Raw genomic sequence first — 72,089 nt, 5'->3', positions numbered from 1 at the left:
GAAAACAATGTAGCTCTGCATGTATTTCAGCAGGGCAGACAACACTCTGGACAACACCTTGGAAAACATAGGCTGAGACATCCCTGATGAAATGGCCACTGTTGTTTGAAATGACCCACTTGCCAAAAAATGGAGTACTGACAGCACCTGCACTAGAGGAGGGATCCCTGTGGGTTGGCGGATGGGTGACAACAGGTCTGGCTCCAGCTGGGCACACAGTTCCTGTATAGTGGCTCTGTCAAGCCTGTATGTCAGTATGACATGTCTTTCTTCCATTGTCGACAGGTCCACCAGCGGTCTGTACACGGGAAGATTCCTCCATCTCCTCGCAAGTCCCAGCGGACGGTGCCTAGGAAGGACAACATGGAGCACAGAGTCAATCAACCCACAGGTACGTTCCCACAGCTTGCACAGTACACGAATCTCAATGCATTGAAAGGCTTGTATGACTGTTGATGCAAGGCCTAGGTATGTGTGACGCAGTAGAAAATAAGCCATGGGGGCCCTTGAAATGGCGGCTGCCTGACCTGTGAAGTGCGACAGTGGGATGTGAGGTCAATGCGCTGGCGTGGCACACCGTGGCGGTAGGCGGTCGAAGACCGCGGCGCAAAGCCGCATTGGTTAACATTGAACCCTATGGGTTTCAGGAGCCAATGAGGATGAGCGCCGGCGGTCGCGGTACGCACCGCCGCGGGCATGACCGCCATTTTCTATCTGCTTATTCACTCGATACCTGATCATCCACAGGAGAGGACCTATACTGCAAGTGCTGCTGTGACCTCGGTCTGGAAGAGACAATGGCTGCTGCGACTGGGGAAAGGGCCCCTGCCTTCACTTCTGAAGAATTGGAAAAACTCGTGGATGGGGTCCTCCCCCAGTATGCGCTACTCTACGGTCCTCCAGACCAACAGGTAAGTACACTGGGACCATGTTTTGTGGCCAATGCCTGGGTTGAGTGGGGTGAATGAAAGATGGTGGGGAGGGGAGCGAATGAGGCATGCATCAAACGAAAGATGAGAGCATGTGCCACATGGCAAGGGTGGGGATGGGGGGCCACTCACATCGAGCATGCAGAAGGTGATGTTTTTATTTTTTCTCCCGCTGCACATGTCACATAGGTCAACGCCCATCAGGAAATCGACATTTGGCGTGCCATCGCCAAGGACGTCCGGACCCTGGTGGTCCACAACAGACGGGGCACCCACTGCCGGAAGAGGTGGGAGGACATCCGCCGCGGGAGCAGGAAGACCGCGGAGGCTCTGCTGGGGATGGCCTCCCAACATAGGAGGGGTGCCAGTCATCAATTGACCCCCCTGATGTCCCGGATCCTGGCGGTGGCCTACCCCGATTTGGATGGGCGCGTGAGGACATCACAGCAGACACAAGGGGGTGAGTACAAGCACATTCTGCTGATTTTGCGCACATTGGAGGTGTCTGGGTGGGGGAGGAGGGCTGTGGGTATCCCTAGGCCAGGGCGTTTTCTGTAGGCTAGGCCCCTCCATTAGGCATGGCCCTGTACCCCCGCCCCCCACCTCTGTAGGTTGCCTAGTACAGCTAATCATGGCCCTGTGTCACCTATATGTGGAGTTGTCGTCCATAGGCTTGTAGGCCATGTCCCACGGATTGAGTAGTGTACCCCAAGTGAGCGGCGTAGTGCAGGGGGCTTCTGTGTCTGTCCTCTCCGCCAACGGTGTCGCCAATGCATGCACTCAACATGTCTTTGTTTCTCCACCCCCCCCCTTTTTTTGTGGTCTTCCTGTTCATGTGTGCATTAGCATCATCAGGCAGAGGAGAAGTGGCATCGGAGCACGAGGGAGCTGCATCTCACATGGCCATGGAGGGCCATGCAACTGACTCTGATTTCACCAGTGAGACGGAGGGCGAAGGGAGCTCCACAGCGGGGACACGTGGTGACACCAGCGACACAGACACGTCTTTGGAAGGGAGCTCCCTTGTGGTGGCGGCAACATCCGTGCCCACCGCAACAACAGGTACAGCCGCCACCCAGCGCACCAGCTCCGCCCTCCCAGCAGCCCCTCAGCCTTTGCCCTGTGCCCGCTCACCCAGGAAGGTGGGCATCTCCTTCGCCCCAGGCACCTCAGGCCCTGCCCCAGTTACCCCTGCTGCCCTCAGTGAGGAGGTCATTGACCTCCTGAGGACCATCATTGTTGGGCAGTCTACCCTTTTGAATGCCATCCAGGGTGTAGAAAGGGAGGTGCACCGGAGTAATGCATACCTGGAGGGCATTCATTTGGGTCAGGCTGCCCATCAGCGATCGTTCAACACTCTGGCCTCAGCACTGACGGCAGCCATTGTCCCTGTCTCCTGCCTCCCTCCTCCAACTTCCTCAACCCAGTCCCACTCCCCTGTACCTCTGCCTATCCCAGACACACCATCAGACCAGCCTGCACACACCTCAACACCCAAGGGAAGCTCATCCAGACATAAGCGCCACACATCACACAAGCATTCACACAAGCAACATCCACATGCAGACATGCCAACAGCCACTGCCTCCTATGTGTCCCCCTCCTCCTCGTCTCCCTCCTCCCTCCCTATCACGTCTACACTCACACTTGCATGCACAACATCTTCAGCCACTACGTCCATCACCAGCACACCCACCAGAACACTCCGCACACGTGCAGTCACCACCCCCACTACCATTTTCACGTCCCGTGTCCTCTCCCAGTGCGTCTGTCACCCCCTCTTCCAAACCACACAAACGCAGGCAGCCACCCACCCAACAGCCATCCACCTCACGACAGCCTCCAGCCCAAGCACCTGCACCCAAAGACACCAGAATTCACTCTCCTACAACCACATCCTCTTCCTCCACTCCCATACCCACTACAACTACCCGTCCCTGTCTTACTAAATTGCTTTTCCTTTCCAACCTTGACCTCTTTCCATCAACTGACCCACCCCCTCCATCTCATAAGGCTCCAATCAGCACCTCAGCCACCACAAAACCTGGACCTACTAAAACAGTGGTCCAAGGATTTTGGAGTCCACCACCTTCAAGCACAGCTACTTCGGCTAGGAGTAAGGAGACGGCCAGCCCACCCCCTGCAAAAAAAGCCAAGAAAGCCAGTGCCCGGCGCGAGAGGCCAAAGATAGCAGGCTCCAAGAGCACTACCCTGGCACCGTCAGGGAGTGGGGTGCCACCTGGCACACCGGCAAAGGGAGGAAAGGACCACAGACGAGCAGGGAAGGGTGGCAAGGGCAGCACGCCGACAAGTCCGGCAGCAGGCGAGCTGCACAGGAGGGCCCCACCAGCCCCAGCCCAGATGCACAGGAGGGCCCCACCAGCCCCAGCCCAGCTGCACAGGAGGGCCTCACCAGCCCCAGCCCAGCTGCACAGGAGGGTCCCACCAGCCCCAGCCCAGCTGCACAGGAGGGCCCCACCAGCCACAGCCCAGCTGCACAGGAGGGCCCCACCAGCCACAGCCCAGCTGCACAGGAGGGCCCCACCAGCCACAGCCCAGCTGCACAGGAGGGCACCACCAGCCACAGCCCAGCTGGGCAATGAAGGAGCGCCAGCCACAGCCTAGCTGGGCAATGAAGGAGCGCCAACTCAAGCAACGCTGAACATGGCAAGGCCTGCCAAGGCAAGCACCACTGAACAGGGCACCGCCATCTCAAGAACCACTGAACAGGGCACCGCCATCTCAAGAACCGCTGAACAGGGCCCTTCAAGTCAAGAACCGCTGAACAGGGCACCGCCATCACAAGAACCGCTGAACAGGGCCCTTCAAGTCAAGAACCGCTGAACAGGGCCCTTCAAGTCAAGAACCGCTGAACAGGGCACCGCCATCACAAGAACCGCTGAACAGGGCCTTTCAAGTCAAGAACCGCTGAACGGGGCCCTTCAAGACAAGAACCGCTGAACAGGGCACCGCCATCACAAGAACCGCTGAACAGGGCCCTTCAAGTCAAGAACCGCTGAACAGGGCCCTTCAAGTCAAGAACCGCTGAACAGGGCCCTTCAAATCAAGAACCGCTGAACAGGGCCCTTCAAGTCAAGAACCGCTGAACAGGGCACCGCCATCTCAAGAACCGCTCCGCTGGGCCCTTCATCTCAAGCACCGCTCCGCTGGGCCCTTCATCTCAAGCACCGCTCCGCTGGGCCCTTCATCTCAAGCACCGCTCCTCTGGGCACCGCCGTCTCTGCAACGCTCCGCTGGGCCCTTCATCTCAAGCACCGCTCCGCTGGGCCCTTCATCTCAAGCACCGCTCCGCTGGGCCCTTCATCTCAAGCACCGCTACGATGGGCCCTTCATCTCAAGCACCGTTCCGCTGGGCCCTTCATCTCAAGCACCGCTCCGCTGGGTCCTTCATCTCAAGCACCGCTCCGCTGGGCACCGCCGTCTCTGCAACGCTCCGCTGGGCCCTTCATCTCAAGCACCGCTCCGCTGGGCCCTTCATCTCAAGCACCGCTCCGCTGGGCACCGCCGTCTCTGCAACGCTGGCCCATTGGCAGAAGGGGCAGGCCCGCATCTGTGTCGGGCAGGGCTGCACGAAGCACTCTGGGCACCATGCCTCCTCCAGAACCAGTGGAGTCTGTAATCCACATGTGAGACTGTGGCTTTGCACTCCTCAGGATGGCACAGTGGGCAATCCACCCACTGTAGAGACTTGTGAGACTGCGGCTTTGCACTCCCCAGGATGGCACAGTGGGCAATCCACCCACTGTAGAGACTTGTGAGATTGTGGCTTTGCACTCCCCAGGATGGCACAGTGGGCAATCCACCCACTGTAGAGACTTGTGAGACTGTGGCTTTGCACTCCCCAGGATGCCACAGTGGCCATGGAGGCCCCTCGTGGATCTGGCGTCGTGGACTCATCTGGCTGAGGTGCCCCCCATTCCCTTCCCCCTGAGGTGCCTGTAGTTTTCCTATCTGATGCCCCTGCAGTGTTCTCTCCATTGAAGCCGGGTATCGTGTGTGGGCTTTGCCCATGTGTTTAGGCCCATTGGCCCACGAACAATGGCTGATACCCAATTTGGACTGGACAATTTACATATGTATATATATTTATAGATGTTTGATATATTTTTTTACTGAGCCGTACAATATACTTGAAATTTCATGATCATTTTTTTTTGTCTTTGCATTCTTCCGGGGGGTTTTGGGGTGTCAGTCTGAGTTGTTGCTCTGCATTGATGTGTATGTAGTTGTGGGTGAGGGTGGGGGTGGGTGTGTCGCGTATGTGTGTCCCCGTAATTTCTTGCCTCCCCCTTCCCCTGTGTCGTAGGTGCAGTACTCACCATTGTCTTCTGCGCCGGCGTTCGTGCTCCTGGTAGAGGAGCAGGAAGACAATAGCTGGGAGGATGTGGAGTTCGGGTTCCATGCTGTCCAGATTCCTCGTGGAGTGTGTAGAGGTGATCGTTTTCCGTTCGTAATGGCTGTTTCCGCCGTGTTTTTATCGGCGGGGCTACCGCCCCGGAAATGGTGGCGGATTGGTGGGTTGTGATAGGGTGGGCAGTACATTGTCTCCCGCCTGTCTGTTGGCGGTGACCGCCGCGCTGTTTGTTTGTCCCGCCGTGGCGGTCGGAGTATTAAAGTGGCGGTCTCTGTTGGCGGTTTCCGCCAGGGTCAGAATTCCATTTTTTTAACCGCCTGCCTGTTGGCGGTTTGGCCGCCGCTTTAACACCGACCGCCAGGGTTGGAATGACCCCCTTAGTATTGTAACTAATAGGGATTAAGAGTTACTAAAACGTATATTGTGTTGTGGTTATTCATGACATTGATTGTTGATGCACATTGGTTACACCGTTGCTAGGATACTCCATGCGAATCAAAAGGTTCATCGATCTATACACGTCCCCTTGTAAGTTTACTTACTAAGGACCAGGCGCGCTAGCAGTACCAAGGGGTTAAAAACAGGTTAATTTAGTGATGTTTTGTGGTTCCCCCTGACAAGGATTGTAATTTTTGCCTGATTGGGGCTTAACCATACAACCAATAATCCAATTTCTTACCCAATTTAACTTATCAATGGTTTGCAGCCAACTTCAAAAAGAGAATTATTTGATTCCACTGCAATGTTTGCAAAGAGGAAGCCATACGCGTGGGACAGCTTACGCTTTGTGAAATTGGTCATTGGCAATATGAGGAGCATATATTGCACTAGCGGACCAATGTATGCTTCCCCGTGCCACTCACTGCATTCCAGTTATTTTTTAAAGCTGCCCCAGTAATCTTAAGGAACAGGGCTGCTTTAAAATATGCTAGCATTCATTGAATGAGATTGCAAGGACTGAAGTCTGATGACCTCAAGCCTCCATCCTGTATCTGCGGCTACTCACAGGAAGTCACATATGAACTCCTGCCCATTCATATTAATTATGCTGAAGTTTGTGCGAGTTCCTGTGATTGGTTAGTTTGCGCTGCGATTGCTTTGAACACCAGTTAGGTTAGGTTTTGCGACTAGACCTTTGTACATCGGGCAAGATATTACTTTTCACAGAAAGACTTCCGCTTCTTTTTGCAGCACACAGCCAAGAGATACTGTGTTAAATCCTCCAGCATGTTTTTAGTACATTTTAATATTTTGAAGCTCACGGCAAGGACCTCCATGCACGCTCTGGTTCAATACAGAACATTCTGACTTACTTTAAGGCGGCAACACGTGAATTCCTCCTAGTGCACGTACTAGCACGCACACATACACACACCCAGCCTCTAATTTTCAGTATAGTTTTTAAACTATTGTATTTGCGGTAAAAAAAGGAAAATTGAAATGTTGAATTACCCAGGGGTCGAGAACATTCATTTATATGCAATAATATTATACCATGAAAATGTAATTCAGGAAATGAAGCGAATTGAGCAAATGACATGTTCTTTATGTGTGAATTCACATTCCTGTGTGTAAATGTGTTCGGATCATTTCAGGAACACAGACATATAATTTAGACGCAGAATAAACAAAATGAGCAACCTAATGAATATGTTTTCCGCTCAGCATCAAGAATTCAATCCTTCACACATTTCTTTCAGTCAACTAATTTCCCTAACATTGGGGGAATTTGTGCTCTCGGTGTGCTTCATTAGCGTAGTTTACCACCACAAAGGCGCGTCTGTATTGAGAAAGATTGCCCCATTATCAAATAATTAGCAATGCCTTAGCAGGTGCACATGCCTACCTGAGTAATTAAATCCTTGTTAAAATCACCAAAACCCAGAGAGTTAAATGCTTACCATATCCCCAGGGAAGTAGCCCAGAAAGAAATCTACAAGGTAACTGCCATTAGGGAGCCACGGCACTGTGCAGAGAAGCTCTCTCTCTAAGGATGGGCGAGGAGCACATCTGTGCACATCACGAGATGCAGTGAAAATCGCAATGACAATACCCGGCAACACCAACCACACAAGAATGTAAGCCACCCAGGCATGAGGCGGCTCGTAGTCACTTCCAGTACAGCTAAACGGCGACTGTTCGGCTGCTCGAAAGTGTCAGGTGGACATTTCCAAAATATCTTAACTGTGTCACGTGTACCAACCAACAAAGCTTCACTATTTGTTTTATTATTGAACAGGTAAACATTTTTGACTTCTAATATTTGACAGCGAATATGTTAAGCTCAATACTTCATTTATTATAAAAAATCAAACAATAACAATAGTAATAGAACAGGCTTATGGGTTTTTCTTGACAATCTCCAATGGTGCAGCCAAATTACAGCGGTGGTATTTTATCAGCATATCAAGTTTTCACTATCCTGCTACATAAATATTGCCTACCCAAATGTCACGAAGGTATTGATTTCCCATTCTCTCTCTATATATATCATCAACGTATGTAGATGGGAAGGTATAAATAGTGACTCTGCCTGTGCCTAAATATACTTTGTTAGCCAATATTCTAAATTTAATATTTTAATAGCTTTTCACATATATTTTTTATACTTTAAATTCACACGCTCGATGTTCTGCCATACAACCATAAGGGACGAGTAATACAAAGGCCGCATAGTCTTTATCCCACATCATGCCTTTTTATTTCACCACTCTATCCTTTCTGTCTCGTTATCTCACTATTGCGTCCTTCCTCACTGTTTTCCTATGTTGCTTTACCTCCTCATTCTGTCTCCCTTTAATGCCTTTCAGTCTTTCTCGGGATCGAAGTACCCACAAAGCGAGGCGTTGAGGATGCAGCAATGCAACAGGCTTTAGGAGTGTATTATCTGGTTTTGTATCAATTACCTTGGAACGTTTTGAAGAACAGTGGACCAATGATTACAATCACAATTATTAACAGGATTTCAGATCAAACAAATGGTTTATCAAGCACTAGTAATACTTCACGCACTAATCGAGCATGTTCATTTGGTAAAAACTAATTTATTATATTGTATTAAAACATTTCTTCAGAACCTTATGCCTCTCTTAGCGGCCACAAAGTGAACCATGTGTTGAACAATGGATGTCTTAGACTGGGAAGCGTCCCTCCAGTCCTATCCCGGGAGGCTTGCGGTAGTGTTTGTGCTGTTAAAGAGAGTGATATGTATGTAATTTCTGTTGCATATACAAAACGTTCCCTCTTGTAAGCTGTTCTCAAAATGCAAGAGAATAGGCAGGTATTTATAGCTTACCAGAATTCTAGATGAAGTTAATTGTCTTTATTCTTGTAGGGAGAGAGCTCGTCGCCTTTAAGGCTTCAAGAAAAACAAACTCTCGAGCGAGTAGAGAGCAGATAGTCAAACCTTGAGATATACCTTTACAAGATGCGAATGGGGCAGAACAAAAAGGTGCAAGTTGCTAATGTTTGCTCTGTAATTGAGGGAAAAGGTGAACCACAAGGTAGTGAACGGAAGTGTGATCTCTACTAGCATCAGAATTAAAATGTCATGATTCACAAGGACAACAAGAGGTCTACTGGGAGGAGGGTAGCAATTTTGTTGCAAACAAGAGTTTTCTTGACATCAGTCCAGTTAGAGATTCAGGTGGATTTAGAGCGTATGTGAGGTCAGAATTCTCTTTGCTTCTCAAAGAGTAATATGTTTTCTTCCAAGAACAGTTCATTCTCAAACCATGACTTTCTAATGATAGGTGTGGTGCAGAGCTTTTTAGGTAATTTGCAAGCATCACAGAGATTAGAGATCAATTTGGGTGGCCCTTGTTGGGATTTCAGCATAGGATGTGTGGAGGATATGATTTCTACTAATATTTTGAAGGAAAGGATGTTTTGGGAAGCCAGCTAAACATTGGCCCTTGATTAGCTCCATGATGTCATTTAATGTGAGCCAGCTGAAGATAAATAGTATAGGTGTTGTGGCGATGCAATAGAAATGTATGTTGGTGGGCAGCATAAGATTACTGTTTAATATTATCAAAAGGTAGGATTCAAAAGTGGTTGATTTATTAATTTAGTGCCAGCCAGTTAATCACAAAGCTTCTGGGTGTCTTTGATGACGAAGGAGGTCATCACCCATCACCAATGGGAGGTGTGCAGAGGGACCAGAGTATCAAAGACAGCCATTAGTCTTAATTTGATTTGATGAGCAGCAGTCAAGGGATTCATGGGTAAGAAGAGTCAAAAAAGAGGTGAAGTCACATTTCATCCAAGGTCTAAAATGGGTTCTGTCATTGAATGCTATTTGTATGACAGGAACTACTGAAATGTTGAGATTAAAGTGGAGCATGTGATGGTTGGTTCAAGCACTTGGTTTGATTCCTATCACTGAGATAAGTCTTGGTGGTTAGAAAATTGTATCAAGAGAATGTCCAGCAGATTCCAGTGTCTAGTTGCTGGACATCAAACTGTTGTTGATTACTAAGAAATGATGAGCACTGGTGGTGATTTGACGTGTTAAACGAGATCTTGCGATATCTCAAAATGAACAGACCAAGGTAATCAATCATAATTTCATCAAGTGTGTGAATACATCTGTAAAGGCTGAGTTATGTGGGGGTTATGAGTAGGGGTGTGTGACAATGAATTCTGGAGAAGGTGAACAAAAGATAAGAAGGGATTCACACGTGGAGGTTGATTATTCTTGAAAGCTAGAGGTGAATATGGATTTCTTCCTAACACCAATAGTCCCAACGTAGACCCTCATTAGGACCCTGGTGGTCTACTGACCGCCAAGGCCACGGTGGCAGTTTGACCGCCAACAGGCTAGCGATGAAGACTGCCACATTATGAGTGTGGCAGGTTGGCCTCTGCAAACCCACCACATCTCTGCTCATATTGCCAGGGCGGTCGGACCCGCTGGGATGGAGATAAGCATCGCCGACCTGGTGGTCCACAGAAGACTGGTATTAGGAGCAGCCTTCCCACCAGGGTTTACGTGGTGGTAGCACTGCCATTAAAACCCTGGCGGAAAGGCTACCGGTGACAGGGAATTTCTTCCCTATCACTGGCAGACGACTTCCCCACCCCCGCAAGCACAATACCCCCACAACCGCCCTCCAGGTAGATTTCCCATCTCCCTGAAAAAATGCACACACACACAGACAGCCACATACACCCCACATACACTCATTCACCAATACTGACATACATGCATTCACTCACATGCATCCATACTCGCATTCACCACAACACTCATACATGCATTCACCACAACACTCATGCACGCATTCACCACAACACTCATGCACTCATTCACCACAACACTCATACACGCATTCATTACAACACTCATACTTGCATTCACACACATATAAATACACGCATTCACTTCTACATTAATAAACGCATACAACCATGTATACACTCACACATGCACACACAACACCCCCACACTCCTACCCCCCTCCCCTGTCGGCTGATCGACTTACCTGGTCCAGGGAAGAGGTCGTCCGGCAGGGAACCGGCGCTTCCACCTCCGGCAGCGCCCCGCCATCAGGACACCGCCACGGTATATTATTGCACATAATACGGCAGGCGGTGTCCTTCTGGTGGGGTGGGGCCAGTGGTGGAACTGCCCAAGCACCTCCACCCACCAGCACGACTACTGCTGGATTTCTGCCCAAAATGTGGCAGAAATCCAGCAGTACCTGTAAAATGGGGGCTGAAGACCGCAAGCACTGGCGGTCTTCTGGCACCCGTGACTTTGGTGGTCTTGCAATGAGACCGCCAAAGTCATAATGAGGGCCTTAGTCTTCTTGATCAAGGAGTTTCTGATGAAGGTCAAGAAGCTCAGATGGATGACTTTGTAGAATCTAGGTGCTCCATTGTCTTCTAGCCATGTTTAAGTGATGAAGAAGTAGGCAGAGCTGAAGATGGATACAAGGACTTAGGAGTGAATACTGTTCTAAGGATTTGCCTTTCACCCATACAAGGATAGATGAATTTAGGATAATAGATCTTGTGAGTGAGATGTGGAGAATGTGGGAATGCTGAAGAAGGGCTTCTGGGAGGAAGACTACATTTTTATGGCTGAGACTACTGGGAAGGCAGGATAGGACATGCCAATCATGAACAGGTGTTTTTGAGGATATGTGGGTGTTGGGGATCACTCATGCCAGGATGGCAGTAGAGAATGCTTGGAGGATACTCTGGGAAGTTCATACATTTTTTCCAGAGGACAGGGAAGAAATTTTCTAGGGTTAGGATACATAGGAGATAGGAGGGAGAAGACAGCACTAGAGGGTGACTGGGGTGAGTGGTTAATACATGATGTCACTATGAATGGGAAAACAGTGATGAGTTGGAAGACGGAGAAGCATGAAGAGAACTAAAAAATTACAGGGTAAGGTAGCTAGAAGTAGGTAAAGATTGGGTAGGTAGAGTAACATTCATATTCATCGATTCAACCACTAGCATACGAAATATCAAGAAATGTTACCTATGTCCTGATGAAAAAAATCACAGAAACTGTTCTGGTAATTGAATAGATTAGCATGAAATCTGTTGTCAAATAATAGACTTCTCACTTACCAACACCTTAGAAATTTGACAAGAGGCTTTCCTTTCAAAACACATCATTTCAAAAATCTGTAAATTCAAGATGGCAATGAACTGAATATCTCAGGAAAAGCTTTGGAAACTTTATAGAAAGTACACAATCAACTTATTATCCAATGCTAACTTTATGATCCAAGTCAAGGCAATAATAAAAACCTGAGATCAGGTAAAAAGATATTCTACATTATGCTGAAGGCCAAAGATATCATCTTTGCCTCTTGCATTGAATCGCCACCTATGCTTCTAACGTTGGACCTTTTTTACTTGCACTATGAAACACGTGTGAATCAGATATCAAAAAGGTGACCCTAAGGTGTTCTCATTAGGGGTGGGTGGATAGTTTCATTCTGCTTGCGGAATTTGTTGAAGTTTGGTCACTCTTCATTATTCTTTAATAAAAATGCCGGCCAAATTCTTCCAATCGCTGTATGTCAGATTTTTTCCCCCACAAGGCTCCAAAAAATGTGAGCTGGTCAGCATGAGAGAGATTTGGCGTTCCCCTAGTGCGACTTTCTAATGTGGTTGGCCGGGAGCGATCATGGACAGAGGGCTGCCTCTTGAGTAGATGTGTTGCTGCTGGAGTTGACCTTCTACTTCAGCAGCAGCAAAATCAACTCAAATGGCCATATGTTCTTGTGGAATGCATGATTTATTGATTTGACAGTGCTGCATGTGCTAGTACGGCTAAGTAGTAGTGCAAGCTGTATATTTTCAGCCCATTGGCAGAACTCTACAGAATCTCAAGGAGTTTTTATGTAACTCTGTGGAATTTTGTGGAGTAAAACTCTGAGTTCCATCCACCCCTAGTTCACATACAGTGACCCAATCACCTAACACCATCATGCTATCTTACCTAAGTGAATCATTCCTTATCTCTTTCCAGTTCCCTTCAGAGCTTGCTGGAAAGAACGACAAGCCTGCATAAGTGCCGGATCCTGGTCTTAATCTGCATACACTCCCTTAAAAGAATAAGGACCTGAACAACTCAGGTATGCTGCCAAACCTATCCTTTGCTCACTCTAAATCTAAACCAAAACTAGGACTTAATCCTCTTGATAAATTAGGTACCATCAAGGCACACTCAGCAGGTACACATCTTAGACACACATAACCTCTTAGTTCAATCTAGCTGGCTACTACATGGGTTTACTGAGTCCCGGTTGATGGATCCCTCAATCACTAACTTTGATTACATGTGTCACCACGCTGCAATATAATTCACAGAAAGAGAGCATCCAGGTCGGAGTATGGGTGAAAGTTCATCACTTCTCAACCCCATACCTGCATAAAAATGTTAGACCTATATTCCTCATCATTTGAGTCCATAGCTTCAGGTTGCATTGTTAAGAGAATAGATCATTTATCCAAATCATTATCTACTGGCTTAAGTCTATATTTATTTATTTAATGATTTTGTCTCAAATTGCCTTTGAATACCCAATTTGTTGCTCAGAAAAATATTATCGTTGGGCAATTATATATGTGGGAACACAGTCTAGACAGAAATCCAGACACAGATTTGATGGACAACATGAACACCTCGGGCTTTATGTAAGTGGTGCATGGTTCTACTCATTGTGCAGGTCTTACCAGCAACCTTGTGTTTGCTCATAACATTGAAACTAAGTTGTTAAATGTGTGACAACAACGTGGTTGATCTTTCCTGTATACTTCCTTTTGCATACCAATCTCAGGTATCAGCCACATCAAAGCCCAAGACAACGTCCTTCCCAATCATACAATTGAACAATGTAACAACATAAGCTCACAAGTCTTTATAAAGCTGCATACCTAAAGCCTCCTATCTCGTCCAGTCCTGAATTATTGTTCAGCACCATGAGCAACAGGATATTCTAAAATCTCAACACTTTGGTACCACATTGGTTTAAAAATAAAAGTCTGAGATCAAATCCAACAACAAGTGAATGACAAAGCCACATGAAGCATCTCATCTAGGATATTTGAAAAAAACATATTGACGATTCTTTGGGTGCTTGGTAAAAACTCATAATATACTCTGATCCCAAAGTTATCACTGGGCGTTCAACTAGAAGGGACCACAGACTAGATATGTTTGACATTTTCTTTCTTACTGCAGCAGGAATCGCTTTTCCTATGTAATGGATCACATTATGCCTGTCTCTCTTTACATCTAAGGAAAATATTGGACTTGTTTGCTCTCAGAACTTTCAAACTCCTAACCCACGCCCACAAAGAACTCCACAACGCCTGACCAGGATACCTTAAGGATCGTCTCACCATCTGCTCCACGAATCGGAAACTCCACTCCGCCGACCTGGCCCTCGCCACCGTCCCACGCATCCACAGGACAACAACTGGCGGGAGATCCTTCCCCTACCTCACAGCCAAGACCTGAAACTCAGAATCAGAATTCCAAGTGGTGGGTGCAGACAAATCCTTTCAAGACAACATAAGTGAGTGACTAAGGGCCTGATTAAGATTGTGGCAGATGGAATAGTCTGTCTGCCGTATCAAGAGTTCCAAAGCATATAATGGAATTAAAATTGGTGGATGGGAAATCTGTCCCATATGTGATGGATAACCCCATCCACAAAGATCGTGATCAGGCCCCAAGTTTGTTAATGTGGAGTTCACACTTTAGGATTTCTTGTAGAAAGGATGTTTAGAAGATAATTTTAGCACACCCTATCCACATGTTACAGTAAATATAAACTAAATACATAGTAAATTAAATATAAAAAAAACAGCTCCAAAATGATTAGAAATGGCGGTTTTTAATGGAGCAAGGTACTTTACAGAGCTATGGTATCACCAGTATAGCTACTGAATGAGCATATTTGTGTTGAGATGCTGAACAACTTAGAAATGCTGGGATTAAACAGATATGTCACAACTTTCATACAAATATTTCATACACAGTCATCAGTGAAGCAAACTTTCTTTAAAAAGAAAATGTTTAAGTGATGATTTAAAGTTAGGTGATAATAGAAAATACTCTTGAATAAGTGGTGAAAACTCCTCCATCAGACTATCCCTATAGGGTATGAAATCCCTACTCCCAAGAATCACTTTACTGGCTTAGTATGGGACTTTTCCACTTTCAAAGAAAGATTGGCAATGTGCAAATTACTCTTAGACTTTACCATGCTCTCTAACTTAGCCTACCATGATGATCTTGCCTACTTTGATATCTCACATGCTCATTAAAATGTGTTCCAATCCACTATCTCAATGCCCACCCTCATCTTACCCAATGGGCACAGACCTATCCCACTTCCTTTATGTGCTTCTCATTTATCCTCTCCCACTTTCTCAGAAGACCATGCCTAGCTCCAATCCATCCTCTTCTTTCATAAATATTTCTCCTTTCTTTTCCCAATCGTGTAGTATACCTCTACATGCTCATCCAATGCATGATGTTTCTCTCTCCCAATCTCCATAAGGATACCATTTCCTCTCCCATGTGCTCTCCTTGAATATGCAGTGTCATCCAGTCCTCTTCTCTCTCGTTTGTCGTATGCTCTTACTGGCACAGCCTCTCACTGCTACTTTGAAAGAACAGACTAAAAAGAAAAATATAACTTCTGAGACTCCATGAATGTTTATCCAGCAGAGAGCAGTCAAGTTTTCTATCTGCAAATTTTACAAAGAAGAAAGACATACAAGGTCATGTTAAACTGGTACCTACTGAAACTGAAGAGTATGTTTGATTGTACTGATTCTTGTTGGAGTGGGTGCAATTAGTTGGACTCATATGGCCAACTATGTTGGGAGCACAAGCACATCAGAGGGTTTTGGGAAAGGTCTTGTGTCTTCCACAAGAAATTACTGATCTACATTTGCCAAAGGACCCACTTATAGCCTTACTTAGCAATGCCGGTGATCGTGACCTTTAGGCATTCTCTTTTTTGACTACTAAATTCATCTCTCATCAATTATGTTTTGATAAACAATTTTATTGGTTTCTCAGATGATTGCACACAAAAATCCCAATTGTTTAAATTAGTACTACCCCACCCCCATATTAGGAGGGCATTGTCCACATATAGTGCAATTCTTTCCTCCATAGAGTTCTCCCATTTCCATCCCTTCATCTTGGCATCAGACTATCCTGGCTAGAGGTTTTGGGAAAGAGCAAAGAGAAGTGGATAGAGGGTGCAACCCTGTTGGCTGTCTCATCGAATGGGTAAGGGGTCAGAGAGCATGCTGTTGGCTAATACCTGGGCCTGTGGTTGTGAGTGGAACAGATTGATGTATCAAGAAAGAAAGGATACCATTTCCTCTCCCATGTGCTCTCTTGAATATGCAGTGTCATCCAGTCCTCTTCTCTCTCGTTTGTCGTATGCTCTTACTGGCACAGCCTCTCACTGCTACTTTGAAAGAACAGACTAAAAAGACAAATATAACTTCTGAGACTCCATGAATGTTTATCCAGCAGAGAGCAGTCAAGTTTTCTATCTGCAAATTTTACAAAGAAGAAAGACATACAAGGTCATGTTAAACTGGTACCTACTGAAACTGAAGAGTATGTTTGATTGTACTGATTCTTGTTGGAGTGGGTGCAATTAGTTGGACTCATATGGCCAACTATGTTGGGAGCACAAGCACATCAGAGGGTTTTGGGAAAGGTCTTGTGTCTTCCACAAGAAATTACTGATCTACATTTGCCAAAGGACCCACTTATAGCCTTACTTAGCAATGCCGGTGATCGTGACCTTTAGGCATTCTCTTTTTTGACTACTAAATTCATCTCTCATCAATTATGTTTTGATAAACAATTTTATTGGTTTCTCAGATGATTGCACACAAAAATCCCAATTGTTTAAATTAGTACTACCCCACCCCCATATTAGGAGGGCATTGTCCACATATAGTGCAATTCTTTCCTCCATAGAGTTCTCCCATTTCCATCCCTTCATCTTGGCATCAGACTATCCTGGCTAGAGGTTTTGGGAAAGAGCAAAGAGAAGTGGATAGAGGGTGCAACCCTGTTGGCTGTCTCATCGAATGGGTAAGGGGTCAGAGAGCATGCTGTTGGCTAATACCTGGGCCTGTGGTTGTGAGTGGAACAGATTGATGTATCAAGAAAGAAAGGATACCATTTCCTCTCCCATGTGCTCTCCTTGAATATGCAGTGTCATCCAGTCCTCTTCTCTCTCGTTTGTCGTATGCTCTTACTGGCACAGCCTCTCACTGCTACTTTGAAAGAACAGACTAAAAAGACAAAGATAACTTCTGAGACTCCATGAATGTTTATCCGGCAGAGAGCAGTCAAGTTTTCTATCTGCAAATTTTACAAAGAAGAAAGACATACATGGTCATGTTAAACTGGTACCTACTGAAACTGAAGAGTATGTTTGGTGATCCACCAGTCCATGGGATCAAAGGCCTTCTCAAAGTCTAGGAGGAGAAGAGCACAGGGTTCAATCAATTTGTGAACTTGGGACTGCACTATATAATCAGTCCCCTGATACAGGGACAAGTGCTTTGATTGGGTAAAAACCTGCATTGGTCTGGATGGACCAGATTGGGCTGGACTTGTATGAGCCTAGTGACAAAAGTCTTACAGATATATTGATCTCTTCGTTGATGAAAGAGATAGGCCTATATGAGCTACAGTGGTGTAGCGGATGGCCTTCTTTAGGGAGAACCACTATAGTGGCCACATTTAGCTCTGAGGAGCAGTGTCCTTTTTGAGCTACCATTAGGTACAGGTTGAGGAGGTGGGGGAAAAGGACCTCTCAAAATTTCCATACATCATTCTCTGCTGTGATGTGCAATCCTGAGCAGAACAGATTCATTGCCTCTTCTGTGAGCATTCTTCCAGTTCTAGGACTCTGTATCAACCTCGCATCCCACATGGGAATCGCCATTGGAGGAACCATCCTTGACACAGACCCTCGCATCTCAAACCTCTCACAGACGGCAGCATCAATGATGGTATAGGATCCCACGTAGGAGCTGCGCAGCTACTCGGAACCGAAGCATTGCCATGGCTGCGCTACGCATACGGAACACCAAGATTCACATCACGAGCTTCCCTCATCAACAGCAGCCTTGGCAATGATACAGGATCACGCATTGCTGCCTTGCAGCAACCCAGACCTGACACATCGCCTCAGCTGCACAACACATTCTCGACGAGGGACCTCTCAATGCTCCACAACCAGGATTAAATGTACTCTTGTTCAGGGGCCTAACTGGGTCCTTGTAGCCAGCCAGTGCTCCATCACAGTCGGCCTGAACTTGAGACTTTGTCCTGCTCCAGCGTGACCAGATATCCACAGATGATGCTTTGTGCTTTTTGGCCTTAATTTCACTTAAAACTTTAAACCTGCATAGTGCTGCTTCTACTGATTGTTTTTTCACCATTTTGGTCTTGTTGCTTCTATCACAAATTATTCTATGTTTCTAATCTTATGTAAGTTCCTTTTTCTGGTGTGTTTTCACTGTCGTACTGTTTGAAATGTTGCTCAAAGACTTTACACATTGTTTTGAGTTAAGCCTGGCTGCTCTTTGCCAAGCTGCCCAAGGTTTGAGCACATGTTAACTTAGCATTTGCATGTGAGTTCAAGCTGACAAGAATAGTGGCTACTTCATCAGTAGGGTTACCCCCTCAGCCAGTAACCTAATTTCCTACACCGTTGCAAGCTCACATGAGCTGCACCTGAGGGAGCCTGTTGAGTCAAGTATTTGTGAATTATTGTGGTAGGTGTGCCCATACTAGTAGGCTAGTAGAGCAGCTACCTGGCTTTGCACTAGTGTTCATGTATTTTATTTGTTGAGACTCTCTAGTATTGGTGTGCCTCTACCACAGCAATATGCCTGAGAGGGACTCTAGCCCTTATAAGTTTCCTTTCCAGTGTTTCAGTGAAATTGTGAGATATTTGTTATTCTAGTAGGAGAATAATAGCTTCTAAGCCTTTTACCTCCTTCATCCAGTCTTTCTACAAATGCTGTATGTACACTTTGGCCACTCAGTGGATGCCCGCTTTACTGGCAGTCCATAGTGTGCCTGTAGAGACCACAGTCCCTTTGTTGATATTAAAATAAACCTGTAACTCAGTGGACAAGAGCTTTGCACATTATTCATCTTAAAGGAACCAGGAGATAATTCTTTAGAGGTATTGTAGGGTGTGTGTGTGTGTGTGTGTGTATGAGAGAGAGTCTTGAAATGGGCCTCACCCGGAGAATGATCTGAGGTACTCCATCTGGAGAATCTCCATACGGTTGATATTCAGGATTTCATTTACAGGGAAGAGAAGGAGGTCAGTTCATGATTGTGTGCTGTGCACTGCTGAGGAGTGTGTATATGCTCTTTCTCTGGGGTGCCAGGTCTGCCATATGTCAACAAGTCCCAAGGAGTCCATCCAGCCTCTTAATTGCCTGGCTTTTATCAGTCTACGTACTATGGGGGTGCCGGAGATGTCTATGTTAGGGTTAAATGCATTAAATCCCCTCTATGATGGTCAGAGAGCTGAGAATTTTTCAGTAGGAGCTGCATGGGTTTGGGACATTAGGTGAGGAGAGACATATACACTTAGGATTTGTAATGTTTCCCTCTCAGGAGGCCCTCTACTCCAAGGTACTCACCCAGGGGGTTTATTACAGTATTATGTACGGTGAAGGGGAAGGATTTATGCAGCAGTATTGACCGCCATAGCACTCCTTACAAAGCCAGCATGGAAGTAGCTGTTGTATGCGAATTGTTTCAGGAAGGGGCAATTAAAGCCCAACAGGTCAGTCTCTTGCAGTAGGAGTGCTGAGTGGCAAAAGCATGTGGTGTGGGTGAGAAAAGCCATCTTCTTTATACAGTTAGGTGATCCATTTAAATTCCATGTCATGACATTGTGGATCGTCATGAAACCATCAATAGATGATGGTAGCGCCTTGTTTCTATCGGGTGTGGCGATGATGGGGAACTAAGCAGTTGATGGAGTCAGCAAATCTGTGCAAAGTTCTCTTTTGTGTAGTGTGGGGGACTTCCCAAGTTATGTGCAGGGGACACTTAAAACCACAACAAAACAAACATTCACTTAACAACCCAATCCACTAACCACCCCTCCCTAGACTTCCTCCCCTGAAGCATCTGTCACCCTTAACTCCCCAGAAAGAAAACATGAAAAAAGGAGAAAGTAGGCAAAATGCTAAGCGTGGACCTTCTCATATGTGCAGGTACTCTACATATGCTGCTATATTTGGGTCTTCTCATGACAGGCCCCTTCTTGTATCATGATATTTCCAATGGTTGGGTGGATTCTTATGAATGAGTCTGTCATTACTGTTCAACAGGATGCCTTCTGCCCATTGAGCAATGGGTTTATGGCGTTGCTCCCCCTCTGACTCAGTCGAGTCGGGGTGTTTGAGGCTGGTATGTGTGTCCTCTGGTATTTGTTTTGTCATTGTTGTTTGTGTTGTTTGGCGTAGGGACGCAGGGAGATGTGTAGCTTTGAAGAAATTCAAGTGGTTTTCCATCTGTGCACCAACTCAATGGTTTCTTTGTCTCCCATGCCTCCTCTCCGCAGTGTCAAAGAAATGGAGCAGTCTTTATGGAGCACCTTGAGTTTTCCTGGAAAGGACTCTGAGCTTTTGTTTAACTTCATCAAAGGATAGCCGCTTGTGTTGCATCTCTCAGGTGTAGTCTGGGAATATCATAATGCGGGTTGATTGGTGCATTAGGAGGCCGTTCTTGCTGGTTTCCCAGAGGATGGCATCCCTATCTCAAAAATTAAGAATTTGTGTGGAGCCCCAGCATCGTGTGGGCATCCAACAAATCTTAGATTGTTGGGTCGGCTCTTCATTGGAGTGAGACAGTATGTGAGAGTAATTTTGTCACTTTGTTTTTGAGGGAGTAATACTGTCCTCCACAGTGGAGATCCTGTCTTTCACTTTGGTGACTCTATGGGAAATGTGGCAGAGATCTTGGTACAGTAGTGACACAGCCACTCTAACTTCACAGATGTGTGCATCAATAGTTTTGCAGGACATCTGAATGGCCTGTAGTATGCTTTGCAGATCAGTATGTTCTATATTTTCTGGGGCCTACAGAATTGCTCCCTGTGGTGGCCAAGATCCTCTCATGGAGGTAGTAAAACCATTTTAGTTTGGGCTTGTGTCACAAAGCCTTTGTCTTTCCCCATGACTGGCAAGTGGTGTTATTCTGTGTGTCATGTCAGGAGCACTTTGGATAGAGCTAAGCCTCCTTCTATCAGCCTGCTATTTCCTGTTACTAGGGGCAGCACGGGCAGCTGTGATTGGCATCCCCACTGTCGTTCGGTGATGTATCCTGTTGGTACTCCAAGAAAGTAGGGCCCCCAATGTAATGTGGTGCATGAATGGGAGCCTCCATCATGTCCTGGGTTCCTTGAACATGCCCCAATGGTTCACTGCACAGATGCCATTTGGCCAGTTGGAGGTAAGGAGGCATGCAACTAGATCCCAGACGGCTCACAGCCCTGCCTGCTTGCCCTGATGTGTAGCGATAGCACGAGTAGCTGGGTTCAGTGGATTTGGCCAGGTGGGCAGAGGACAGAGAAAGGTCTGCAGCTGTTAGTAAAGAGCACAATATTAGGTTTCACACTACGGGGGCTGCAGAGGGTGTCCCGGACAGCACCTGGGGTTTGAGGTGAACATCCTGTCCCAGAAGAAGATAGTTGCTCCCAAGAGGGAGGAGGGTGGGTCTTGATTGAGGTGGTAGCAGCCACCATAGGACCCTGGCCCCAGAGGCCTGTTGCCATCATAGTGATATGCAGTCACACACTGTGTCATGTTGAGCTGCCAAGTCTTCCCTCACCCCAGGCTTCTCACCTTCAGTGCTTGTCTGAGAAGGGCGGACAGGTCCTGCATTGGAGCCAGTGATGCAGGGACAGTGTACCAACTCACAGAGAGTCTAGGGCATGACTGGTGGTCCAGTCACTAGGTCAGGGAAGGGAGTGCCCCCACAGAGATGGGCCACCCTTGGTTCCCACGGGGAGCTCCCTATATCGGGCACCGAGAAAAACACCAAATTCGCCAATGTTGTTCTGGGGTTACTCTGGGCACAATGCTGGATAAAAAAATGGTCTGCAGCATTTCGGATAGCTACAGATATTTGAGAAGGTCTGAGAGAGCCTTTACTAGGCATCTGCCATCTTAGTTGGGCAAACCACACCCCCCTCTCTGATCTATTATTAGCAACTAAATTGCCAATATCTCTATAGTGTAGGGTTCTGTTCATCTAAAATTTCAACCTGTGATGTACCAAAAATGGACACATCGAAGCAATGGGAAAATTGTCAGCACCAGTTAAAGATCGATTAGCCCAACTTGAGAAAATGTGGACCCCTTTCACACTGATGTGAAGAGACAGGCCTTGATAATGCTTTCCCATTCCCCATACACAGATGATTTTTTTGCAGCTGACACGGGTCGCTCCCCATGATAGATGCAAATTGTTTTGATTCATCTGGTCATGCAGAAGTTGCACTAACAAGATTGTTTGAGGTACGTAGATGAATTCTGATCTGATCTAATTATCTACCTCAATGTTTCTTCAACCATATAAGTCTAAATAACACACAAACTTCCAAACTGTGTCCCATAAAAGATAATGCTCTTTGAATTAACAGACCATAACACTTGATCTACAGTATTACTCAATAACACCTGGTGCTCCTATTTCTTCTTGGTAAAACAAATGTTAACTTACTTTGCTAAAAAGTGTAACAAGCATGATAATGACTAATTACAAAGGACTGCTATCAGTGAAAAGCAGGTCGAGGCTCTCAAAAGTCATGACAATGTCTGATTCACAATTCTGTTTTCTTGCTTTTGTAAGAAAATGTGACAAACTTGCCTGCCTCATATATTGCCAAATCCTTGTTGGGAGAAAATGCCCTTATTTGCTTGGCCATCTCCATTTTTTGCTCAATTTTATTACTGGTTATTAAGCTCTCCAAAGTGAGACAGTGCTGTGCAGTACCCAGTGTAGGTGCTCTGACCCCAAAACATGTACAAATTGGCTAATCTCTGATTGACTTATTTGACTTTTCTATCAGGCCATAGTATTTGATGCATAAATACACCCATGGGATTGTAGTGAACCCTAGTTTGTTTTAAAGGGAAACAGGAATTAGCTTAGCCTTTTGCTTGCAGACTCGTGCCCCCATCCCCTAGTGACATTTACCCTACGTAGCTTGCTCTGTTTTAGCACATTTGTCTAATTAAATCGATTAAGATGGCTGCCTTGTTTTTAGTTAGATCCATGTTGTGGTTTGCGTTCTCAGTGCCACTGCGCTAAGGCGTCAATAGCAAGCGACAAAGATAAACAAACTGTAAGTGTTCACGTTAGGTACTTTCCCTCTTCACTCTTTCGAGGGAATTGTTTTCATAAGTTACCGTCCCAAGCATGTCTTGTGATCTATTGTTTGGGAATGACCTACGTCAGGGGTCCAAGCAGATCTGTATAAAAACTCCTCATTTAGACAGATAATCAGAGTGGTTCCGACCAGATGTCGTCGCTGCTATCGATGCTGCACGCGCCTTCACGCTGACCCAGTCTTTGTGTCCCTACGGAGTCTGAGCTAGAGGCCTCATTCCAAGGCTACGAGGGTTGAGGGGCTCTTCTCATGGACATGGCATTGGCAGATTAGGTTTAACACGCTTATCTCTCTTCTAGGTTAGAGATTAGGTACACAATATTAGGGTATCAGGACATAATTAACACTTCATGTCATTACATGTTATTGCAAGTTGGTGGGGGTCTTTGTATTAATGACTCTTGTCTTTACCATTCTGTCTCTTGCACTTTTCATTATCCTAATGATTGCAGTCCATGCAACTTATCGTAGATTGCAGTTTTGTTCAAATATAAAATAAAACTTTTATTGAAATTTGAAGGCATCTTCTTCATTGCGTGTATTTTATTGAGACATGGTATTCATGTGAGAAAGGGGTAATTTCCGTTTAACCACGACACTCCCTGAGACGTCATACTCTTGAGTCCATGTGTAAAGGCTGCCACAAATCACCTTTTACTGTTTGGGTTTTTGGTGAGGTGCTGCTTGTGAGACGGGAGGGTTGGGATGACAGTTGCGATTTGTTGTAGGATTGATATAGTCGCCAACAAACATAAGTACTGGCATTCTTAAACCAGCAGCCTTGCCTAGAGCAAGACTCATACTACGACATGGCGCCACAAACTATGGTGTTTAGGCACTAATTTACGGATACCCTGATTATCACTGTCTCACATACTACAGGTACCATAAGTACCATTATACGGAGACGTCTGTGGTTTTGCAGAAAATCCACCTCAGCTTGGAGCACCTAATTAGGCTGTAGGTTGTACGAGCTCGAACTCATAAAAGGACTTTTGCTCCCTATTTGGTGTTCCATCTTTTCACCCATTTCACAATATGGCTAACGCCATAGGCATTCCTGAGAATGCTAGACAAGCATTAACACCGCACCTAATAGTCCATGACTTAACAGCTGAGGGTCGGGATGTCACATTCATAGTAGAAGCTAGTGAAGCTTACCAAACTGAAACATTCTATTCTTGGGTCACCTTTCCAGAGAAAGACCAAAGATCATTCACATTCCACCCATACAGAATTGCGAACGTACCTCAACGGTACCAAGCGTACCAGTATCTTGAAATACCGATTACTTATCAAGAACATCAGAACTAGTTTAATGGCATCCTACCACATGTAATACAACCCATGAGATTAGGTCCCTTACGTAATGATGGACCAACGTGGCCTATGTTTGCCACATACACACCTCGCCCAGGTATACAAAACATGCAGGTAGCAGACCTGCAAAATTTATACATTGAGCAAGTAACACTTTACAGATGACTTGTTCAGTTCGTAATGCGAACTTTGAACACAACACCAGTGTGTCCAGCACCACCACTATCTGCTGGATATCAATTGGCTGCTGGGATTAATCCACAAACAGTACATACTATGATGGGTAAGGTACCCACAGAACGAGAAAAAATACTGTTTTGGATAGCCCAGAAAACAAATCAGCTGAAACCTGTGTTTCCCCATGCGGACCCACAGGAGAAACATAGAATTCTCACAATGTGCTTGCCCTTTGGGATGGTTCCCTCGGTGGATGACTGTGCCACATGGTGTGCAGTCTTCTCTGCAATTTCTACTACTACCCCAACACTTGCCTATTTACCGGAATTTTTAAAACAGATACAGAATAAGCACGGGGCTGCACCAGCCCTAGATTTGGGGATGAAATTAAGCGTAACTTCGATGCAGTCTCCTCAATGATACTCAGTAATATCAAAGGGGAAGCGGTAGCACTGGCTATACGCTAGCTCCTCTGAGAGATTCCACATTTGGACTGGGAGAAAGAGCTACCGAAAATAATTTCTGACACCTACACCAGTATAGGACGGAATAGTTTGGGAGCCAAGCCAAAGAAGCTTGAATTACAGAGTACCACCCCTAAAGAAGGTACTAAACAAAGACAAGAGAGTTCTGAAAAGCACTGGGATAAACAAAAAGAATTTAAAGATAGACTAAATAGGAGAGCAGATTCTCCACATCTGAAGAACTCCGATAGGAGATACACTCTCCGAAATAGAGAAAATATAAAAGCTCCTGAAAGATATACTGATTCATGTCCTTCCCATTCCTTTCTGCACGCACCAGATAGACATAGCGAGAGAGGGGACCGTCCTGATCGACGTCCTGAATACGTGAAATAGAAGAAAGACTCACAGTCGTCAGACAAAAAAGAAGGCAAGTCCCCACAACAAAAGCCAAAGTTTAAAAAGAAAAAGGTGGCAGCATTGTCAATTAAAAATGCCAGTACCCTTGAGAAAATTGCTGAAAAACAAGACGTGGGCAGTGACACTGTTAGACAGTGCAGCAGAGGTCATAATATATCGCAAGAGACTGAAAGATCATCTGGATGCGACAGCAACTAGCAATTTCATTGCAGTTGAGACTGCAGACGGGCGCGTTCTCCCACCCATCAGGGTTTATGATTTGAATGTCCAAATTGAGGGAGACATAGAGCCCACCATTGGGGTAATATTTTGGGATGAACTTAGATGCGATATCCTGCTGGCCAAAAGCGACTGGCCACCCAAGCACGTCGGTAAGTTCCCACATGGGGAAGATGTCATTTTGCATTCTTTCTCTGATCTTGTTCCAGAGGCGGTAAAACAAGCCTATGCTGTCTAACGGGCGTTAGCGCAGGCACCTGCTCTATACCGCAACCATGTAGGTTGGGACAAGGACTCTCCTTGTCATGTAATTCAGCTCAGGTTTTCACCCCAACCTCAGCCACAATATCCTGTTAAACACAAGGCCAAAGCTCCAGTGAGGGAGATCCTCACTCAGCTTGAGTATCAGGGAGTGATTGAGCCCTGTGCCTCTGCAGTGAATAACCCGTTATTCCCCGTTGTAAAACCCGACCATTCTTACAGAATAGTCTTAGATTACAGACATTTAAACAGTCATACATGTACGCTATACAAAATTCACATAGCACAGCACTAATTAACAACACAGTGCGCAAAAAATACAAAACAACATTGGATATTTCCAACGGGTTCTTCTACCAAAACTTAGCACATGAAAGTCGGGGCCTGAGTGAATTCTCATTTGGCTCCCAAAAGCGCTTCTGTTGTTTGACCCAGGGCTACAAGAACAGCACAGGGCTGTTCTCAGCCTGAGTAACATCAATATTACATGATATTGATTCTGAGAGGTTGTCTTATGTGGATGATATCTATCTCACAGATGATGACTTCAACATTCATCTTGTCAGGGTTGATCGGATCGTTTTAGGATTCGCAGCACTTGGCTACAAATTTAACTTTAGGAAAAGTAAAACAGCCTTTTTCAGTGTATTGTTCTTGGGATTCGAGCTTTCAAATGAGGGAAAGAGCCTGACCCAGCACCTTCTAGAAATATATGCTTAACTCCACCCACCTAACACTTTCAAGAAACTACAGACTTTACTTGGTTTCTTCAATTTTGACAGCACTTACATTCCTGACTATACACAACTTATTAAGCCACTCTATGACTTAATACGCCCTGATTTTTCTAACAGACACTGGACAGTTGAACGCTGTTAGAAATGGGTTTTCTGGTTGGCTAGGGTATGCACCTCAGCCAGGCAGAACTTACCCACTCTAGTCAGGGCAAGGGAGTTACATGTCCAAGATAACCCCTGCTCATCCCCTTGGTAGCTTGGCACGAGCAGTCAGGCTTAACCCGGAGGCAATGTGTAAAGTGTTTGCACAACACACACAACACCTGTGACGCAATATTCCCACCACCAAGGAAACACAACACCAGATTATATGAAAATATACTGTATTGTACACAACACAATTATCAGACCAAACATCACATATCAGTACTATCCTGCTACCTTAGCAGTTGTCAGAACGTTACACATTAGTTACTCTGCAGACTAGCAGTAGTCACACATAACACACAGGTTACTCAGTATTCTGCAACATAAGCAGTAGTCAGGAAACACGTTATCACCTTAGAACACTTGCCATAAGAATATCATAAAACGCCCATAGAAGGAACATTAGAAAACATATGGCAAGTTAGAAAAACATATTAGCATGTCATGCCCATAACAGGAACATTTGCATACACATATGAAAAAACATCAAAAGCAGGTAGGCAATATATAAATGGGCAAAGTCTATAGTAAGAACTTAGGTTCTATATACTGGTCCTTTAGGGAATACCTGTGAGAGATGAAGAGGCACTTCCAGTGCCTAGAACAAACAATGGGGCCCCCGGCGCTCCTTTGTGCAAAACGGGGGCCTCCCTGATCTCCTGGGGTCAGAGGAGGGTGACATGCACCTCCTCTTGTCCATGAACGGGCCCCTCTGGGGGACCGGAAACACTAGGAGCCCCCCTGGACCTCCACCGGCCCTCACGAGGGGGGCCAAGGTCTCCCAATACTTTTGATGGAGGAGGGGGGCACCACGCAGCCCCTCCGATTCGAGGGTGGCCCCTTCTGGGACCCGCAAACCTTGTAGGGCCCCCCCTGGGCCTTGACTGGCCCTCCACAAAGGGGGGAAACCAAAAAGATCCAAGCTGGCCCACACAAGGGCCACACCAAGGACCGGCGGCACAGGGGGCCTCTGGTAAGGCTCCCACCCCACCAGCGGCCCAAGAAATAGCAGGACGGCCTCGTTGGGGCCGGAGGGAACCTCCGATGAGGTTTCCTTCCCCTCGCCCGGCATCCAGTTGTAGGTGCGGCCCGTCCGGCCGTCGAAGAAGAGGCGGCACCAAAGTCGGTGCCTGCCAGTGCCCCGGGGGCGCTACACGGATCGCGCTTCTCCCCGGGGGCACGACAGGAACACTTGTGCTCCGAGTTAAGAAGCAAAGATACTTCGGGTGCCCTGGGGGCACGAGGAGGAGCGCGCCAGCTTCTCTGCCTGCCGGCAAGTGCCCTGGGGCTGAAATGGCAGCGTGCACCAACGCGCTTCAGTGATTCACGGGGCCCGGCTGCGCCGGTGATTTCCTTTTGGCACAAATAAAAAGATATAATACACGGTCAGCAGCACGAAGCCCCAGCAAGGGGGAAGCGCATTCCAGCGCTAAGGAAATCCCCTGAGGAGCGCCTTCCAAAGCGCTTAGTTTGCTAACCAGGTGAAGCACCCCTCGTGCTTCAGGGTGAAAATGCAGGGGTCAGGGGCCACAGCACCCTGCCCCTGGGGAGCCAAGTTTACGAGAAAAGGCCCACAGGTGGAGGGCTCAACAACAGGCCAGCTCAATGAATGTGCAGCAAGTGGAAAGTCCTCTGCAATGACCAAGCAGGTCACAGGTCAGCCCAGCAGCATTAGTCCATGGTGGTTCCTGGTGAGTTCTTCCAGCATTTCTGTGTCCAGTTTCAAGAGTCTCCAAATTGTGGGGAAAATTCCCCTGTACTTATAGTCAGTTTTTACAGTGTTTTACAATGGTAGGGAGAGGAGGTTCCAGCCAGTTACAGTCTGGGAGTGCCCTCTCTCTCCTTTCAGCACAGGCTCCAAACATCAGTGGGGGGTTAACGACACTATTGTGTGAGGCCAGGGCACAGCCTTTACAAATGTAGGTGTGCCCCGCCTCTCCCTTCTCTCAGCCCAGGAAGACTATTCAGTATGCAGATGCACCTCTGTGACACCTCCACCCTCCCTGTGTACAGGCTGTCTGAAAAGTATGCACAAAGCCCCAACTGTCACTCTGCCCAGACGTGGATTGGAGTCAAGCTGCAAAACACCAGAGTCATAAGCACAGATAAATGCGCACTTTCTAGAAGTGGCATTTCTGTGATAGTAGTAAAAAATAAACCCACACCAGTAAGCAGTATTTATTATCACCATCACAACCATACCAAACACGCCTACGCTACCCCTCATAAATCAGACAATACCCTTTACACGTAAGGCAGGGCATTTCTAATGCAATCCTATGAGAAGGCAGCACTCACAGCAGTGAGACACCAAGTTAGGCTGTTTGCCACTACCAGGACAGGCCATGCAATATGGCACATGTCCTGCCTTTCTACATACATGGCACCCTGCCCATAGGGCTAGCTAGGGCGTACCTTAGGGGTGACTTACATGTAGTAAAAAGGGAGTTCTGGGCCTGGCAAGTAAGTTTAGATGCCAGGTCCCTGTGGCAGAAAACTGCGCACACAGGCCCTGCTCTAGCAGGCCTGAGACAGGTTTGAAAGTCTACTTCAGTGGGTGGCGCAAGCAGCGCTGCAGGCCCACTAGTAGTATTTAATTTACAGGCCCTGGGTACAGAGATACCACTGTACAAGGGACTTATAGGTAAATTAAATATGCCAACTAGGTATAAGCCAATCATACCAACTTTAGATGGGAGAGCACCTGCACTTTAGCACTGGTCAGCAGTGATGAAGTGCTCAGAGTCCTAGAGCCAACAGCGAGAGGTCAGAAAAACCAGGAGGAAGGAGGCAAAAATACTGGGGATGACCCTGCGTAATGCAAAAAGTCCAACACAACCCCCTACCAGCCAAAAGCCAGGGGAGAGCAATCACTACCTTGATGTACTTCCCTGATTGGGGCGATAGAACAAGGACCCAGGCCCACAACAGCAGGGGCATGTTCCAGTTCTACGCCTTCCTGACTCCACTTGGATCTCTCTGTCAATGCTTCCCTGCAGCCTAGACCAACCCACGGGGGTTCTCTAGCTGCCAATGGCCAGAACCAGGCCCCAGGCCATCTAGGAGCCTCTGGTCTCTGAAACCATAACGAGTGGGGGGCGGTAGCCCCAGGTGCAAAGCAACCTGTCTCCACTCCACTTCCAATCAGTTCAGGGGCTCTACCCTGCCACTGATCCACCAACCTAGGGACCGCACCGATAGGTTCTACAGGGGCTAGAGGCAAGGCTCTCCTCCCTCTACCCCTCCGTCTAGGATCCCGCCCTCCTCTCCTAGGAGGGGTATCACAGAATCCACACTTGGCAGGGTGCTGGGTACAGCAGTCCTGCACAACTCTCTCGCCAGCCCAGGATCACTACCTGGCGACTGACCACCCAACCTAGGGACGACACCCTTGGGTTGCACCGGGGTCCGGGGCGGACTTCCCCCTCCCTGAACCCCACTTCTAGAGTCCTACGTCTCCCCACCTCAGGAGAAGCGACCAGAAGTTTCACACGGGGGGAGAGCACACTAACCGCCCCTCCAACCAGGTCAGAGTTTACCCCCTGAACCTGTCTATCTAGTCCAGGGACGACACCCTTAGACTGGACCATTGCCCAGCGAACCAGGACTTCCTTGGGAGCACACCTACCCCCTACCAGATCAGAGCTTACCCCCTGAATCTGGCAATCCAACCCAGAGTCACTACCCTGCAGCTGAACCACTGCCTGGCGCACCAGGACTTTCTTGGGAGTACACCTACTCCCCATCAAGTCAGAGTTTACCCACTGAACCTGATCATCCAACCCAGAGTCACCACCCTGCGGTTGAATCATTGCCTGGCGCACTAGGACTTCCTGGGGGGCACACCTACCCCCCACGGGGAAACACCTTCCCCAAGGGCCACACAAGAGTCTGGCTGGTGCAGGTCTCCTGACCTCTGCCCATCTGACAGAGTCTGGATTCCCCCCAGCCCAGAAATGGTCTCACCAAGGTCATTCCTGAGGGGCTCTGGTCTCAGGGCTGACCCCTGACCCTCCAGGTTCTCCACTGGGGCCCGCAGCCCCCTCTCTACCCTACACCTGGATTTCTGCCTCCTCCACCATGGAGTGAGACCACCAGTCAACAGAACCGGCGGAACACTATCACCAGCCACCCTCCTAAGTCCTTCTGATAAAATGGGATCCTTCTGAACAGCTGGCGCTACGGCATAGGCTGGGGTCCTCTCCTGGCGTTCCCTCATGGAACCTTCCAGGACCTGTGATGGGATCTCGGGCACCTTGGGCCTCAGCCCAGCCCCATTCCCTCTCCTCTGAGATGGGACATGGGGTCCCTCACCCACCCCAGTCCACTGGAACCTACCTGGGACACTCCATTCCTTTCCCACCCCACCTGGTTGGGAAACACCTAGACCACTCTCATTAGGAACACCCCCTAATGCCACACCAGACCCTCTGGTACGCAACCAGAAGTCTGCTTCCTTTGCAAGCTCCCTGGGGTCAGAGAGCTCACACACTGACAAGTGTTGGAGTAACTCTGAAAAACAATGAAGCAGGTGCTCTCTGACAATCAGATTAAACAGCCCTTCAAAATTGTTTACTGTGCTACCCTTCACCCATCCATCTAGTGCAATGCAGCAATCCTCCACAAACTCCTCCCAAGACTGGTGGGACAGATTCTTACCACCCCTAAACCTTTTTCTGTATTCCTCAGGGGAAAAACCATACTTCACAATCAGTGCATTCTTTACAGCGGAGTACCCCTCCCTGTCACTCTCTTCTAGAGTCAGTAGGGCATCCCTCCCCTCCTCAGGAATAAAGCTCGCTAGGCCAGTTCCCCAATCCTTCTCAGGGATCCTGCGCTCTACCAGAGCCCTCTCATATTCCTTTAACCACTGACGTATGTCACCCCCCTCTTGGAACCTAGGTACCAGATCTATGGGTATGTGAGGAACATCTTTGCTACAGCACTCTATATTGCTGCCACCACTGGACTCCACCTGCAGCGCTGGTGAGTCCAGAACCTTCAGACTGCTCTCTAGAGCGAGTCTTTCTCTGGGAAAGGCCCTCTCTGCCATCCTCTCCTGTACTAAGGCCTTCTCTACCTCAGCCCTTCTCGCCTCAACAGCTAGGCGCGCTAACTGCAACTTCAGGTCCCTCTCTTCCCGCCTATCTCTTAGCTCATCAGGCGTCAAAGAATGAGAGGTAGCCCTGCTTCTTACACTGGACCCAGCAAGGGACTTCCTATCACTGGGGCTTTCCCTGTCAACTGGCGTCCCCAACCGGTCATTCTCACCCTCCTGATCAGTCTCTCTACCACTCTGTAGGGATGAGGTCTGGGAGCCCTCCCATTGGGAACCCTTGCTGCACTCAGGATTCCCTGGGTACCCCCTAAGCACACTCCCTCCCTGGGTATTTGTCACAAACCTTTCAAAGAAATTCAGAGATCTCTTGAGGTCCCCTTCTACAGGCAGCCCTCTCTCTCTACAGAACCCCTCTAATTCCTCCTGCGTGTAAAACGGTAGGTCCTCTAAATCAAAGGTAAGCCCCATCTTGAAAAGGTGCAAATAACTCAAATGTGACAACCACAATACCCAAGCGTGAGAACTGAAAACAGGAAAAATTACCAAAGAGAGAAAGTTAAGAGAAGCCAAACATGTGATGGTCTAAACGCAATCCTTGTAGTGAAATAATGAGTCACAATGGTATTGTGCAAGCGCAAGTCCTATCCTCACCGCTGACAACCAATGTTAGAAATGGGGTTTCTGGTTGGCTAGGGTATGCACCTCAGCCAGGCAGAACTTACCCACTCTAGTCAGGGCAAGGGAGTTACACGTCCAAGATAACCCCTGCTCACCCCCTTGGTAGCTTGGCACGAGCAGTCAGGCTTAACCCGGAGGCAATGTGTAAAGTGTTTGCACAACACACACAACACCTGTGACGCAATATCCCCACCACCAAGGAAACACAACACCAGATTATATGAAAATATACTGTATTGTACACAACGCAATTATCAGACCAAACATCACATATCAGTACTATCCTGCTACCTTAGCAGTTGTCAAAACGTTACACATTAGTTACTCTGCAGACTAGCAGTAGCCACACATAACACACAAGTTACTCAGTATTTTGCAACATAAGCAGTAGTCAGGAAACACGCTATCACCTTAGAACACTTGTCATAAGAATATCATAAAACGCCCATAGTAGGAACATTAGAAAACATATGGCAAGTTAGAAAAACATATTAGCATGTCATGCCCATAACAGGAACATTTGCATACACATATGTAAAAAACATCAAACGCAGGTAGGCAATATATAAATGCGCAAAGTCTATAGTAAGAACTTAGGTTCTATATACTGGTCCTTTAGGGAATACCTGTGAGAGATGAAGAGGCACTTTCAGTGCCTAGAATGAACAATGGGGCCCCCGGTGCTCCTCTGCGCAAAACGGGGGCCTCCCTGATCCCCTGGGGTCAGAAGAGGGCGACATGCACCTCCTCTTGTCCATGAACAGGCCCCTCTGGGGGACCGGAAACACTGGGGGCCCCCTGGACCTCCACCGGCCCTCACGAGGGGGGCCAAGGTCGCCCACTACTTTTTATGGAGGAGGGGGGTTGGCCCCTCCTGGGACCCGCAAACCTTGTAGGGCCCCCCTGGGCCTTGACTGGCCCTCCACGAAGGGGGGAACCAAAAAGATCCAAGCTGGCCCACACAAGGGCCACGCCAAGGACCGGCGGCACAGGTGGCCTCTGGTAAGGCTCCCGCCCCACCAGCGGCCCAAGAAACAGCAGGAGACGGCCTCGTTGGGGCCGGAGGGAACCTCCGATGAGGTTTCCTTCCCCCTGCCCGGCGTCCAGTTGTAGGTGCGGCCCGTCCGGCCGTCGAAGAAGAGGCAGGCACCAAAGTCGGTGCCTGCCAGTGCCCCCGGGACGCTCCACGGAGCGCGCTTCTCCCCGGGGGCACGACAGGAGCACTTGTGCTCCGAGTTAAGAAGCATAGATACTTCGGGTGCCCCGGGGGCACGAGGAGGAGCACGCCAGCTCCTCTGCCTGCCGGCAAGTGCCCTGGGGCTGAAATGGCAGCGCGCTCCAACGCGCTTCAGTGATTCACGGGGCCCGGCTGCGGCGGTGATTTCCTTTTGGCACAAATAAAAAGATTAATACACGGTCAGCAGCACGAAGCCCCAGCAAGGGGAAAGCGCGTTCCAGCGCTAAGGAAATCCCCTGAGGAGCGCCTTCCAAAGCGCTTAGTTTTCGAACCAGGTGAAGCACCCCTTGTGCTTCAGGGTGAAAATGCAGGGGTCAGGGGCCACAGCACCCTGCCCCTGGGGAGCCAAGTTTACTAGAAAAGGCCCACAGGCAGAGGGCTCAACAACAGGCCGGCTCAAGGAATGTGCAGCAAGTGGAAAGTCCTCTGCAATGACCAAGCAGGTCACAGGTCAGCCCAGCAGCATTAGTCCATGGTGGTTCCTGGTGAGTTCTTCCAGCATTTCTGTGTCCAGTTTCAAGATGTTTCAAGAGTCTCCAAATTGTGGTAGTAAAAAATACACCCACACCAGCAAGCAGTATTTATCACCATCACAACCATACCAAACACGCCTACGCTACCCCTCATAAATCAGACAATACCCTTTACAGTACATGTAAGGCAGGACTTTTCTAGTGCAATCCAATGAGAAGGCAGCACTCACAGCAGTGAGACACCAAGTTAGGCTGTTTGTCACTACCAGGACAGGCCATGCAATATGGCACATGTCCTGCCTTTCTACATACATGGCACCCTGCCCATAGTGCTAGCTAGGGCGTACCTTAGGGGTGACTTACATGTAGTAAAAGGGGAGTTCTGGGCCTGGCAAGTAAGTTTAGATGCCAGGTCCCTGTGGCAGAAAACTGTGCACACAGGCTCTGCGCTAGCAGGCCTGAGACAGGTTTGAAAGTCTACTTCAGTGGGTGGCTCAAGCAGCGCTGCAGGCCCACTAGTAGTATTTAATTTACAGGCCCTGGGTACAGAGATACCACTGTACAAAGGACTTATAGGTACATTAAATATGCCAATTAGGTATAAGCCAATCATACCAACTTTAGATGGGAGAGCACCTGCACTTTAGCACTGGTCAGCAGTGATGAAGTGCTCAGAGTCCTAGAGCCAACAGCGAGAGGTCAGAAAAACCAGGAGGAAGGAGGCAAAAAGACTGGGGATGACCCTGCGTAATGCAAAAAGACCAACAAACGCACATGAACCTTTATGAAATTGCAACAGGACATGCTAGAAGCAAAACACTTGCACACACGTGACAACAAAACAAATTTGGTCATCAGAATAATTGCTGGTGCCATAGGGTTCACTTATGTCACCTTTAACGAGGACGACACAGTGCCAATAGCATATAAATCACATTTATACTCAAATGCAGAACAATGTTCTGCACCCACAGAAAAAATTCTAACTGCAGTTCAGATGGCTGTCATTAAGGATAAAACACTTGCCCAAGAGAAATGCATCATTGTCGTTATCCCGGTGCCAGCCTTAGAGGCCATCATCAAAGCAAGCGTTCCTAACCCTAAAGCATTACATGCACGTTGGATTCAGTGGGCAACCTCCCTGACTGCCACTGATGTTGACTACATCTTTGATCCAAACCTTCAGTCACGAGAATTTCTCCAATACAAACAGGAGTACCCCGCTTCTCTAGATATTTTGCCACTTGACAGATACCACACTGTCATTTACACTAATGGTTCAGCACAACCAGCTGTAAGTACGAAACATCAATACTCAGCCGCTCGCACGGCTGTGAGCGGAGTGATAAAGGATGGAATCTTCCACCCTCACAATACCTACACACAGGCCTTAGGGGACTGCACAGCTCAGCTGGCTGAACTTAAAGCCCTGATATTAGTACTAGAACACACAGAGCCAGGATCACTGACTTTAATTGTCTGTGACTCATACTACTGCGTCCAGTCTCCCAATGATTACCTTAATCATTGGCGACTGAACAGGTATAGAGATTCCAAAGGGAACACCATAAAACACAGAACTCTGTGGGGGGGATGATCTTAAGGATACGCTACCTTGTGTCCATGTAGTACATACATTGGCCACCAACGTGTATGAGTACACGTTATCGGCAGCACTTTGGCTGATAAAGCGGGCAAATCTGTGGAAGCTACGGCTTCTGTGGCTGCAGTGACTCATTTCCAAATGAGATTGGATAATGACATTTTGACTACTGTAAGAGCTTTGGCTGAAGGCAGGTCCCTTCCAAAGGCATACCCTATAAAATACTCTTACCACATCAGTGCCCAGAATGTTGCCTACGCAACAATTCCTGGGGTTGGAGATCGAGCAATCCCCAACCACGATCAGAGATTAGATCTAATAAAAGCAGTGCATGAGAGTGTTGCTTCTGCTCATGCTGGTATTTTGGCCACAGTAATACTCTTACAGAAACGTTTCAGGTGGCCAGGTCTATACAAACAGACAAAACAGTACATCCTTTATTGTGACATTGGCCAGCAAGTTAAGGGCTCCAATATCAAACGCCCATCACAGACATCCCTCTGAGTGTCCAGCAGGCCATTGCGGTCCACTCCAACCTGATGGTGCATATAGATACATCTTAGTCACTGTAGGTTCTTGTTCTAGATTCCTGTGGGTGTGGCCTCAGAGGTCGGCTGACGCTCGAGCTGTTATAAAAGACTTGCTGACCTTTATCGGTACATGTGCGGTTACAGCATTTCATTCCGGCCAGGGCCCTGCATTTTCCTCCAAGGCATTCAGGGACACCATGGGGACGATGGGTGTTGAACTCCATTTCTCCCCCCATACCATCCCAAGGGAAATTCGGTAGTGAAGAGGTGGAACTGTAATCTAAAGCAGTCCTTAACAGCTAGAGTGTTAGGTTCTGGACGTAGTTGGTTCCATCACCTATATGGGGTCCAGAGAACATTAAATAATCTGCCAAGAGAGTCTTTGGGAGGATGCAATCCCTATAAGGTTCTCTTTGGGATACCTATGTATGTCCCAGATCTGGATGGCCCTGGTTTGGTGGTGCCAGACACACCTTTTGACATAAATGAACGTCTCATTGTTTTACAGGAGCTTCATAATTTCGTGATTGTAAATCATCCGCCAGTGCTGCCACTTTATGAATAAGGGATTTACCAACAACTTCTGCTGGCTGGATTCCTAAAGTCGGGGATCTGATTCGTGAGAAGATCGCTGTGAAGAATGTCCATCCTACAGAGCACTGGTCTGAGTCCTGGGAGTACAAGGTACCAGAACTGTCATCTTACCACTGCTGCCTGGTTCCAAAGGAAACAGATTCATTTCCATAGACAACATCAAACTTCACCATGTGGCCGATCCTGTACAGTAAACCCAGAGGTCCCTTGGGTAGTTCCCGGTCCCCTCTCACTACCCAACAGGACATACCTCTTCAAAGAAGGAATAACAACAATACTACGGCCTACAACAACAATGTCCAGTGATGCTGCAAACTCCTCCTCGATCCTGGGGGGAGCTGATTCCAGTTACCACTTCAACGACAGCACCTGTCCAAGATTTGGCTGTTTTCTACACTAAGACTACTGTACACAGATTGATGACACCATCTACTATGAGCCTCCACGCGAAGTGGAGCCATCTACCAGTAATGCACCTGCTCCTGCGTTTGCAGAGACTGCTTCTGGTTACTTCATTGACATAAATTACTTTTCTTCAGACTCATCCACTCCAGTGATTGAAAATGTTTCACAGACACGTAAGATGTACCCATGGAACTACTTATGGTTCTGCTTGACATTTTTTTCATTGTTTCAATGGATTGGTTTCATGTCTGTTTTCTGTTTGCTCATTAATGATCATTACCTTCCTGAATACTACTCTGCTGCACCTGTGGATGAGGTCTTAACCCCATTTCTTTCCTCGCATAAGGTCCAAAGTGACTTGTCTCTTGTGAACATTTCGGCTGTGCCAATTCCTCATGGGATTGTGTGGGACAACGTACCTTTTGATATATACGGGCCTACTGAGGTCACTCAAATTCCATGTGTCTTCAAAATTTCTATGACTGATGTAATTACAACTGGTGTTGTATCTGATGATTGGGTTGTCCAGATAGTTGACTCTATGTTAACTGAAACAAAGGACTATTCAGTATTTGAAAGTGATTATGTATATAGGCATACAATGAACTATGTGGAAATGTTCTGCTATAACAAATGGGGACATTACTACTTGCACTGTGCTACTAGACACAGACTAGCACTTAACTACACACAGTGGGAACACTGCTCAACACCTCCTGTGGGGAGCCCAAAACGTCATTTAGATAAATTTACTTATTTTTCTGGGCATGACACACAAATTTCAGAGTCATACTATTTCAAATGACCTCCTTTTAAAATTAGGAAAATGTTGCTAACTGATACAAATCTGATTTATTCAGATTCCTTTGTTTCCCATCTGGCAGTTGAAGTTTACGAATACTGGAAGCACACTGTTGATTTAAAGACTGTATTGGGACACATGATTGGCAAATACGGGGTAGGGAAGCTTTATTTAGAGCATACCTGGTTCCTGTGCAAATTATCTTTTTAAATGATACCATTTAGCAGACATCCTGTCTGGGGTTAGCAAAAATAAAAGAAATGAACACACCCAGTATTCCCACACCAACAAAGTTTAAGGATTGGCAATTCTTCCTGAATGTCACCGAGAGGTTCAGGCTGGTACTTATAACTCTTCACTTTCCAGTTCCGTTGGGTGGTTGATTTGACCAATAGACAACAATGGGTGTCAGGCATGTTTTTTGGATTCCTGAGGAGGTTTCAAGATTAGCCGGCTAGACCCCTGTCTCGTGTCAACACACAGGTATAATTGCAGCATACAGTATGGGTAAACTGTGCCAGTAATGGGTACAGTCTAACACATTAGCCGGAGTTAAAAAACATCTTAACACTCTTTCTGAGGATATAGACTTGCAGGACTTTTTGCTAGGTCATAGGAAGACACAGATTAAAAGATTAATCTATGTTATGTATAATGAGATCTGGAAGCTTTCTCAGATAGAAGCTGGTGTGCGTTTAAGGCAAACAGATAAGGAAAATATAGAAAAGGCTTTAGCTGTTGTCGATAACGGCATAAACACTCTGTCCAACAGGATTTATTCACTGACAAACATAGTGTCATCCGTGATAGATATCATTCAGACAGACATGTCCCGTTTATATCATGGGCAAAGTCAGCTGCGTTCCATCATGCAGTTAGGTTGAAAATTATGGACTTTGAAAAATGGCCGAGTTCCATGGAGATTCATTAACGGTAGTGACTTGTTCACTGCTTTTAATTTATCCAGGGAACAACAGTCAATGGCTGAAAGGGAAGCAAGTTTTCCTATGCTTCACATAGAGAAATTAGAAAAGTTGCCTTTCACAGTTGCAGAGAGTCTTTCAACTGTATGGTTCCTACATGGCATTATTAATCTGCCCATTTCCACCTTAAATTTTTTGAAATGCCTGAAACATCTTGCCGTGGACAGGTATGAGCGACTAGGTGATAGCTATATTAGAGAAGAGTGGGAGTTGCTCTTGGAATATAAATGTCTAAAAGGAGAAACAGAGGTCTTTCTCAGCGGAAGCAAATTAGAGACTACTGTTAGTCATTCAGTGATCTGCAAGCAGGTGTCCCTTCACAGCCTTTGCAATGCGGGCGTCGCAAATTTAGCCTGTTTTCTGAATGGTACTCCTGTCCCTTTGATTCAACCAACATTCCATATACTTTAGAATGGAAGTTATGTGGTGCTGAGTGACCAAAGCTGTTGAGGTATGCAACCAGGAATTGCCTACGCAATTTCAGTCTCAAAGGTTATTAAATGTTGTGGACAAGTTTTATTACCCCCACATTAGAGATAAAAGTATCAGGGAGGTGTCCACACATTGATACTGCTAATGTGAATAATGACAAGCTGAGCAGACTAAAAGTGCTACTGTTTCAAAAACAAATCTGTTTCAAATCAGCTAGAGAGACCTATGCTCTCCAAATTGCGAGATCATCAGCTGAGATACATTCCCTATTAAATACCAACTTCCCCAGGCACTTTGGAGAGCTGGTATCCAGAATTTTTAATGCTTCGAGCACTAAGGGGATTGTCCATTTCTTTAAGGCTATTGGGCCTGGATTTGTGTCCATCTTCCGGACTGTCTTCTGAGTCGTTCCATCGGCCATCCATTCACTCTTTTCAAGTGTGTTTGGTCTCTTTCCTATAATTTTGGCTTTGATTAGTGGATTACTGTTGCTATTTCTTCTGATTCGCAGTGGTTGTGTCTTTCCAGCTACACAAAGCAATGGAGCCGCTGTCACCAGCTCAGCTGTGCCGTGCATGCCTGGTTCAGGTCTTCAATGCTTTATTGCTGGAGGAATTGGAGCGTGATTAATCATTGTCATTCTGACCTCTCCTATGGTGCATGCAACCAGGCTTTTGATGCGTATGGCACCTCTTCAAACACTTGCCTACAGTGTGTCTTGCTGTTACGCCAGTGCCTCCTGTGGACCAAGCACTGCTGATGTCCCCAATGAGGGTTCATTCACGGTCATGCCCCTTGAGACTAAGGCTGACTCATGAGGCCACTTATGACCCACCCTTAGAGAACAATCTGGCTCTTTTTGGTGCTGTGGAGAGTGTCACTCCTGCAGGTGGACCTGCACAAGAGACTACGCACCACTGCTCCGTGGATCCATCTGTCTATCCTGTGATCAATCTAACATCTGATGATGTGGCCTCTTTTCTGAGGTCCATTCCATTTGATGGCTTCAAAGATGCTTTTCAAGATCATGACTATTGTTAGAAAAAAAAATGTGATGTTTGGCTCATAATACCAAATTCAAAGTTTGCATTTATTGCTCTTACTTTGGCCTGCTGTGCTTGTCATGGTCGACATTATGGCCCGTATTTATACTTTTTGACGCTAAAGTGCGCTAACGCAGTTTAGCGTCAAAAATTTTTGCGCCGGCTAACGTCATTCTGAAGCGCCATGCGGGCGCCGTATTTATTGAATGGCGTTAGCCGGCGCAAGCAGACCGGCGCTGCCTGGTGTGCGTGGAAAAAAACCACGTACACCAGGCAGCGCCGGCGTTGGGAAAAATGGCGCTAGGGCGTCTTAAAAATGGTGCAAGTCAGGTTGACGCAAAAAATCGCCTCCACCCGATTTGCGCCATTTTTAACGACGCCCAGATGCCATTTACATGACTCCTGTCTTAGTAAAGACAGGAGTCATGCCCCCTTGCCCAATGGCCATGCCCAGGGGACTTATGTCCCCTGGGCATGGTCATTGGGCATTGTGGCATGTAGGGGGGCACAAATCAGGCCCCCCTATGCCAAAAAAATATATAAAAAAAAACAATTTTATACTTACCTGAACTTACCTGAATGTCCCTGGGGTGGGTCCCTCCATCCTTGGGTGTCCTCCTGGGGTGGGCAAGGGTGGCAGGGGGGGTCCCTGGGGGCATGGGAGGGCAGCTGTGGGCTCATTTTGAGCCCACAGGTCCCTTAACGCCTGCCCTGACCCAGGCGTTAAAAAGAGGCGCAAATGCAGGGTTTTTTGACCCGACCACTCCCGGGCGTGATTTTTGCCCGGGAGTATAAATACGACGCATTTGCGTCGCAGACATTTTTTTGGACGGGAACGCCTACCTTGCATCTCATTAACGCAAGGAAGGCGTTCACGCAAAAAAATTACGCTCTTTACTCCTACTTTGGCGCTAGACGCGTCTAACGCCAAAGTATAAATATGGCGTTAGTTTTGCGCCGAATTTGCGTCAAAAAAAACGACGCAAATTCGGCGCAAACGGAGTATAAATATGCCCCTATATCTCTTTCTATGTTTTTTGGCTCTTGATTTTTAACATGTTTTTAAGGTAAATCAGCTTTATTAAAATCAAACTACATATGGGTCTCATAAAAACAATACAAGATATCTGTCACAATGATAATGATATAATTTTGAAAGGAATTGTAAAAGCTGTTTAACATTTTAAAGTGGGGGAAAAAGCAATAAAAATGGAACAAGACCAATTAAAATAAGAAAGATACATTGGGTATTAAAAAGCTAAAAACAGTGATATTCAACAAAGCATAAAGTTGAGCTAAATTTAAAGTCAATTGAGAACAGAGAAAACAAACAATTCGTGGTGGCTTCAAATTCTCAGATAATGTACAATTAGTAGAATTGCAAGCAAAAGCATTAAGATAATCAGTCAAAGGTAACCAATACAAATATCTATTTATGGAGGGGAAGCATAAAGAGGTAAAAGCAATATCTAGTCTGTGGTAGGGGCAAACATTATATCACCAAGCCTTATAGGAAATGTTGGATGAGTTTTTCCAATTAAGAGTAATTTGCTGAAAGGCTAAAGCTAACATGAGATCCAACAGCTTTAAAGTATCATCATCTGAAACAATGTCAGCAGAGAGGCTACCTAGAAAAAGCAGTGAGGGAGATAATTGGGATCGCAAATGAAAAATGGAGGTAAGCTGACGCCAAACTCTTCTCCAAAAAGAGACAGTGGGAGGACATTCAAAAAGGATATGCATAAGGTCTCCCTTTGGGCTATCACAGGACCAACAGTTTGAAGTGGAGGAGACAGAAAATGTTACTATAGTAGAAGGGGTAAAATAAAGTCTGTGGTAAAGAATGAAAAGTGACTGTGTGGTAGAAGCTGATCTAGATATTTTATAAGATCGATACCATATCTTATTCCAGAAGGAAACAGTCCAGGTACATCCCAAATCCAATTCCCATTGAGATTCAATTTTAGATTTAGGACGTGTCCAAACAGGAGAATGAAAAAGTTTATAAATATTTGATGCCTTAGGAAATGAGGTAAGAAAGGAGGACAAAGAAAAGGGTAATTTCGAAGAAAAAGGCGGGAAGGCAAGGAAAAAAGTACATCAAGAATAATATTAATAATAATAAGATATTTAGGCATAAATGAATTGGGACAATGAAATAGATGTTGGAATTGTGAAAATAAATCTTTGACCCACGCTATATTTCTTTGTCTCCAGGATTTCCAAAAACAAAGTTTTTTTTAAAATAATGATGAGATGATTATGCCAAATAGGGTAATTCAGAAAAGAGTAATAAGTGACGGATGGAGGTAAATAGTGAGAATGCAGAAGAGCACAAGTATGTTTAAGAAGCGGGAAGGAGGTAAGCGAAATATTATAAGAAAAGGATACCACCTCACAAGAAGAAAAAGGTAGACGAAAAGAACATTCAATATCCAACCATAGGGTAGTAAACATAGAGTCCGACAAGGAGATCCTCTAGAAGCTTGACGCAAACAAAAGGATTTGTGATATAGTCTGAAATCAGGAAAATTGGCTCCCCCTCCTGTTTAGAATGACAAAGGTGACTAAGGGAAATTCTAAATTTCTTATTGTTCCAGAGGAATTTAGACAATCTGGAGTCCAGTTACAGGTAACAGGTAACAGGTAGAGGAATCAGAATCATGGATAGGATATATAAAATGTTAGGAGAAATCATCATTTTGATAGAGTCAAGGCGACCCCACCAAGATAAAAATGAGGGATTCCATGACAAAAGGGATCTATCAACCTTCTCTAAAGCATCCGAGATATTTACTTCTATGGACTTTTTAATGGATGAGGTGAACCAAATACCTAAATATTTCATCTTGGAAGAATTCCAGGTAAAGCCAGTAATATCAAACAATGGTCTAAAACAAAATTTTGTTAAAGGAAGGATTTCACTTTTATCCGAATTTATCTTATAACCTGAAATCAAAGAAAAGTCTTCAATCTCCCGAAGTAAAAACGGAATCAAGAGTTCAGGGTTTGAGATATATAAAAGTATATCATCTGCATATGCCGTTAATTTTAAGTGTTCTCTCCATAATGGAAACCCTCAATTTTAATGTTATTTCTAATACTGGACAGAAAGGGCTCCAGAGCTAGAATAAATAGGAGCGGAGAAAGGGGACATCCTTGACGTACACCTCGACGTAATACAAAGTATCTGGACAATCTCCCATTCACCAATATCGATTGAATTGGGGATTGATAAAGCAAAGAGATAAATTAAATGAAATGAGGCCCTAAACCATACCAGGCTAAAGCTTTCAATAGAAAAGACCAGTCTAACTGATCAAACGCTTTCTCAGCATCTATGGAAATTGCTGCTAAGGAGTACGAAAGAGTGGGAGCTTTGCTGAGTACATTGAAGAATGTTCTAGAGTTGTCAGTAGCAAGTCTACCTTTGACAAAACCCGTTTGTTCCTTACTTATCAGCGCAGGTAAAAGGGTATCAAGACGTAAGGCTAATAATTTAGCAAATATTTTATAATCTGTATTGAGGAGAGAGATTGGTCTATAATTTTTACAGAAAATATGATCCTTACCTTCCTTTGGAATTAAACAAATCGAAGCTTCTTGAAATGCTCCCCCTACAAAACCAGAACCCGCGAAGAATTGAAAAAGCTGTAATAGTTTGGGAAGTAAAATGTCAGAAAAATGTAGAAAGAATTCCACTGTAAATCCATCCGGACCAGGAGTTTTACCTTTTTTTAGAGATTGAAGGGCTTTAAAAATTTCTGACAAAGAAATATCTACTTCAAATGAAGAAACATCAACAAGCGTCTTATTAGGGTTTGGAATGCTCTTTAAATAATCATCAATCTGTAAGAAGGTCGGAACTGATTCAGGAGTATAAAGTGTTTGGTAGCAAATTCAGCTAAGATATCATCATCTTTAAAAACTGACTCATCAGTATCTGTAACTATAGACTTCACTGTGTGGCGTTGCTTCCATACTTTTAAGTAATTAGCCAGAAGTTTCCACAATCTATTTCGGCCTCCATAATAGTGGGCGCTACTATGTAGAAGAAAAGAGGAGGCATTATCCATCGAAATTTTGTTAAATTGCAATTTTGCTTCAAGAAGTTCTTATTGATTAAAATTAGAAGAGGAAGAATAATATTGATGTTCTAACCATTTAATTTTGAGAAGCAGAGATTGATGATGTGCTTTAAAAGTTTCCTTTTTATTAGAGATAACATTTATTATATGACCACGAGCTGCAGCATTAAACTAATCCCATAATAATTGTGTAGAAACAAGAGAGTCAACATTAAATTGGAAAAATTCCTCCACAAAGGCAACAAAGGAAGTGGAAAATTTAGACTCAAGCAACAAAGTATTATTAAATCGCCACCTATTGGATTTGGGATGCACCGGGAGCAAATCAAAATCTGTGATGACTGGAGCATGATCAGATATTACCATGGGTTCGATGGAGGAATTAATAGGATTTTGAAATAGTGATTTTGAAAAAAAAATATGGTCAAGTCTAGATAAGGAGCCATGTGGTGGAGAATAAAATGAAAAATCCCTACTATCTGGATTACAGGTTCTCAATGAATCAATTAAATTACAATGTGAGCAAAATGCCTTAAATAGTTTATGCATTTTATGAGGAGAAAATTTAATTACAGATTGCCTATCTACAAAAGGATCAATAATTTGATTGCAATCCCCTCCAAGAAGAAAAAAATCATTATTATAATGCAAACATTGTTTAGGTACATTAGGCCAGAAAAAATAATCTGATTGATTAGGACCATAAATATTACCAATAGTCATTATAAATCCATTAATATTTAGCTTCACAAAGAGCCATCTACCCTCAGAATCCGAGTCTTGTGAAAAAACATTAACTGATAATTTTTTATGGCAGAGCACAATTACACCATTTTTCTCTGTAGATGAAGGAGAAGTAAAAACATTGCCCACCCAACCTCTTTTAAGTTTCAGAGCTTCAGAATCCGTCCAATGGTTCTCTTGTAAAAGAACCAAGTCTGAATTATATTTAGCTAAATGGGATAAAATTCTCTGCCTTTTTGTTGGGTTAATAAATCCTTTGACATTCCAAGAAATAACTGAACTTTTACGTCACATAACCATATATATATACACGAAAGGTCCTGTACCATAAATAACTGAAAATACCTATACGGGAAAGGAAAACAAAGAGAGAAGAGTAAAGGGAAAACAGCAAGAAAAAAGATGGAAAATATTCAAGAAAAAAAGAAGAGAGAGTACATGTCAAATAAAGACGACTGCAAAAACATATCTGAGATGAATGAACAATAGGAGAGGGGTGGTGACAGCACAGACGGCAGAGCAAGGAGACGAAATGCATCAACGGACAAATGTTACGAGCAAAAATAATGATTATAGAACACCAGGAACCTGTGGAAAGAAAACAACACATTAACAAAGAGGACCTATAGTCACATCAATATAATAGAATGTATAAACTGCATATGAAGGACCATCAACTGTATCATAATAGTAGTGAACAAGGGCATAGTAGGTTGAGAAACGTATATAGTCAATGTGTAGAAGGACCAGCTGTTTCCATAGGGTTTGTAGAGTGTAGTCTTAGAAAATCGCGAAGAGCACAGGGGAAGTATTTGAAGTGGTCTTATTTTGACTTGTCACTTTGAACAAACATGGATGGAATAATCCAAAACGAGCTCCCAAGTCACGAAGTTGTGGACGAAGATCCAAAAATTATTTTCTCCTGTTTGCTGTAGCTTTGGACACACCCTGTGAGATGAAGATTTTACTTCCCTGCCAAGAGATTTGTTTTTTGGCTTTCACAGCATTAAGAACTCTCAATAGATAAGTAAATTCAAGAAAGAAATAATCACGCCTCTCGGTTTAGATGTGGAGGAATACGGAGGACGATGACCAATGTGGTGTGCTCTTTGGATGTTCAATACTGTAGAAGATGGTAGGTCCACTAACTGTGGAAAGAATGAAGCAAACAATGAAATTGGGTCACTCCCTTCAAGACCCTCCGGTAATCCATAAATGCGGAGATTATTGCATCTGTTTCTGTTTTTCAAATCCTCCGCAAGTGTCTTCTAAGTTGCCACTTCCTTCTTCAAACTAGTAATTTTATGTGTTTCATCTTGCACATCACTGACTCTTTGCTCCAAAACAGAAACTCTCCCTTCCATTTGAGACCACTTAGTATCAAGATTTTGTATCCATGAATTAGTTTCTTCGATAAACGGAAGCAATGCGCATATTTCGTCAAGTACAAGTTCAAGAGAGATCGGTGAGGAAGATTTTACTGGTGAAGGTGGGTTCTGTTTGACCCTCTTAAAAGCAGTTGTAGAAATATTCTGAGAAACTTTAGGTGAAGAAGAAGATGAGGAAGACATCTTTGACGTGGAAGAAGAAGACACTGCAGCAGAAGTATCAAATTGTAAAAACTGCGAAAGTTTGTCAGTTGAGGAGAACTGATGCAACAGAGATTTTATTTTCTTTAGTCTGCCCATATAAAAATAAAAGCCTTGAATAAGGAAACGAGTGACACAGGAACTCCAGACATATGTTGATGAGACAGCAAAAATAAATTACATGGCTTTCGCAAAAACTGCACACAAAGCCATCAAATAATCAAAGAAAAAACAAATAAGTACCTTGTATTGGTGAGCACAAATTTTTCAAAATGGCCACCCTCATGAGGAGAAATGTAAAAACATAATTTAAAAATCAGGAAAGAAGCAAGGCGACAATAAAAATGTTGAAAATGCTCATCAAAACATCCCACAGCTATTGTGAGCAAAGCGTCATTAGAAAAAAGGAAAAAAGCGGCTCTGGTGGTAAAAATGTGTCCGACGATGCGTGGAGCTCTGAGATTAGGCGGCCATCTTGGCTGGCGGCTTGCACGCGCTCCCCTTTAACATGTTTTTAAATGTGAGTTTTTATTTAGTTTTCATGCTTTTAGCTTTTAGTCCAGAGCATTTTTAGCATTTGGGTTTGTTCACCTTCGATGGTGTCACTACTATGGTGTCATACTTCTTACCGCAATGGGGAGGGTGCACTGAATCCTAGTTTGTTTTAATGGGAAACAGGAGTTAACGTAGCCTTTGGCTTGCAGACTCGTTCCCCGTCATCTAGTGACTTTTAACCTACTTAGCTTGCTCTCTTTTAATGCATTTATTTAATTAAATCTTTTAAGATGGCTGCCTTGTTTTTAGTTCTGCCCATGTTTTAGTTTGCGTTATCAGTGCCACTGCGCTAAGACATCAGTGACAAAGATAAACAAACTGTAGGTGTTCTCGTTAAGTACTTTCCCTCTTCATGCTTTCGAGGGAATTGTTTACATAAATGACCGTCCCAAGCATGTCTTGTTATCTATTGTTTGGGAACAGACCATTGTCAGGGGCCCAAGCAGATCTGTATAAATACTCATTTAGACAGAGAGTCAGATGGATTCAGACCACATGCCATCGCTTCTATCAATGCTGCACGTCGCCTTGGTGCTGACCCAGTCTTAGTGTCCTTATGGAGTGTGAGCTAGAGACCTCATTCCAAGATTACAAGAGTTGAGGGGCTCTTCTCATGGACATGGCATTGAAGATTAGGTTTCACACTCCTAGCTCTCTTTTAGGTTAGAGATTAGGTACATGATATTAGGGTATTAGGACATAATTCACACTTCATGTCATTACATGTTATTGCAAAATGGTGGGGGTCTTTGTATTAATGACTTGTCTTTACCATTCTGTCTCTTCCACTGTTCATTGTCCTAATCAATGCAGCCCATGCCACTTATTGTAGATTGCAGCCTTGTTAAAATAAAACTGATTTTGAAATCTTGCTGCATCTTCTTCATTGCGTGTATTTGATTGAGACATGGTATTCATGTGAGAAAGTGGTAATCTCTGTTTAACCATGACACTCCCTGAGATGTCATACTCTTGAGTTCATGTGTAAAGGCTGCCACAATCACCTTTTACTGTTTGGGTTTTTGATGAGCTGCTGCTTGTGAGCAGGGAGGGTTGGGACGACAGTTGTGATTTGTTGTAGACCAGCAGTCTTGCCTAGAGCAAGAGTCAAACTATGACAAGATGAAAAGTTAAATGTCACCTGTGGACTGCAACACTTGTTTAGCCATCCACTAATGTGACAAAAGGACAGCTATTGTATTCTGTCTGCTGCTGTGTAAAACTTGCAGTGTGACCTGCTGAATTAACTCTTGTTAACAGGTAAAAATCTCCCTTTTTAATATTAATAAGTCAGCCCTATATTAGCCCTGCAGCCCATAAGGTAGAGTGCATGGGATTTGAAAGTGAGACACATAGAAAATTAATGTTACTATGTCCCTAAAGTGACAAGGCCCTGAAAGCTATTTTCACTGTAGCAGGCTTACCTGTCCTATGTAGAAAATCAGAGTACAGATTAAAAAACTAATAATGATGAAGAAGAGAACAAGCTAAATAACAATTATATCATTATTTTAGTAAGTATTAAAAGTCTAATTTAATGATGAAGCCGAATTTTAAACAAAACTAAGGAAAAATATTTTTTTAAATGTTATTGTTTACCTTTATTAACTGTCAGAAGGCTAGTTAGAGTAAGCCTCTGCCAGCTCCATTATTCAGAGTGGGGACTGTGGGCATTATGTTGATACCACACTGTCAAAACCTGCTTAACGGGTCTGTTGAGCTATATGTAACATTTGGAGGGGGATGATCAGGATGCCATGACAATCGTTGTGCATGTCCTGTCTGGATAATAAAGAACCCAGCTCTTGTTATACCAGACTTCTATCTCTGGGTATGTTGTGGGTACAGTGCCTGCTTCAGACTTGACTGTGGTATTAGATGTGGGTTGTCCGTGGTAATTTTCACATGACACTCCCAGACATGCACTCTGCCCTAGGAGCCCATGTTTAATATGTTCAAAGACGTTTACCATTTTGAAAATGCCCAGGCACAATAATGTTTGTGACTGTTGCAGAAGAGTAAACAGGAACAAATGAAAAAGTGTGTGGGTTGCCCCCTGGAACTTTTCCCCATTGGTTAGGGAGTACTCAAGAGCCAAGGTGCCAAGAATACATGTGGCACCCCAAGGAACCTTAATCAGAACACTGCTGGTGGACTACATCTCCTGCACTTAGCATATGTGACCTATGAGAAGGACTTGAGGAGGTTGTACTCCTTTCCACTTCAAATTCAAGGACAGAAATGATCATAAGACTGATCACCTTGGTGAATGCAGGAACATACAAAATGAGACATTTTGTGAAGAATTCCAGCTGACTAGTGGCAACTAGGACTGGACTTAACTTTGCTGAGACCCTCTGTCAGGCAGCTTGCACATCTCTGGGTACTACCCCAGTGGTCCTGTGCCCTTAGAAGTATATTCCTGTTGATGTTTAGGCACAAAATGAAGTTTGAGAACTTTTTAAAAATGTTGGCTTCAGAGCTTCAGATCATCAAGGGGACTGACCACGAAAAGTATCTGATCAGCAGTTCCACTGCATTGGATTAAATTTCAGGTTTGACCCACATGGAGGAAAAAGGGTTTTCTACAGAAATATGAGAAAGTCCCTTTTTCAGATTGGTACTTGGAAACTTTTTCCAACTACTTTACTACCATTGTGTGGCTACTCTACTTCTTGTATGATCCCACTCTCTGTTGTGGTCTGCCTTAAACTGTCCTTAAGTCCCAGTCTACTGTAACCATTGTCTACCATTGGCATTGTATCCTTTTTGGTGATATTTGTGCTTAATTTAATAAAATTCATATCTCCAGTTTACCTTATTGAATTGTTTTCAGTTTGGTATCATTTTGTTCACTAAATTTAATTTTTCATTGTGTTGTCCATTTGACTTTTTAACTGTTTTTGTACATCTAAACGCTTTACATGTTTTATTTACATTCAGACTTAGTGCTCTTTTCCACAGATGCCAACGGTTGAGCTCAGATTTAAATTACTGAAAACCTTTGACCCAACACGTTAGTGACTTTTTTTACTAGTGGTGGGCTACCATCCACCACAACTAACAATTCACTTCTCACACTTGTTAATGTATGCAAATAGGTGTAGGTGGATTGGGCCAGTGCATGGGAACAGTGCAAGATTCCCAAGGATTTTATTCAGAGCCAGCAAGGCACGACCTGGCTTTGAACGAAATCCTTGTGCCACATGAAACCAGGCACAAAAGAAAATGTCAATCATTTTTCTTCATATTATTTCTGCAAAATGAAACATTTTACATGATGTACCCATAGGTGTTGTTTACGATTACGAATTTAAACTGAACGGTATCCAATGGCATCAACTCTATGTCAATTTCTGCACTAGTTTTAACTCTATGCCACTTGTTCTTAACATTTTGTTATCTGCGGATGCCCCCTGAATCACTATTGATTAACCCAACCTAAATAATTTCTATAATTTGAAGCTAAATAAAAATACACTAAACCACAGAAACAAGCAGGGATCACAAATACATATATTATGGAACACTTTATTTAAGTCACAAACATAAAAGTATACAAACCAAAATATAAATTTTAATGGGAAGGTTGGTGCTTTTCAAAATTGGTTTTATTTCTCAAAAACAAAGCTCTAGCATATTGCTTTGTCTTTCGTGTCAGCAATGTAACCTGCGTTTCTGTTGACCTATATTAGTGCTTCAGATAAGCCCACTAATAATCCATACTACTGTTAGCTGTTCCGGCTCTGTTCACATAAATTGAGCTACAGTGTACCAACTTAAAATTTGGCCTCTAATATCAAATTCCTTGACAGTAGATTTGCGAACCCACGGTGTCTTCAGGTCACAGGTTAACCCCTTTGGTCTGCCGTCAGCCAATGGCTGCATTCCCTCTCCATAGGGGAGGGCTCTAAAGGATGCTCTGGTTCTTTTTGCTAGAGGATTTCCTTTTTTTCAAACTTTTTGTTCAGGAAGAACTTCCTGATGAGCCAGTGTTTTTTTTGTTTGTACATTCAAACGTGAAAGTAAAATGATGCAAAGGGCTAATTTCACTTTCCCTGCATTAGTGCTCAGGGGGCACATCCCAGCCCCCCAAGCACTGATTGTCATGGGATAAGTATTGTTGGAAAGAGAAGAAAATCGCCTTTCTAATGGTATTCAGTGGATCCCTGCTTGGGTATCGCCACAAGAAAGTGATCCCCAAGCAGGGATCCACCCACTGGACACCAGGGAATTGGGGGAGCGACCCTTTAGGCAAGGGCTTATGCTTCCCCACCCTACCTAATATTTAAATCTTTTTGCCCCCCTGGGGGGTGGGGGATGATTACCCCCAGAGGGCAGAAAGCCCACTAAAAATCAGAGAAAAAGAAATGTAGGGATGGGGCTACCCACCATGGGCCTGGCCTAGCCCCACCATCAAACAAGCCTCAACAGTCTTTTTGCCCCCCTGGAGAGAGCAGTTATGGAGAATCACACCCAATCTGCCTTGAGTAACAGAAAGAAAACCCACTAGACACCAAGGAGCAATTATATATATGTATAACAAAGGAGGAGGGGCTTCCCATCATGGGCATAGCCATATATCCACCCCAAAAAAGGGGTCAGTCTTTCTGCCCCCCTTGTGGGTGGTTTGGGTGATTCGCCCCAATAACCCCCCTGGGGGAAGCCCACTATACACCAGGGAAAATACAATAAAAAATAAATGTAGGGATGATGCCATGCCCCTAGCCACAAACAGACCTTAACAGTCTTTCTGCACCTTCGGGGGCTGTTGTGGGTAATCACCCCCAATCTGTCTCCTAGGGGACAGAGAGCCCACTAGACATGAAGGAGCAATTATATATCTAAAAAACATAGGGATGGGGACAGACACAATAGGCCCCAAAACACTGCGTGGTGAGATTAACAATGGGGTAGTCACAGGATTTGGGGCCGTGCTGGGCAACCACCCATCGAAACATACCATCTATAGAGATTATTGAAACCTAGACAACAATGGGATTCCACTGAAGTGCACCTTGTGTGGATTCTATGAGGTCTTCTTACCTACAATGCTTTGCAAACCTCAAACTATGCCTGAAATCACACATTTCCCTTACATTTCTGTGATGAAACTTCTGGAATTCACAGGAATCCCCACAAATCCTACCGTCCAGCATCACTGCACTTGTGCCGATAAAAGCTCTGACCCACTTTTGTGGCTGGGATCAAACTGAGGTCAACAGCAGTCTACTCGCAAGGGCTCCCATTGACCTTGGTTTGATCTGTTCCTGTTGCTGGCACTAATCCAAGCCACTCACGTGACACAGTATTTTTATCAGCACAAGTGGGGTAATGCAGAGTTATAGGAATTTTGTGGATTCCTGTAGAATCTGGAAGTTTCCATCACAGAAATGTGAGAAGAGGTATGTGTTTTTACTGAAATTTTATGTTTGCAAGGGCTTCTGGGCACAGTTACCTAGTGAAAGTCATTCAAGTTATGCACCCCTATACTTCTGTGGTTGTCTAGTTTTCAGAAATGTGCAGGTCTGCTAAGTTTCTTTAGGTGCCTGCTGAGCTAGGGCCAAACATCCACAGGTACCACTTCGCAAAAAAGGGTCAGTTTTGAGTGGAGAATGTGATGTATCCATGTTGCATTTTGGGCCATTTCCTGGTGTCGGCTTTAAACCTACTATTTTTATTAGGAGACTTTCTGGGTGGAAGGATGTTTGTAACTTCCCACAGATCCCAGACCTTTCCCTCACAGAAATGTGAGGAAAATGTGTTTTTATTTTATCAAAGTTTAAGGTTTGATAGGATTCTAGGTAAAAACAAAAACCTGGTGAGAGCCACACAAGTCACCCCAACCTAGTTTTTCCTAGGTGTCTAGTTTTAAAAAATGTGCATGTTTGCTGGGTTTCCCTAGGTGTCGGCCGAGCTAGTGTCCAAAATCCACAGCTACCACATTGCAAAAAAGGGTCAGTTTTCAGTGGAAAAATATGATGTATACATGTTGTGTTTTGGCAGTTTCGTGCTGCGGGCACTAGGCATACCAACACAAGTGATTTACTATTTTTATCAAGAGGATTAGCGAAATACTGGGTGGAAGGAAGTTTGTGACTGCCCACAGATTCTAGAACTTTTCATCACAGAAATATGAGGAAAATGTGACTTTTAGTCAAGGTTTGAAGTTTGCATGTTATTCTTGGTAGTAACATTTGAGGACAACCTTGCAAGTCACCCCACCCTGGATTTCCCCAGGTGTCTAGTTTTAAAAAAGGGCATGTTTGCTAGGTGCCCCTAGGAGCCGGAAGAGCTAGGGCCTAAAATCCACAGCTACCAACTTTGCAAAAAAAGAGCCAGTTTTGAGCGGAAAAATGTGATGTATCTATGTTGAGTTTTGGGCTGTTTCCTCTTGCCAGCGCTAGGCCTACCCACACAAGTGACGTACCATTTTTATCAGGAAACTTGGGGGAAGGCTGGGTGGAAGGAAGTGTGTGGCTTCCTACAGATCCCAGAACTTTCCATCACAGAAATGTGAAGAAAATGTACTTCTTTAGTCATAGTTTGAGGTTTGAAGGGAGTCTAGGCAAAAAAGAAACCTGGTGAGAGCCACACAAGTCACCCCACCCTAGTTTCCCCTAGGTGTCTTGTTTTAAAAAATGTGTGGGTTTGCTGGGTTTCCCTAAGTTCCGGATGAGCTGGTGCCCAAAATTCAGAGCTATCGACTATGCAATGATAGAGTCAGTTTTGAGTGGAAAAATGTGATGTATCCATGTTGAGTTTGGCTCTTTCCTGTCACAGGTCCTAGATATCATTTTACCATGCTGAGTTTTGAGCTGTTTCCTTACACACTCACACACAAGTGAGTTACTATTTTTATCGAGGGATTTAGGGAAATGCTGGGAGGAGGGAAGTTTGTGATTCCCCAAAGATTCCAGAACGTTTCATTTTTAGTCAAAGTTTGAGGTTTGAAGGACTTCTAGGTACGGAAACATAGAGAGAGACATGCAAGCCACCCTACCCTGGACTCCTCTAGGCATCTACTTTTAAAAAAATATGCAAGTTTGTTAGGAGTCCCTAGAAGCTGGAAGAGGTAGGGCCCAAAATCCACAGCTACCCACTTTGCAAAAAGGGGTCAGTTTTGAGTGGAAACGTGATGTATCCACATCGGGTTTTGGGCATGTCGCTGGCACTAGGACTCCCCACCAAGCAAGGTACCATTTTAATCGGGAGACCTGTAGGAATGCTGGGTGGAAGGATGTTTGTGGCTCCCTGCAGAATTCAGAGCTTTTCATCACAAAAATATGAAGAGAATGTGTTTTTTTTAGTCAAAGTTTGATATTTGCAAGGAATTCTGGATAAAGAAAACATTATGAGAGCAATGCAAGTCACCATACTCTGGATGTCGCCAAATGTCAAGTTTTTTAAAAATGTGGACGTTTTCCCCAGTTTCCCTAGGTGCTGGCTGAGCTAAGGCCCAAAATCTACAGCTACCCACTTTGCATTAAAAAATAGTCAATTGTGAGTGGAAAAGTGTGATGTGTCCATGTTGTGTTGTGGGCCATTTCCTTTCAAATCAGTTATCATTTGAATCAGAAGATATGTGGGAGCCTAAAATAGTAGAACATTTGTTATTACCATTTGTTATTACCAATTACATTCTTCTGCATTTGTTCTTTCCAAATGTAAGCCAGTGTGTAAGATAGAATATGTTTGCTGGTACGGTTGTCCACATAGTCAGAGATACATAAATAACCACAGATCCTTCACTCTATATCTTGTGCCCATTTCAGAAACAAATAGGTTTCCTTCGTACTCATTTTTTACTTTACATATTTCACCATATGAATTGGTCTCTGCTTGGTGCACAATGAAAAATCACTGTACAGTGCAGCTCAGCTGTTGGCTCTGGGTAACTTGGGTTCTTGAAGAACCTACAAACTCTATTTATCCCCACAACCAGAAGGGTCTAGCAGACGTAATGGTATATTGCTTTTGTAAATCGAACATGGTGACAAAACGTTATAGATGAAAATGTTGTCACAAATGGCTGTTATTTCCTACTCATTTTCAATATTTCTTTATTTCAACAATTAGTTTCTTTAGGAAAGCATTAAGGGTTTCACACATATGACATCTCAATTGCATCTACTTTTCAGAAATCTACAGCTTTCCAGGATCAGCCATGGGTTTCACATTGGTTTCCACCACAAACTACCTCTTTGAGAAATGCCAAAACTGTGGTAAAAGATTTGTGTTTTATCCAGCTCTGCATGTTCCAGAAAGCTGGAAGATGGTGACTTATATAGCAAACCATTCATTTTTGCCATTCTTAGGAAAAAAACAGAAACTTTTATCTGATTCATTTTTTTAAAGTATATTTTTCCAAAACCTCTCAACATGTTTTCTTTGCACCCTCCTGAGTCCACAAACTGTGGGTACCTTTAGAATCCCCAGGATGTTGGAAAAAAAGAATGCAAATTTGGAGTGGATACCTTATGTGAAAAAAACATTATGCACCCCTGAGTACAAACTACCCCAAGTAGCAAAAAAGAGCCCAGCAGAGGGGAGAGGGACTCAGCAGTTAAGGGGCTGAGACCCAGGTGTAAGTTCAGACTTTTGGTCTAAGTTTAGACCAACTGTCTAAACTTAGACCAGACATTTAACTTTACTACGAGTAAAGTTAGACTTTAGGTCTAAACTTAGACTTTTGGTGTAAACTTAGACTTTTGGTCTAAGTTTCACTTTGTGACTCGGGCCCTTTAACTCTATCTGGCCCCAAAGACTTTACCAGGTCTCTCCAGGGCCAGTGGTGCTGGCTTCCTTATATCCACTGTGGGACAGTTCGGAGAATGGATCTGCTGGGAGACCCTGGTTGTTTCCCCTTTGACTTCTATGGGCTGTCCTTTGACTCCGGTGCTACACAGGTGCCCTTCAAGAGTGAGTGGGCTATGGCACCTGGGAAGTACAGCAGGGAGGCTGCTTTGCCAGCTGTGGAGCAACTGTGAAAGACGCCCGCAAGCTGGAGAGAGTACCAGGCTGCAGAAAGAGGACAGGTTTAGCACAGAAAGCCACAAAGTCAAGCTCCCATGAAAAGTGCCCTTTGATAGCCCGGGGGCCTGAATTAAATGCACCTTGGGGCTAGAGATGTCCACCATGAGCAAAACAAGCTCAAGAACTGCAAAGCCCCCACTACAGGGATAGAGCTATCTTCATCTAAATTTCTGTTCCCTGGGATACCATGTGCAAAACAGATATTACTCTGGTAAGGGCCAAGCCCCTGGGGTCAAAGCAATTCAGTTTTGATGCCTAAATAGTGATGGGGCAGGTGTGGGTCCTCTCCTCTGATTCTTTTTTGGTCCCCTGGACCCCATTCCCCAGGGCCCGACATGTTAAGGATTGTCCAGCAGGACCCCATCTCCTTGGGACACAGCAGACACCACAAGTGCCAAGCAAGTTGTCTTTGCCTATGCTGGGGACACTCTGCTACACTACCTCCTGCTCATAACCATCCTGGGCAGGACGCGACAAAGTGGTCCCTGCCTTTGGGTGAGAGCAGAAGGCAAAGGGTTTTTTCCTGCCCAAAGCTGGAGGGGAAGAGAGTTTTTTCTGGCTTTTAACCCAGTCCAGAAAGATATCTGGGAAGTAGGCAGAGGCTCATCCTAAAGGCCCCAAAATGTCCAACAACCAGGTGCCTGAGTGGGCATGAACACCTGGGGCCATATTTATACTTTTTGATGCAAAACTGCGCTAACGCAGTTTTGCGTCAAAAAAATTAGCGCCGGCTAACGCCATTCTGAAGCGCCATGCGGGCGCCGTATTTATTGAATGACGTTAGCCGGCGTTAGCCGCCGGCGCTGTCTGGTGTGCGTTAAAAAAAATGACGTACACCAGGCAGCGCCGGCGTAGGGGAAAATGGAGCTTGGCCGCCAAAAAATGGGGCAAGTCAGGCTGAGGCAAAATTTGCGCCGCAACCCGATTTGCGCCATTATTTTTTTACTCCCAACCCCCATTGACATGACTCCTGTCTTAGCAAAGACAGGAGTCATGCCCCCTTGCCCAATGGCCATGCCCAGGGGACTTCTGTCCCCTGGGCATGGTCATTGGGCATAGTGGCATGTAGGGGGGCACAAATCAGGCCCCCCTATGCCACAAAAAAAAAAAAAATAATGACTTACCTGAACTTACCTTAATGTCCCTGGGATGGGTCCCTCCAGCCTTGGGTGTCCTCCTGGGGTGGGCAAGGGTGACAGGGGGGGTCCCGGGGGGCATGGGAGGGCACCTCTGGGCTCCTTCAGAGCCCACAGGTCCCTTAACGCCTGCCTTTTGCAGGTGCTAAAAAATGGCGCAAAAGCGGCCGTACGTCATTTTTTTTGACCCGCCCACTCCCTGGCGTGAATTTTGGCCGGGAGTGTAAATACGGCGCACATGCCGCGGAGTCACTTTTTTAGACGGGAACGCCTACCTTGCATATAATTAACGCAAAGTAGGTGTCCACGCTAAAAAAGGACGCAAACTCCATGGACTTTGGCGCTAGACGCGTCTAACGCCAAAATATAAATATGGAGTTACTTTTGCGTCGGAATTGCGTCAAAAAAAACGACGCAATTCCGGCGCAAACGGAGTATAAATATGCCCCCTGGTTTTTATTGAAAAGGAATGCAGCAAAAAGCTGCTTTTGGGCAAGAAAAAGAAAAAAGCATCCACAGCGGCAGAGCAACTCATTTAATATTCAGGCTGCTACATGAACAACTATCTCATAACCCCTGCAGGATCAATAGCATATTGGGAGATATGATGCCCACAGAAAGGCAAGGGCACCACCAACGTTACTGAAAGTGTATTTTGGTGGTGGCAGCAGGGAGTACAACAGCCCCCCAGAAGGACTTTTCAAAAATCACTCTAAGTCTTCTGGACGATTGGATCCCTGACCCGAGGGAGGCTTTCCTAGTGTGTAAAGCACTCCTGGAACTGGAGCTTTTGTTCATCGGTGCGGGTGTGGGGACTCCTTTTGGCAGAAGCAACAGACAACAACAACAACAGCAACAGAAGCAACAACATCAACATCAGAAATGTCAGCAACAGCACCATAATAAAAGTAAAGATGTGCCTTTGGAACACATCTTTCAAAGCAATACTTTATTGAAAATGTTTTTGATTGACAATGCACAGTTTCACAATGTAGTTCAAACTATTTAATGTTGGTACTGCCCAATTGAATGTGTTGCAGTGGTGGGTTATAACTTGTATGGAATATTGTACTGTCCCCAGTGATTTCAAAGGTGAATTTGAAAATGTGGCTACTTTTAGTGCTGTGGTGACACCTTCTCGTGTTCCATGCTCATGCCTGTACTACCTGGAAAACTAGCAAAAACATTTGCTGCCACTTGGAACAAATGATTATAATATGAGGACTACCAAGTTAGGTATAGGATAGAAGAAAGACAATGATCATCAGTTCATTTAACGCTTCCTTTTGGGTTAGGGAAACTGATATTTTCATGAGGTTAGTTAGGCATAGAGAAGTGTTAGGGGACTATGAATGGTAAGGGGTCAGCTAGGGTGAGGGAAGGTGCAGGATTTGATTTTATGTGGTTGACTGTGTTAAAAAATGAAAAGCTAAAAATTATAGTTCTGATTTAGAAATCAGCGAACAGGTTACTCTGTCACTGTTGTGATGGAGTAACCCCTCCGCTGTCTAAATAAGGCACTATCTTGTTTCAATATTTCTTACATCAATTCATTCCATCCTGATAAGTTGGTGGATACTTATTGATCATTGTCATTACCTTGCTTATTTTGTAAGACAAACTGAGATCTGTCAATGGAAATGGTATCCTGCAATTTTAGAACATTTATGCTTGATTCTTTATTCTTTTAACAATACTAGAGAATAGTTCATTCACCTTCAATAAAAAAATGCATAAAGGCGTGGACTTCCATTTAGTAATTAACACTAGGACTGTTTTTATGTTTATGTGCCATTGGCATATTGTTGTTTTGAGCATGATGGAGTGGATGCCACACGTTATGTTTTGTTTTATGTGCGCTGATAGCCATAGGAGTCAACCCTGCTAAGATCTGTTTGACCCATAGTGGTGCAGCCTGTATGAAAGTACCCTCTTTTTGGCATGGTTAGACCCACTTTTTGCCTACTGTCAGTATGTTTTGACTGTTTTTACTGGGATCCTGCTAACCAGGACCCCAGTGATTGTGCTCTCTCCCTCTTAGTTTGGTTGCTTAGGACTTTGCACACCCCACAATTGGCATACTGGTGCCCCCATAAAAGTCCCTAGTATATGGTATCTAGTTACCCAGGGCATTGGGGCGACAGAGGTTCCCCATGGGCTGCAGCATGTATTGTGCCACCCATGGGAGCCAATGCAAAATATGTCTGCAGGCCTGCCATTGCAGCCTGCGTGAAAAGGTGCATGCACCCTTTCACTACATGTCACTGCACCAGGTCACTGTAAGTCACCCTTATGATAGGCCCTTGTAGCCCAGAGAGCAGGGTGCAGGTTCCTTTGTGTGAGGAAACCCCTGCCTGAGCAGAGGTGCCCCCCCAAACTCCAGATCCATTTTCTTGGACTTTGTAAGTGCAGGGACACCATTTTACATGTGTACTGGACATAGGTCACTACCTATGTCCAGCTACATAATGGTAACTCTGAACCTGGGCATGTTTGGTATCAAACATGTCAGAAACATACCCCAGTACTGTTGCCAGTATTGGCTGTATGATTCCATGCACTCTAGGGGCTCCTTAGAGGACCCCCAGCATTGCTCTTTCCAGTCTTCTGGGGTTTTCCAGGCAGCCTGTGCTGCTGCCGCCCCTCAGACAGGTTTCTGCCCTCCTGCTGCTTGACCAGCTCAGGCAGAGGATGGCAGAACAAAGGATTACCTGTGGGAGAAGGAGGTAACACCCTCTCCCTTGGAAATAGGTGATACATGTCTTGGGAGGGGTAGCCCTCCCAAGCCACAGTATGCTTTGAAGGGCACATTTGGTGCCCTCCATGTATAAACTGGTTTGCACCAGCCCAAGGACTCCCAGTACCTGCTCTGGCATGAAATGGGACAAAGAAAAGGGGAGTGACCACTTCCCTGTCCATCACCAACCCAGGTGTGGTACCCAGAGTCCCCCAGGTGGCCACTTGGTTCTGACATCTTGAATCCAGTGTGGGCAGAGGCCCCTGGGAGCATCGGAGTGGCCAGGTCAGGTAGGTGATGCCACAGCCCCCTCCTGATAGGTGGTCACCCTGCTAGGCGACCAAACACCCTTCCTTGGCCTCTTGGGTGGGTCCTCAGATTCGAAGTGCAAAGATTCCAGCAGGACTCCTCTGCATTGTTTAATTCATCTTCTGGCCACTGTGACAGCAACTGGACCCTTCAGGAACTGACAATCTGAAACTACAGGGACGACTCTGCACTCCAACATTGTTTCTCTGGTTCCTTCCAGCAACTGCAACATTTCCCTGGCTGGGCATCTTTGGGGTGACAAGTCTTCAGTCTGCACAAGAAGCAAGAGGATGAAGGAGTCACTCACCTGCACTTGCAGACACCAACTGCAATGATGACTGGCTGTGTGGGTCTTCTCTCTTCCAGAGTGGGGTGGAGCCTGCATCACAGGTGGTACTCTAGAGTGGTCCCATTGGTCCTATTTACCCACTATCCAACTTTGTAAAAGGTAGTCCCTTGCCCGTCCTTGCTGGACAGTACCCTTGTGCACCAAAGCTCTTGCAGCTACCAAGGCTAGTTTGTTCCTCCTCCAAGGGATCTTCAGGCTTTGTGTAGCCCTGGCCCTCAACCTCCCTCCTATAAAAAACAGTCTCCTGCTGGCTGCTCCAGTGATGTGGGACTCCTCTTCAGGTGTGCTGCATAGGCCTCACTGTGACTCCTGTGCCTGCTGCCAGTGGGTTGCCTGTGGGAGCTGCATCCTGTTCTTATGACTCTCCCAGCTACTGAGGGTCACCCTGGACTCCTCTCCTTGGGTCGAGTCCTCTGGACCTTGCTGGTCATCTTCAGCCTTGAAAAGCTTCATCTCCATCGTTTGCATTTGCCCAGGTTTGTTGGTGGTTTTCCAGTACCACTGACTGACTGCATCTCGACTGCTGAGGTGGGACATCACTTGCATCATTTCTGGAACTCCCCTTCATGTGCTGCACTGCTGGCCTTCTTCGTCCACTGCCGACCTGGTCCTGCATCCACAGAAGGGTGGTCAGTAGCTCCTGCCCCAAACTGACACCCCAAATCAAACTGGACTTGGTCCCCTTCCTTTGCAGGTCCTCTTCTGTCAGGATCCACCTTTGTTTTTTTCCACTTTTGTTTGGGTCTTGCACAATCCTTTTCCAAAGTCCTCCTGTTAGTTTTGGGGAAAGCCAGGTACTTACCTCTGCTCTCCTGGTCCCCGGGGGTCACTCTGGTATTCACCTCTTGGGGTCCCAATTCCTCCAGCTCCCCTTATTCCACTTTCTTGGATGGGGGACTGCCTTTCACATTCCATTTTTTTAAGTATATGGTTTGGCGCTCCCTTAGGACCCTCACTATTTGATATTGCTTTTACCAATGCCAATTGCTTTCGATGTTATTTACTGATTGCTAATGCATATATAATAGTGTGTTTATTTACCTCCAGTTGGGGGATTGCCTATTTAGTATTCTAGTATTTGTGTTACTATAATAAAGTACCTTTATTTTTGTAACACTGTGTGGTTCTTTCATGTGTGTAAGTGCTATGTGACTATAGTGGTATTGCATAAGCTTTGCATGTCTCCTAGATAAGTCTTGGCTGCTCATCTACAGCTACCTCTAGAGATCCCTGGCTTCCTAGACATTGCCTACGCTTCACTAATAGGGGATACCTGGACCTGGTATGAGGTGATAACACCATAGGTGCTCACCACAGACCAGACCAACTTCCTACACAGCCAGTCCCCACTATGCATGGCTTTTCAGTTATGCACAGCGAGGGTTGGGCACTGGGTCTGCACCCAAGCCACTGTGGGTGCCCAAATCTCATACACCAATGTTAGGTATATGGCCTGCACTCCACTTGCATTGTGCAGCCAGCCACTGCTGTGCACAAGCTTTGGCTATGCGGAGGTGAGGGATGGGTGCAGGGTATGCCCTTTTGAAGATGGGCAAGGTTGTCGGTTGAGTTTGGCCATTGGCCAGGTCTTTATAATTTGAATATCTTTTTTTTTTTTTTTTTTTTTTTTTTTTTCTCATTCCCTTAGTTCCCTGGTCTGAAACATCTCAAAATGCCTGTATAATTCGTCACAAGAGGCGTCCAGACCTGGGAAAAGTCCATCTCTGGGCTGGGTAACCCTCTGGAACACTAGGTGTACTGTTTCTTGGACTTCTAAGAGTATAATCATAGGACCAACTTGCTACTTTGCAAACCAATTAATTAAGGGCACCCACAATTCAGAATTTTTACTCTTAATTCCTCCCCCTTTAGCGTCACATACTAGATTATAGAATAACAAGTCTTTCTAATCCACAAAAGTTGGGGTCACCGGGCAAATCCATTTCCTACATATCTCTCTTCTAGCCAACAAAATCATATAAAACAGTAACTTAGCACTGTATTTTTTTATCCTATTATCTCCTTGGATACAACCAAAGATGATCAGAGAAGGGCTTACCTTACCCTCCATAGGCAAAATCTGGTTAATGCCTTCACCCACCTCAGACCAAAAACGATGGAGACAGGGACAATCAATCCACAAACATATGCAGATCCCCTACCGATTCGGCGCCACACTTACGGCAACAGATCTTATTGCCCAACTCCAATCTTGACAATTTTTCCGGGGTCCAAAAAACCCTGTGGATTGTAAATAGATGGTTCCTTCTTAAACAAGCCGGTTTGACTACAGAATACAACTAAGCTACAGATACTTGCCACAACTCCATAATCTGTACTCCTGGAAAGTGATCTTTCAGGATATCTTCTGGCAATAAAAAATCACCATCCAACGTATCCAGGAGGGTCCAATGCCATCTTGATACTTCTTTTTACAGATTTCCTCCTTCTGAAATACCTCCTCCACTGGATTTGTGCCGCCCACTCCTCCTTTGATTTGCTTCACCCAACCCTTATTTGCCAATATTTAAATGTAGATAAATGTCCTGCTGTGCCCCTTAGAAGTTCACTATAGGGAGTCAGACCTTCTACTGTACACAACTGCCCCCATTGCAACAACCCAGACTCCCACAACGGAGCAGCTAGAATATCTTTTGTCCATTCGGGTGATCCTGGTGAGTGCCATATGGGGGCCCATTTACTGTAATATGGCAGGTTAGTACCTCTTCTTACTTCATAACAGATTTTTGCGGAATCAGCTAATAATCTAAGCCTCACTTTCTTGTAAAACTTTGGGTCTCCATATTTGTACAGAAAGCCCTCTTCTGCGATCTTTGCAACTTTCATCATTACCTTTCAGAGTGACCCCAATTCAGAGGTGAAAGCACCACCACTAGCCTTCCTCATATTTTTTACAAAAGTTGCCCACGCATATAGTTGCAAATCTGGCAGTGCTAAGCCCCCTTTCTCTTTCCTCTACCTCAGCTTTTTCCATGCTATACGAGCGCTCTTATTGTCCCAATATAAAGCTACTAATCTTGCCTTGAAATTTATCTATCCATTCTTTATCAAATCTTAAAGGTAGTGCATTGAAAATAAACAGCACCCTCGGCAAAAGCATCATTGTAACCAAATTGACCCTACCCTATCGTAAGAGGCAGATTAACCCACTTCTTCATCTGCTTGCAAGCCTCAGTCATAACTCTCACAAAGTTTCTTTCCACGATCACCCCCAAATCTTCTGTTATCTTAATGCCCAAATACTTCAACTCTCTACTTATCTTAACATTCCCCAGAGCAATAGTCTTGGGCATATTCCAAGCCATAACTTCTGTTATCAATTCTTCCAATACAGGCAGGGATTGATTTAAATTGCTCGTATAGACCAACAAAGCATCCTCGTATAACGCTACTTTCCTATGCCAATTTTCATACTGGAACGGGAGTATCAAAGAGTTGTGTCTGATTTTACAAGCCAGGGGTTCAATATATAAATTAAATAGAAGGGGGAATAGTGGGTATTCTTGTCTCGTTCCCCTCTCAATCCTGACAGGACCAGTTAGGGAGCCATTCACTAAAGCTCTTGTCACCGGATCATGATATATCAACCGTAATATCCTTATAAACCTACTCCCCAAATTAAGATGTTTGCAAAGCATAACCAGGAAGGACCAATTAACCATGTCAAATGCCTTAACAGCATTGATCATCACCACAGCAAGAGGTAGCTTACACGTGCTTGCCAAATCTATTGCCCATATCAGACCATGTGTTAACTCATGCATGCGTCTACCCTTTATGAACCCCTTTTGATGTACATGAATCAGTTTCCCACCGAACTTACCCAATCTATTTGCCAAACCTTTTGCAAAGACTTTATAATCGCTATTCAATAGGGAGATGGGCCTGTATGATTCATACCTTGTGGGGTCTGGCTTGATTATTAAAGTAATCGTTGCCTCTCTCCAAGAAGGGGGAAGCGCTGCCCCCTCCTTAAAGATATTATCACACAACCCTACCAAACATTAGTTATGCTATCTCCTAAAACTTTATACACTTCTGGGGGTAATCCGTCTGGACCAGGCGCCTTCCCCGATTTCCCAGAGGCAATCACTTCTTCCACTTCATCCCACTTAATTCCTTCATTCAGGTTTTTTCTATCCACATCCTTTTTTCCCAGGGGCGTGAGATCTACACCCCGCAGCCAAGCCTGGACCAGCCCTGGGTATACATTTAACATTTCCATATAAAGATCCCAAAAGTACACATGAAATGTCTCTCCTATTTCCTTGATCCCTGTGCAGGAAACCCCTCCATTTCACTCCTGTATCTCCACCACTTTATTCCTCATCAGCTTAGATTTTGTTTGCCATGCTAGTATTTTCCTGCAATTTTCCCCATATTCAAAGAAAATCCTCTTATTAGCCTCACATCTCTCCTTGACTCTTCTGTCTAGTTCAGCTGCAAGTTCATTACGATATTCTTTGAGTACCTTAGCTAGTTGTTCCTTTTCTTCTAATTGACCATCTTTACCTAATAACTCTTCCTCTGCTAACTGTATATGCTCTTCCAAACCAGTAATCTTATTTTTATATACTCTCCTTTTAAAGGAGGCTGCTCTCATCAATCTACCTCTCAAAAAGGCCTCATATGCATCCCAAACCACCTCTGGTGGTGCTGAGCCAGGATTTAACCTAAAACACTCTTCCGTATCCTTCTTCAAATCTGCCACAATATCTTCATCTAGGAGGAGAGTCCTATCTGGTATCCACCTTAATTGCCTAGTGATCCTACCGAACTTAAAGGGCACACTCAATGCTGAATGGTCTGACAAATGCACACCAACATGCAAAACCTCTTCAACACTCTCTCTCACCCTCCCATCAACTAACACATAATCAATCCTGGATTGATGTTTATACTTCATGTTATTATAAGTATACCAACCGCGTGGTTCCCATCCTCTCCCTCCAGATGTCATGTAACCCAAAATGGGACATCATACTAATTACCTGGGATCTAATCTTCTCATTCATTTTCGCCCTACTTGACTTAGACCGATCAAGATCATAGTCCAGCACTACATTCAAATCTCCTGCCCATATTATTGGGTCTGTATGCTGAAGCAAGTGATGATACAATTCTTGTAGGGGCTGGATATCATCCCTATTTGGGCCATAGTATCCCACCAAAGTGAGAGCATGATTAAAAGCCAGTAACCTCCCTATTACCCATCGTCCAGCTCTATCCACTAATCCTCCCTCAAAAGAGATCTCAGGATGTTTCTTAGCTAATAAAACCACCCCTTTACTACCTCCCGCCAGGGTAGAACATAGAAAATGCTGAATCCAGTTATGCGACTTAAACAAATTACTACACTCCTCACTAGACAGATGCGTTTCTTGCAAAATTATCACCATAGCTTGAGAATCCCTGCAATACTGTAGTAACCTCTTTTGCCTGGCCCTTACTCTTAAACCATTAACATTCCAAGAAAGAAGCCTTAGTTCTTCACCCTTCGTTCTCGTTTCCTCTCTTCCCACAAGCTCTAACCCCAGCCCTAGAGAAAAATGACCATTTCATATCTGAATCAGGACAATTTTTTTTTTCCTCATGCTCCCCACCTTGTGCCCTTCTCTGACCTCCTCCCAACTCCCTGACCCTCACACCACCTGGAACCTACCACCCTTTCCCTGAGAGAACCCACCCTTTCTCCTCACACGGCACCTCGCCGTGGGAGGCTCCTGCCGGCCCAGAATCAACCTTGAAAAAAAAAAGCAGGCTCCTTAACCCAAAGGCTGATGGTCCTTGTCTATAGTCTTAATCAGACCGTCTACCTTTCGGGTGTCTCTGAACGTATCCATTTTATTGTTTTCCATCACCCTCAAAGATGCAGGGAATTTCAACTGGGCCGTAGCCCCTAAGCGCTTCAAAACATCAATCCTTTTCCCCAACTCCCACTGCCTATTTCAAGTCACAGTAGATAAATCTGATCTGATCTCAAAATTGATACCCTCAGCTGTTAAAGCCTTTTTCTTGGGTGCCATAGCTAAAATCCGTTCTTTGATGGCATATGTATGGAAGCAAACCAGTATCTTTCTAGGTTTATCCCTGTTGGTGGATTTCGTAAAGGATCTCTGTGCACCCGCTGAATATCTTTTAATAAAACTTCCTCCTCCTCTTCAACCTGGGTATCTTGCTTATTCAAACAGACTACCAAGCTTTTCAGATCCCCTTTTTCCAGTTCTTCCGGGACTCTCAGAAGTCTTAAATTGTTCCTCCTCATTCTATTCTCCTATTTTCTTCCGTAACTCTCCTCAAATCAGAAACTTCGAATTCCAAAGCAGCCGTTCGTTCGGCTAGATCGCCCAACTTCTGCCCGAGAGTTTCACATAAACCCCTGATCTCTTTTTGATTTGTATTTGAGGTCTCAAAACCTCCCCTTACTTCCCCTGCTAAGTCCCGTATCATCCCTACGATAGATTGGACAAGAGGATCATCCTTTGAGACCTGGCCCTGGATAGGTACCGCCTCATTCTGCTGCAGGACCACCTCCCCACCTTGCTTCTCTGCTGGCTCTGCATCCTGCTTATGCATCATAGAACCGCCGTTAGAGAGTCCGGGACCCCCCTCTTGACTTGAAACCCTCCTCCTACTACTGCTCTGGTGTAGATTATCTGCCTCTAGCAGCTGAAACCTATTAGAGGAGACATCAATCTGTGAAACCTGGCTGCTCTCTACACTCCCTCCTGGACTAACATCGGGAGTCCCAAGATCTTCTACCTCCATCCCCTTCTCCTCCTGTGTGCCAGAAAGGACTTTAAAGTATGTCCTAAGCGACGGGGTAATTCTTGTCCTCCTGGAATCCAAAACTGAGTGCCTGGGGTTTAGCAGAACCACCCCTGAATGTCTGGAACCGCTGCTGTTTCCTGCTGCCTGGACCTCTACCACAGATGATTCGCTAGCTCTCCAGTTCTTTACAGGGGGAGGGGGTGCAACCTGAGGTGCAAAACTCTTTTTTAAGCTTGGGCTTTTCTTGCTGCTTCTCAGAGAATAGCCCAGGTCTCCTCTCTTCCCAGCTCCACTTCCACCTCTCCTCCTGCCTAAGCTCACCCCCTTTGTGTTCTGCATCCTAGAGTTATTGTAAGGATCAACTCCATACCAGGGGAGAAATGGTCTCAGGGGGCCCAAAAAAGTAGTTACCCCCCCCGCAGAGTCCCAATATCTTTTTTTCTTACTGAAATGCGATGGTGGAGCAAAGTTCTCTCGATCCTTCTGTCCCCTTCCTTTGGCGGTGTCCTCGTCGTGCAAAACACGGGAGTGCAGCTTGTGATGACACTTTCCTTATTCCCCAGGAGGGGAACTCTAGCTGAAACGCGTCTACCACGTTGCAATTCTCAAACGGCTTGCGTCCAAATCGCGGGCTAAAAAGCCGCTGCTTCCCCTGTCACTTTCCCCTCCAGGGCAGCAGCCGCCCGAAAAGAACTATTGGGGAGCCGGAGTGCGATCCGTGCGTGCCTCCAGACCGGCACAGGAGCTCCTCCGCGTCCCGCGTCAGCCAGCCGCCATGTTCTCTCCGCCCCTCATAATTTGAATATCTTATACAAGCTTCACACCCAGAAGCTTACATTAGGATTGCAAGTCTGATTTCTGACTCACAAGTCCCTAATATCTAAAATTGTAGCTTTGGATTGAGGTAAAACTGAGGCAATTATTTGTGAGTCACAAACAGCAGTGACATACAAAAGTGTTGATCCATTACAGTCTGCTGAACATCTATTTAAAATTAAAAAAAATCTCAAAAACCACTGAACAGTTTACACTAAACCAACAGAACCATATTTTCTGAGTAAAGGTCTTCCTTTATGCTAAGTTTGATGGGAATCCCTTCAGCAAATTAGGCTGTAGATGAGAGCAAAATTCCCATGATAGCAACAATGGGACCACACTTCTTTATTTACCCACCCTTTATGATACTTCTTTATTAACTCTATCTTTACTTCTTTTACCATGGGGGGATCTTCACAAACTTGCACTGCTGAAGCTTAGCTGATCCTGTTAGTAAATTGCACAATTTTGTGCAAATCCATCCTTGGGTTTAAAAGTTATAGGTAAATCAAAAAATACTTTGTCAATGGAAAGTGAGGCTGAAATATAACCACATAAAAGCAACCACCACTGTGTAATACAAAGCCATTGGAGGCCCCAGGAAACCCACCCCTGTGGCCAATTTTATCATTTATGGGGAGAGGGCCGCCAGGTCCCTCTCCCTGAGCCTTAAAAGGCTGCAGGGAGCCCATCCTCAGAGCTGGCATTAACTTGTATGGGGAGAGGAGCAGTACAGCCCACCTTCTGGAGTTTCTAAAGGCCCGGGGGAGCCATCTCCCAGGGCCAGCTCAGCAGTTATGTCCCAGGGTGCGCATTCCCAGGACATAGCAGTTGATGTGGGCAGGGAAACGTCTGTCTGCTCTCGCTTGATGGTAGCATTTTAAAATGTCCCACCAAGCGGGAGCAAACACCACATCCACTGACTGGAAGCTTCAAAATGCTCCTGCCTATTGGGAGAAAACTTTAGATCTGTTTTCATGTTTGTAGTGATGCGGGCACGGAAACAGATCAAAATATTGCTCCTGACTACAAGAGCAGCATTATTAATTGCTCCCTGTGGGCAGGAGCAGTGCCAGCTCCAGCTGGATGCAGGGAGCCAACAGGGCCTGTTGGGGCTTTGGGGCTCCCCCTTAAAAAGGATATGGTGAGTGTCCTGGGTGGGCCTTAGGGAATGGGATAAGGTCCCGGGGCCAAAATCAGCCTAAGGATGGAGGCTGTGTGCCCCTTTTAAAATACTTCCTGGCCAGTGGGTTTGGGTCTATGAGGGAGTCTGAGTGCTCTTACCCCTTGACCAAAATGCCAGGCCCCAGGGGTTGAGGTCCCCAGGACCAAAATCATCCTGGAAGGGGGGTTGTGTGCTTACCTTTCAAAATGGTGCTGAGCCCTGTGAATTAGGTCCCTGGAGCCGAAATCAGCCCAGGTAGGGTGCCCTAAGCTAACTATGACATGTACCCTCACAATGTAGTGCTACTTACTCCACATACAACATCAGTCATTACATCTTCTATTGCATCATTGATAATATAAATGCAACATTTGCAGTGACATTATTGATGAGAAAAGTGTGCATTGCAGGGCACTAGTTACAGTTACCTTAGGGCACTTGAGATAACTGTAACTATAACTGTCGAAGTTCTATGGTTTTGTTTGTGTAAATTGTGAACCTAACTGTAGCGTCCCTGTAATGTTTATAGTTTTTTTTAGTGAATTTCTAAGGTTTTTAAAATTCTAATTCCTAACAATAACGTACTGTTAGAATTTTTTTGTGTGAGATATATAGCAGGACCAGTTTGTTTTCTCATATATATATATATATATATATATATATATATATATATATATATATATATATGTGTTATAGTTAGGACCATGCTGTTTTACACTGCAGTTTCACTGTGTTATACAACACACAACAGTGAGATGTTCTGTTAAAAATGCCTGAAGATTGTAATTATAATGGGTCTGAGTTTGCTTAAATTGCTTTATGTAGAGTTAAAAGATAGGAGATGTTGTTTTTTTTTAATTCACAGACCACTGCAGTACAATTGAGTAGGACTCTAGAGAGTACAGCAGTACTTAAAAAGTATTTTTTACAGACGAACCCTAACTTATTTATAAAAAATAATTCTCCTGTTAGATTGGCTGTTAAGCCTTTAGGCATAACTAATTATTGTGAATTTATGTATGTTGTAGTAGGACTTGGGGGATGTTTTTCAGGAAAATGTTATTGTCAGTTATAGTGAAATTGAAACCATCAGCATAATAAAGGAAAGCATCTGAAAAATGAATGTTGAGGTGATACATGGTGGACATGTTGTGATCTTTTAAGAATGCAGACATCATTTTATTAATATGTCTGAAGGTTTTCTCATACTTTGCACCATTTTCCACAGACTATTTCCATTGGATCATTCGCCAAATATTCAAATACACAGAATGGGTGTCAGGAAATACACTCATCAAAGATGTAAACGTTTTTTTCATGTCAGTTTTGATTCTTACATCAGTGAGGTGACCAATATAATTGCCTCTGGAATTAATAATCATGACATGGGGACACTAACATTTACACCTTTAGCCTCTTTTCCCCACCCAGGTGATTTCAACATTTGGTATACAAAAATGATGCTTTTTTTTACATACTAGCTTTGCCAAAAAACAGTGCTGTGTTCAATTATCCACACATGAAGCATTTTCCTTCAACACAACCCAATACCTTTAAGACACATGTACTGAATGGAGTCAAATGAAACATCTAGATAATACCCGCCAACACTGCCCATTAATCTTCTTTATCACATATTATACATCTGAAAGAACTATACTGATTGGTTCAATGTGAGACTGGGCTGGTGACATAGCCTAAACAGTATAATTCAAACCCATTCATCCCTAGAAAGACTAGACTGTTGACTTTTAACATACTACTGAGTAAATACAGCTAGTTCTGTGGAATTGATGGTCATATGACCATATTAACCAATAGAGCATAGAACTGTACCACTCAATGATGCCATTTATTACACATTATAGTAC

This window comes from Pleurodeles waltl, chromosome 2_2 (assembly GCF_031143425.1).
Source record: "Pleurodeles waltl isolate 20211129_DDA chromosome 2_2, aPleWal1.hap1.20221129, whole genome shotgun sequence".
Classification (NCBI taxonomy): Eukaryota; Metazoa; Chordata; class Amphibia; order Caudata; family Salamandridae; genus Pleurodeles; species Pleurodeles waltl.
This window is presented reverse-complemented; position numbering follows the sequence as displayed.